The sequence below is a fragment of the Platalea leucorodia genome (genome assembly GCF_965183815.1).
Source record: "Platalea leucorodia genome assembly, chromosome: 9".
In the NCBI taxonomy this organism is placed as follows: Eukaryota; Metazoa; Chordata; class Aves; order Pelecaniformes; family Threskiornithidae; genus Platalea; species Platalea leucorodia.
The window spans coordinates 38,104,049-38,175,253 of record NC_138831.1 but is presented as its reverse complement, the minus strand read 5'-3'; the positions used below and the strand labels follow the sequence as shown (position 1 = coordinate 38,175,253).

The window sequence follows — 71,205 nt, the reverse complement described above, 5'->3', positions numbered from 1 at the left end:
CATTTAGTAGCTGTGTTTGCGCCCATAGGATCAATTTACTTGAAGCGTTTAGCAGTCAGCATGCTTTGCTCCTCTTTGATTCCTCTCCAGTGCCCATTGGCATAACTGGAGAATCTCTCCAAGAATGTCCTTGTTGTGTTACCATTATTTTTAGCGCTAAATTGCACTTTCTTCTCTGCCAGTTCAGTAATCCTTCCCAGAATGCATCCTCATTCTTGCTTCTTTTTTATTTCCATGCAAACGTGACCAGCAGCTTTCTAGCTAAAAGGCATAACTTGTGTGGCTTCAGATGACATCAAAAAGAAGTTCTTGTGTTGCTGATCATCTTGCCCATAAGTGTTTGACACAGTTAGTTATTCAGATGTGTGAGATTAGAAGTCCTGGGAGTGGAGCCTTTGCAGATAGAACTTGGATGAACTGACTTCTCTCCAGGGAACTGCCTGGGGGGAGCAAAGCACGCCTGCAGAGATCTCCTCACCCCTCAGTGGTGCACCTGAGGTTGCTCACTGATGAGCATCAGGCAGGAGTGATGCTCCTGTGCCAGCTTCTGACTGCACAGTGTCATGCAGACAGTTGAAGCTGATTATGTTTCACCACCTGAGTGCACTTCCATGGTCCAACCCTCAGCTGATGTGAACGGGCTTCAGTTCCACGCATGTGTCTTTCCATTCTCCATGCCAGGCTTGGGAGAACCACCCTCGGAAAACTGGCTGTTAGCTGACAGTCCTCCCTGCAAATTGCTGGTGAAGATCTACCCCTCTCTGAAGCAATATGAGCCCTATGGAAATTTAGATGAGGAACAGCTGGCCATCAGGAGCTGGGCAGTCTGCTCCTCATGGACACTACAAGGAGGTATGCTCCTGTCAAGGCTGTGCCTGCAGAGAACAGAAGTTGTGGGGGTCTAAAGGAGCTCAGAAAGACCTGGGTACAGTTGGGGGAGCTGGTGTGGAGGTGTAGTTGCAGGCTGTACCCTGAGGGCTCTTTGGCAGCCCTGATAACAGGAATAAGGCAGCAGAGCTTCAGGGATTAGGAGTGCCATCTTCCAAGTGAGAGGAGCATGGTGCTGTAAACCCCAATGTCCTGGCTCTCGAGGTGAAACTGCACTTTAGAAATATTTTTTTCTAAAGCTCAACCTGCAAACAGCTTTGCACCAGTGTAGCTGAAGAAATGATTTTAAACCAATACAGCACCAATCCTTTCTGGACACTCATTTACCGAGAACTGGTGTACTTCTGTTTGGCTTGGATTGGGAGGGGCTTGGGCATGGCTCATGGACAGATGCCTTCTTCCAGCTCCTGCCTTCGTAGCAGAATCATCTGCCTTTACAGAGGTTTCCTCAGATCTGCTGCTGGAGGTGCCCAACCTCCTCCAGTCAAAATGAATTGGTTTTGGAGCTACTGTTTATATGTTTATACATATAACTTCTGTGTGCAGCTGGACTTGTAAAGTTTACAGCAACTCTTTTCCTATAAATGTTGCTTGTGAGCTTTTCTAACAAAGACTAATCCTTGTCAGGTGTTTCACAGCCCCCTAATAATATCGCAGCTTGAAGGGCCACACTTTGGAGGCCTCTCCTGTGGCAACAGGTTTTGAAGTTTGTGCTTTAACGTCTCGTTTCCGGCCATTGCAGTGAGGTTTCCCGCTTAGGGCCACAGCAGCAATCACGGCTTGTATTTGATCCGCGCTTCAAAGCGAGCCTTGTGCTGCAAGCCCTGCTGGTGCAACAGAGCCTGCGCAGGAGCCCGGCGCCGGCACCGACCTCCATCCGAGAGCGGCGGTTCTGCCTGCTGCAAACATCTGCAGTGGGGGCGTCCGCAGGGGTAACGCGTGCTGGTGAGGTTTTCCGACAAAATGTTTTTTAAGAGAGTCATCCTGTTTGCATGGAGGGTTGGCAGCACATCTTTTCCTTTATTGTCTTTGGGACTCGGCATGTGCTTGGGGCTCCACTCTTGCCAGGAGAATGGTCACTCTTGGGGAAGAGACCTCATGACTCTGTGTTTGGGTTTCCCTTTCTGTAAAATAGGGTTAGCGATGCCTCCCTCACTGTCGTACTGAATCCATCCTGTAGATAATGACGTACTTCGAGGCGACAGTTAGTAAGTACAGCCTGTCATTGTGAGATGAAGTCACATGAAGCTCTTTAGAAATGGAAAGAAAAGGGAAATTGCTTAATCTCCGATTTCTCCATTGTGAAAGATCTTTTTAGATAATATATCAAATCAGGAGCATTGCACTGAGATTACAGAGCAGTCTTTGGTCCCAGATATTACTAAGTTCCTTCTTTTGCTGTTACAGCCCCATCTGAAGTGGTATGAAATGCAGCAAGTCACTTACAACGTGTCTGAGCAGGCAAAAGAAATAAAAAGACTAGTCTTCTGGTAAGTCAGCAGATGTAAAGTCTGGCAGTTAAATATGTCAGACATACCTCGACCAGCTCTGTGCTGCTTAGTTCAGGCACTCCAGTTCATCAGGACAACACGGCGTTCAATGCAGGTTACAGGAACTGGCTAAATAAATATATATACACTTAATCCATATTAAGACCTCATGTTGCTGCAGGTAAATTTCTACTGTAACCCCAGCAGCTGTGCTTTAGTGAGAGGTATTGGCAGTGCAAGTGAGCCCTAGTGCATCATGTCCTGTAAAACATTGCTATTTTGAGATTACTGCTCGTGCAGTTACCTTGGCATCCAGTGATATTGGTGCCCGGGAATATTCTCTGGCAACTCTGATTCATTCACTGTTTTCTTCTGGTAGCTGTTTCATTTTTTTTTTTTTCTAATTTTAACTGTGTTTAAGCAGAAAACTTAAATGAGTAGACATATTATTTAGACACTGTGAGAGGTAAAAGTACGAAATCAGGCAGTTTATTTTTCCTGCCCTAGCTAGCCAGCCATTAGCCTACTCAGTCAGCCCTCCCAGCCACGGCTGGATCCAGCCCAGCGCTCCCACCCAGGCTGCCATTACAGGACACACCAGCTAATTGCCTTCTCCTCTACAGAGGCTGCCTTCCTTTGAACTGCAGTACAATGTGACACCAAGCATCACGTTGCCTTCTACCTCCCTCTCCTGTGGCATGTAGCAACTTGATACAGCTACAACCAAGATAAACCCACGTGGCTGTTAAAGTCAATGCGACTTTCCTGTGTTTTATGAGAGTGTTGAATAGAGAAATGCTGATGTGATGTGGTCTTGCACAAGCGTTCGCTGTTGTTTGAATTAACTAGACTGGTCTTCTTCCCTGCTTTCAGACAAGCTAAGCTGTATTAATCACTTTATAAAGAAACAACACAGTGCAATGGGATAAGCTGTCTGTAGATTTAGAAACATAGGAGAAAAAGCAGCATAAATCTTAGTCCAAAGCTAAGACAGCTTCATCTGGGCTGACCAAATTCTATTGTAGGCAGCTTGTTTTGGTTTTCTGCCTTACTCCTATGCCTTCTTAGCTCACAGGCTTTCTCAGTTTCTCCTCCGGTTCCCTGTGCAGACAGCCGCTCACTGGCAAGGCTCCCTCTGGACTTTCAAGTCTTAACATCTCCAAGCCATCCTTGAGGAACTCTTCCCTCTGGTTGCTTTCACTGCCCTCCTAGTCCCTTGCTTGGCTGCAGCATGTCAGGGTGTAAATTAATACCCCGTTGTCCAGCACTTTCCTTGGGCTCTGGTGATGTATTTGCAATGTGAAAGCAGCTAGAGCATTCAGAGTTCCTCCCAGCAGCGAGCCTTACCCCACCGTGGCACCATGGTGTAACTCAGCGGTGTCCTGTCCATGTCCCAGCCTGCTCTGGCATGTACAGGTGAGATTAAAGCATTTTCATTGCAAGCCCTAGTTTGGTGGGTTTTTTTGGTTTTGTTTTGAAGGATTATAATACAGGGTTATTATGTGATTGTACTGCGAGTTGTTCTTCTCCCCATCAGAAGAACAAATGCGGAGGTCACTCCCTCCGCAGGGTAAATAACTTGCAGGTGGGCCTACAGTCTTTTGAGATTCATTTGCATCTCACAGCTCATATGACATGCACCAATAGTTGGTATTCGTTCAAGTGAAAGAGGGAGTGTTTCTTCCTAGCTCGGGTCCCTTTTGTGTGTCTGCATGCAAATTCATGATTATACTCTCTAATCAAAGAAATTCTGGGGATTCCCTGGTGCACTTTAGGTGACTAACAGCAAATTTTTCATTTTGGTATTGCTTTGTTTTTAGGCTGGGGTTGTGGGGTTTTTTTCTGTTTGTTTGTTTCTTTGTTTTTAAAAGCAGAAATAAATTTGCCCCATTTTCTGTGAAATGACAGTAGCAATGGAAGTTCCTTATGTAAGAAACTTGTTCCAGCTTCTTCCTAATAAGGATGAATTTGGACGCAGAGAATAATGTTTCACCGCTTGGGTAGGGAGTGACTGGACAATATTTTTGTAGTAAATACGAGTAACAAGCATCCTTAACCTTGTGAATGAAATTGAAAAAGCAAGAAGAAATCTGTGTGTCTGTAGTGTTACCAGCCTTCCCCCAGAGAGTTCTGAGTCATCGAGTCTGGGCAGCATTTTTCTCTCCAGCCTCTACAAGATGACCCGACTCCATGGCTTCAGCTCTCATCTCTTCTAAGGCTGGTTGTATGGAAGTTCTCAGTCAACTGTGTGCTGTCTGCCCAGCTGGATGTGTCCAATTTTAAGATATGCTGAGCTAGGGTTTGGTGTTGCTGGTGCTTTCAGGTACTAGCAGATTAATGCCAGGGTCCTCATTCTGTATTCTGGTATGTACATATGCTTCTATTCAGGATTTACACCATGTTAAATTAATTTCATTGTGAATTATTCCCAAGTGCTTCAATATCTCACATGAAGGTTGATTTGAAAGCAAAAATTAATTCATACCTTCAGAGGGACAGGAATTAAGGCAAGTAACGTGTTGATTTAAAGTATTTACTGAGGAACTAAGATACGAAGGTGCTAATCCTGTTTGACGTCAATTTGTTGTGTCACTTTATCTAAACTGAGTTTCTGATATCTCTGTTCCCTTCTGTTAAAGCTGGGACACTGCTACTGCTGGGGCTCCAGAGAAACCCTGCTGGGCTGGATGGCATTGCCCATTAAGAAGGGTTAAAAATCCTGCATGAAGCAGCAGTTGATCCCCCTACCTAACACACATCACCACACGCAAATCAAGGCATGTTGGTGGAAAGGATTTGCTGGCTGCTGTTTATGCGCATATTGTGTATGCTTGAAGGAGACAGAGCAGCAGAAAAAGGAGAGAGGGAGAGGAAAAGTACTCACAGCTGTAGCAGGAGTTCAAAGAGTTATTCTGGAATGGCCGTCCCAGTAAAACTATTTCTGATTAACTTGTCTTATAAACATATTCCAGATTTGGTGGGTTTTTATTGTGGATTAGTTTAATGTATTTCCAAAGGCATTTTCGCTCTAGAACAGAAGTCTCTATAGCATTCATCCAAAATAACTATTTCACTTACAAATTGTAATATTCTTTGATTTGAATTAACTTTCACAAAGAAAGAGAGAGAACCTGTGGGATTAATTGGTAGCTCTCAGGAAGAAAATTAGTGCAAAGAACCTGGCTGCTGCTACCGAGTTCCTTTAGCATGCAGGGTAACAGGACTTTGCGTGTTCCCTGTAAATAAGTCCACTCACTGATTTTAAGTTTTAAAGTAAAATTAAATTTTCACAGAGTTACTTTGTTGCTTTGATGGGTGACCTGAAAATAAAATTAAAAAAAAAAAAAAAAAAGTGAAATTTTTATTACTTTCACTCTTGCCTCATTTTAATGGGAGGTATGCTTAAATCTATTTCACTTGGGAATAAACGTGGATGGAAAGGTTACTGAAAAGAGGAAGACAGAGACATTTAGAGGCAGTCCAAAGAAGAGAACGGTGTATTTTCATATTTCTTCCCGCATAGCATGGTTGGGGCCTGGAGTGCTGCTGCTTCATCATCTGCTTATTAATGTACATTTTAAACTTTGTCTTTACTCTCAATAAGTGGATCCCATTGGATTTATGAGCCGGATTCCACGGATTAAAATTGTCTATGTATTAATTTTATGAAAGTGAATGACCATAAAATAAGACAGTTGCATAAATAAGTTCATTGGAATAAGTCCTTTGTAGTAACGTTTGTCTCTGCTCGAATGCAGTAGACTTAAGAACCGGTAAGGTAATTTTCAACAACGGTCGACAAGTGGTGGAGTCTTCAGTCCCCAGCTTGAGCTACCACATATTTTATAAATAATTACCCATGGACACGGTCTGTTAGAACAAGCAGCGTTCCTGCTGCGCTTTGCTTATGCTGAAAGTTGTAATAACTCCAGAGTGGTTATGGTACGGCTGTTGACAGCTGCAGAGGATCCTTTTTCTCTCGGTGTCCCTACAGTGACGATCTTTAGTCAGTGTTGCAACTAATCTACTGGCAACACTAATCTGTGTGACCGAAGCAAACAAAGGGAAACAGAAATACAAAGCAGGCAGGATGTCCCACTTCTTACAGAAACGCACTGGGAGACTTGAAAATATCCTGAATCTTTTCTCTCCACTGAAATAAAAAACCCTGGATTGTCAAATAGCTGAGAAGTTGGTGTTTTCTAAAGATAGATGTCTGTGCCCTGGTGAGAAAGCCCAAATCCTGTCTGATTTGTTTACTGGTTAGACATGGTGGTGACTTTTCTTTAATTGTGTTTGTATGGGATTTTGTTTTTTTAATAGCCCTGCAGAGAGCCGATGTGCTTTGACTAGACCTGTGTGTCATCAACCAAACTGCTAACTCAAGTTTGATTCTTGATTGTGGATGGTCAGGGCTGAAGTCAGAATAAATGGGAAAGATTTTGTCTTCCCCTGGTGCTGGGTCCCACATGCTGTGGCGAATAACTCTCCTAAAGGGAATCTTCTTGAGGCAAATACTACACTGGATAGCTATAGCTGGCATTATGTTCCCTCAGTGAAGCCTTGGCCACGGGACAAAGGGAGCTGCAGAGCATGAGACCCTTGATCTCTGCATGCAAAGAATACAAAATGCCTTATGCACTTGGCCAGGGATCCTGTTCGCTGTCCCCCGGCAGTGCCCTTTGATGTAAGATATTTGAGCGTGAGGGTGGAACCTCTCCCATAAGGTTTCTTTGCCCATTATAAAACTATCCAAATGTCAGGATCGGACACTATCCTTTTTGCTCAGAGAGCAGGTGAGAGACATCCAGTGATTTTTGTGTTCTTTTAAATGTAAAGCTATCCATGGAGAGCCTTTAGGGTAGCTTATCACTCCAGCCTGGACCTTCTGATTCCACCCGTCCTCAGAGCGGGGGCATCTGCTGTAAAGCCTGGTTAAAAATTAAGTGTTAGAGATAAATGGACATGCAAGTTTGAACCTTCAGACTGAAACTGTGAAACAAGTCCTGTGGCCTGGGGAAATCAAGGTGAATGATCGCAGGGGGCTCTCCAGTCTCACACTCCAGTCCTCTGTGGAAGCAACATTGGCTTTGGCTTCAGGATGTGGCTAGAAGTATGAGGCAGTCTTAAGATTATTGAAATGCTTCACAGCTGTCAATCAATCAGATTGGTTAAACCGAGTCTTTGTGAATGGATATTTTTTTTCTGGTGAAAAGCATAAACGTGTTGTTCTTACTGAATACTAAAGTCAGCCTATAAGTATGCAGCAGTTACTAGCAAGGAAAACAAATAGAAATGTGATCCAGAGAGAAAGGCAGTTCTGGGTTGAAGTTTAAGAACAAATAGAAAGCTCTGATCTGGAAGTTCATAATTTTTAAATAATCTGAGCTATGACTTCCTATCGCTTCCCTCATCTGGAAGTGTGCTACATGAGATATATTTGTAACTACCTCTACTGCGGAGCTTATGTATTTTGGGGAAATGTGCCTCTTGCAGTGTGCTTCGTGAGCCTTACCTGGTGAAGAGTAAGGGAGCTGGAAGACAAGAGATGTGGCAGCCCGTGGCAAGTGCTGCAGTCGGACAAGGCTCTCCAGCTCTTGCTGCAGCTTCTTCTGGAGGTATGTAGACCAACATAGGGAGGACTGTGACTTCTGTGCGGTTGGTAGTGTAGCTTTTCCATCTGATGCAAGAGGAGGCTATTTCAAGAGGGGCATATAAAAATGTTGGTGGCTGGGGTCTGGGACAGTGGCTGGCAGTGAAGGGGCTACTCGTCCTCGGTGGGTGTGTGGGAGGACAGTGATGTGGCGTCAAATTTAAAGCTGCTTTTGATCCCTTATAATGAATTTTCGTAATGTTAGATATTTAGTGGTTTTCTTTTTTTAAACTTTTTTTTTCAGCTTTGAAATATCATAGTGTTTTAATGTTCTGCTATGTAACTGGGCATATACAACAGCGATTACTTTGGAAATTTCTTCAGATCTTTAGGTATGCCACAGTTTTTTCCTTGACAATATAATAATATATGAGAGCCCATCTTGGATGCAGACTGTGGTAATTAGCTTGTTTTGGTATAAAGTTGTTCTAACAGTGCTTTGAAGCTATGCCAGCTGACAGAGCCCTTCAACTCAGCTAGGGCCATGCAAGATGCTGAGAACTGCAGGTTGCTTTTATTGATGTTAGTCTCTCAAACTACGTATGGCAAGCGTCGCAGACAGCAGAGATCCAGCTGGATTCTGTGGGTTCAAAGACTGTGTCAAGAAGCCATGTGTAAACACTGCATTTTTGTAAAAATACTGCAGATCAGTCTTCTTCCAGAGGCAATTTGAGTGAATAAGCTAGGCAACAATGGTCTAAATAAAAGAAGTGATAAAACTCATCTGTGCGGTGAATGTGGGGTTGATTAATTCTTACCTAAATCAGACATTGATAGGCTCTGTTTTTGTTTTCTTTTGACTATAACTGCTCCTGTGATGATCAAAAAAGCTGGATTATCTCTGAAAGTATACATCTTTCAGAAGCATTGAATGGTTACTTGAAGTTTATTTTGAAAGAAATCTAGAAGGATGCTACTCAGAAGATACATAGAAAAGATCATACTTTGAAAAGGCAGCGAAGAGGGGGTTGGGAGCCAAATCTAATGAAACAGTCCAAGAACAGGATTCCCGAATGATCAGATGCATTTGTCTGTATGCATGCTTCTAAGAGTCTTTCAGAAATTACTTCAAGATTTAAGTCCTTTTTCTTGTAGTAATGCAAGTCTTTGCTAACACTTCAGCTATATTTCCTTTATTTATTATTTGTAACATATGGCTTTCTTTACTATGCATGCTTTCTCCTTGTAAGTAACACCTCATAAACATTCAAGATTATATCTTTAAATGAAAATATAATATCCCATGTTTGTCCTAAAGAACAAACAGCTATAGCACAACATATTATTTACCTCTCTGGGTTTGAGACAACAAAGCTGCAAAACAGCTTTGATGTTAAACAGTGACTACAGCTGAATACTAGTAGTTTTTAAGGCTCCTGCTTTCTTGTCTTTTATTATATGACTGCATATCTTTATTTACATTATGTTTCTTCAGAAAGTTTGACTTTAATAGTCAGCATTCACCTCCTCAAAATGAGGAGCTCCTTCCTACCAGCTCCTCCTCACATCAGTGACTCTAGAAGCTGTGGTACTTTTTAGCATCCCCATCAGCCACTAGCTGAACTGGTATGGAGATCTTCGCCCAAATGCCAGTAAGATCACAATGAGAGATTGCTGTGGCTGTTCTTCCTTATGTTTGACCACATCACAACCCCCAGTGAGGCTACAGCTTGCATGAGATCAGCTCATGGAGGAAAATCAGCTGCCGTGGCAGACAAAGAGCATTCTTGGGGACAGAAGAAAGCATTCTGAAGACAAGGTGTGGTGTCCTTGGTTGAAAGTATAAAGCTGTAATTGTCCAATTCCTTCTGCAATTTAGGAGTACTGTTGGATTTCGCAGTGCTGCTCAGCTTTCTCACAATAGCACCCGCTTGTCACTCTTCCCAGTACCTCAGATTGGCTTAAAGTCTTGGCTCATTTCACTCATTTTGTCAAAACGTTCCCACAAACGGGCAGAGAGCTATGAAGTCATATTGTTCAATGTCTGCTGGGCATTTTTCAGGCAGGTCTCATAATGAGATTCCACCTCGCTCTAAGTAGGAGGCTTCCCTCTTCCACATACAAGTTTTATCTGAGGGGAAGCTGGACATTTTGCACAGTTTTTTGGGATTCCTGGGTGCCTGGAAATCTAGGATATGCGAGTGCTTACCTGGATTTCAGTGTTCTCTGGCTGCTTTGGACCTCTTGGACCTTTCTGGCAGAGACAGGCTATTGGTATTAAATCTGATGCATTTGGTATGTCAGGCATTTTGCACTTTTGCAATCTGTACAAGTGCATTCTCAGTAGGTTGCATACCTCCCAAACACACTGGTGCTTTGAGGCAAGTTACGCCTCAAAGAGACAAGGAAAGTGAGCTGCAGGTGCCTTGCTAGCTGTGACAAAAAGTGTTGGATACAGGCAAGGTGAAAATGGAGATTTGACTAGCTCCACAGATAGCACTCTTCTGTCCTGTACCTTCATCTGTGGTCCAGTCCTGGTCTTCTGCATCATCTCCAAGGGAATGACGAAACCTGCCACTGAATTCCTCCTGATTTCATCCTCTTCTCCTGTTCTTTCCTTGGTGTCCTGTATTGGCCAGTGTCAGAAACAGGGTTAGGCTAGATTGACCGTTGGTCTGATCCAGTCTGACCCACTGTGGTGGTTCTCTTCTTCTTAAAGAGTGCTGTTAAGACCATAGCCTTTGCTCTTGTGCTGGAAGCCCTCGCTCATTAGTATTGTAACACTTGAAAGCTAGAAGGATCTGAGGTTTGTTTTTTTCTTTCTTTAATGTGAACCTAACCCTGCAGAAACTAATGGGTGCAAATGGCCCCCCAGAGTAAACAGGACTTGGGAGGACTGCTGGGAGGAGAGAGCAGCAGGAGCGAGCGTTCGCCTGGCGTAAAGCACTGGGCAGCAGACACTGCGTATTTTGGGGATTCAGGTCTCAAAGTCAGCTGCTATAGGAGGTACTCTGCAATTACATAGTCTGGTGCCTTTGGGCTTTAGGAAAAAATGTAATTCTCTTAATACCTTTATGTTACACTTTTCCTATTGCCTTCCATCAGGCAAAACATATCCGGCCGGTGCTGGGCAGGCACTGCCAATCCAGCTTTCCCATCTCCGCTGCTTCGGTGTGGGCTTTCCCTGACTTGCTTTGCTGTGTGGGTTTTGCACAGAGCTCCAGGGCTGTTTGCTGGCTCTTGACCTGCTTCACAGTGGAAAATTCTTCCACAAGCGTTACTTACAGGAAGCGAATGAACATCTCCTTTAAATGGTCTGGCCACATGGGGAGGAAACGGGTCATTTTGTGAAGTATACTGTTTACCGGATAGCCAATGGACCGTCTCCAAAATATATACTCAGCCCAAAGGAAGAAAAATATCTGAGGTGATTCAGTTTTTATGTCAGTGTTTAAATATTATGTAGTTCATAGCTAATGAAAATGTGCATTTTTATGTGAGCTAAAAATGTCCTATCCTGTACCAGGAAATTGGTAAAACCAAGTTTTAAATTTCTTTAAGTAAAAAATCCTGGGTGTGTATGGCTTGCCAAGTTTTATTTTACTGTAACGCTTTATACCTTCATTATAAATGGTTTGTGGTAGGGGTATGAAACAAAGGTAATGTCTCCCAGTGATACTGATACATTTTGTACTTGTTTAACTCAGTAATTCTAATGCAGCAGCCAGCTCAAGGCTGGAGCAGGATCTCGGTTTTATGCAGGGCTGGTTTCGTGATGTCTTCATTTATAATTACAGTTTCTGCCAGCGTCTCTGGTATTTTTGGTCCAACCTCAGGCTGAAGGGAAAGTGCCACATTCCCTAACCCAGGAGACACGAGTAAGTGTGTTGACATGGATTCGGCACAAGATTAACGCTGCCTTGGCTTCAGATTATCTAGATCAGATGCTATCCTGTAATGTGATACTCATTCATCCAAATTCAAAACATTGTAATCTGGCAAAAACAAAACGCAGATGAACACGGTGTTTAATGAGGAGCTAAGGCCAATTTTTGCTGTGGCATGGATACGGCACAGTTGCCAGGGAAGGCAACGACAAGTGAACATGTGTACCTGAGCACAGCACCGGGCTGCTGATGGTGCTTTTGGGGAAACTCTGCCTGCAAGCAGTACAGAAATGCCTGTAATATTCATTACGTGGGTGCTTATTGCCTCATACTGTTAAATAACTATCTTCTTTTGATAACTGTCAAACGTAAAAGAAATAGAAAAAAAGCAGCAGCAATCTTTAGGTATAGAGGCTGAGCCCCACGAAAGTCAGCAGGACATTTTTGGTCTCTAAAGGTTAGTAGTTGGTGAAACACCCAAGGGTCATCCAAAGCTTCATGGTCAACATTTGAAACTGCGTCAGAGCACAGAAAGGATCCTGCATGTGTCTGTGTCTCTGGATCAGCTCCGTGATCTCTATCGGATTTGGCATCATCAGTTACATGACTCCTCATGTTTCCAACAAGTAGGTGTTTGCACAGTGGATAAGAGCCTTCAGTTTCAATCCAAAACCGTTCATCAGTCTGCTCCAGAGGTCAAATCCTCAAACAGTTTGGTAATTCTAGCATCATCTTCTTCATGTGATTCCAGCGCAACCTGGTTATGACTTTTACTTCAAAGTATGTCCAGGGCTACAGCAAACTCCTCTGAACTGTCTTGTTAAGCAAACTCCTGTATCTCTAGACTTTGCTTAACAATTGCAAAATGGTTAGCCAGTTAATATTTATCTGATTGTTACTAAAACTCACAATTCAGTGTGTCTTACTTCAGAGAGCAGTATATATGTCAGTAGTAATTATGAGCTGTCCCTTGAGTTAGAGCCTCCCAAGCTACATTAAAAGCAACTGTGGCTTGAGCTAAATGACTAAAGGACATGTTTTCAAAGGCAGCCAATCATTTAAAGATGCAGTTACATTCAGTTTCTATCACCTATCCTTTTGGATGGGAATTTCATTCCTAATTTACTATGGAATCTTTGTGAGTCCCTGGGGATATCTACCCACCTTAAAAAAAATATTTATTTTTTAAAGTCCTGCTTGAAATCTCCCAGCTGAAGACTGTTTCAGTCTAGCATCTTCTGTGGATGACACACAGAATGGCACAAACCATATCCTGTCTGGAGACTGCATCACTTCATGAACAGCAAAAAACCCAGCAGTGATCAAGGAGAAAAACAGTTGTAGAGCTGTTCCACCAGCTGTAGGTTTTACTAGATTTTGAGAATTTTTTTGGTACTCTGAGTTAGGATGTCTCAAAGGGACAAGATTTGTGTGAAGTTGTCTGCGACACAGTGGGAGTAAGCCTGGGACATGATGCAAAGGACGGGAAGGTGGTTTTAAGCTGTCTGCCCTGGCTCTGGGTTGTAATGGTCTGTGTGCAAGAGCTGGAGCCGGTGTCTGCCTCCTTTCAGCTCCTCAGGAGCTGTGCTGCCCCTTGTACCCCACAAAGCATCACAGCCACCTCTGTTGTTTTCTGGACCACACGTGGGGCCTGCGAGATGTTGTGAGGTGCCAGTTGGGAATGTTAAGAAACTCCCTCCTTTTTGCATTGGGCAGGTCTCCATCGGCCAGAATCACTCTCTCAAAATGCAGTAGCGTGCTCTTGAGTGGGCTGCTAGTGGATGAAATGCGCTGGATTGCCCGTGTGGCTTGAGTAAAAAATTGGCTAGAATTCCTTGTCACAAGGGCTTGTTTTCACAAGGACTTGTTTCCTAGTGTAGAAGGAGCAACTTTGGTCCAGTTTGGAGTAAGCTGGCTGCCAGAAGCCTGGCTGGGAGAGGTGATTCAGCGCAGCCAGCCACTGCCCAGGATGCCGTACCCGACCATGCGGTTCCTGTGCCGAACAACTGGAAAAAATGACTTGCTTAATGGGATGCAGGCTCACGAGCTGAATCAGCCTCCGCAGGGTTTTTGTTGTTTCAACTGTTTCTTGTATTGAAAACTCCGTTCCACGGCCATCTGTGAAGGCTGGCTGTGTACCAGTGGTGTTGAACCAGTGCTGATGATCGGTGTTAACTGGGGAGGGCAAGCCCTGCCCCAGGCAGCAAGGGGAGGTGGAGAGGGGCAGGCTAAACCTTGACCCTTTGCTCTGGGGCAGCTCAGCTGAGGCGAGGGAAGGCACAGAGCCCGGCCAGCAGTGCATCTCCTCCGCCCTGGGCAGCAAAGCACAAACCGTGCATTTTTGTGGAGAGCAGAGAGACAGCGAGAGGGTGGCAGCTGTGTCAACCCACGCTGCGTGCTTAGTCTATTAAGGTTTTGTCTGTCAAATGCATGTGGGCTCTGCTGCCCCCAAACATTGTTTGCAGCCACAGCCACCACTGCCCTTTGTTTGGTGCAGGCAACTGTGCTGAGGCTGTGCTTGCCAGGAGACTTTCAGGATCCGGTGGCTTGCAAAGGGAAATGCTTTTCAAACCTCCTTTTCCCCTGCCATGTAGGAATGGACGCAGAGAGAAATGGGGATACCATCAGGGAGTGCCCCACGCACTTGCCTTCCAGAGTTCCCAGCTGCCTTTGCCTTGCCTAGATGCAGTGAAACTGTACATTTGCATTACATAGCAGAGGACTATGCAAGGGGAATGTCACACTGGCTCAGATAAACAGCAGTATAGCTGCTAAGACCAAACAAGTGATTCTCCGGCCATGTTCAGCAGAGGTGCAGCCACAGCTGAAATTCTGGGTCTGGGTTTTGCATGCTCTAGTTGAAGAAAGTGGTGGATCACACTAGAGAAGGGCAGCAAAAATAATAGTGGCAAGCCACAGCAAAAGTAAGAGCAGCACTACTCCCCCACCCCATATTCTGTATGGAGCAACTGAAATAAGGGTTATCCAGCCTAAATGAAAAAGAATTAAAGAGAGAGAGAACAGGCTTCAAGTGTGAAGTCAGAGCCATGCAAAAGGACCTGCTCCCCAGATCCATGGTGGATCGCACAAGAAGAAATGGGCCAAATGTGGAGCCAGAAGGGTTGGTGTGAGGCAGGAGGAGCCTGGGGCTGGACTCCTGCCTTTCTGCTGCAGGGAACGCAATCTTCACAGTATGTGCAAAGCGCTGAGTTCCTTTGCCTGAGAAATGGGGATAACGATGCTTCCCTCCTTGCATGCATGTCTTTATCACATGTGGGGGCCCTATGGGAAAGGCCACTATGCAAATGTCAGGCATGAAACCTGCAGGAGCAGGTCTGCAGCAGAGGAAATAATGGCTGGTTGCTTTTATCGCAGCAATCTGCTTGTTTCTGAACTACTCAAGTGCTGTAGAGGTGGAAGGGAGCTCAGCCAAGCATTGCACTTGAGCAGCAGCTTGTGTTTACGGTGTAAGGCTGTAGCTGGTGAGTGTGTGCACACATGAGGAATGTGTATGTGTTTCTGTGTGCATGTGCTCGAGCCGATGGCACTCCCTGCACACACAGCAGATGCTCCCTGCATGTACAGCCGCACAAGCCTGGTGGCTGCATCCTGGAGAGCAAATGGAGAGCAGCCGGTGTTTTGTCTTGTGACTATATTAGTATGGCTGCTGGCGTTTTCAGGTCTGTTTTAAAGTGTGGCAGAGGATTGGTGCTGTATACAAGAAGAATTTGATTTTGCTCTCAGTAGGCTCCTGCACTGAGGTCCTCGCGGCCATGAGAATTTATGCAGCCAACATTGTCTCTTGTGTGAATCTTGTGGATGGTAGAAATAAGCCCCAAAGCGGGGATGTGTCTTGCCTTTCATCTCCCAGAGCCTCCTCAACCACATGCACAGGCAGCTTTATCAGACTCCATTGTGAGTCTCAAGATACTTGGTAGCTTGGCAAAGAGAGAGCTGCTTGATGCACAATATTGCAGGGAAATCTAAGTATTTTTTTTAAAGGGAGATGAGGAAGGAGGTATGTTTCTAGCTCCTGTGCTTGCAGAAAGAGTCTTGAAAATGTGAAGTGGTGATAATCTCTTTTTCATGCTGAGCATTGGTTTTAAGTTCAGGTATGTGCAAAGTTTTGTACTGGTACTACTGCCTCTTGAAAAGCACCTAATTCAGAGTATTCCACTCCCAGGGATCGTGCAAGACTAATGAACAGCAAGGAAATTACTGCTAAAAGAGGAGCCATTCATTAGGCTTGTTTGCAAACCGAGGAAGGTGCTTTACCTGCCTCGTAGGCTGGCTGCGGGGCAAAGTGCGATGGGACGGTGCTGGGGAGAGGTCAGGAGGGACAGAACTGCCACTCTGGCTTCCCTTGTAATTGCCACTGGTTCAGACAATCAGCAGCATGCTTGCAGCAACGTTTGTGTGGGGCTCAGCACACTCCCCACGAGGTGAGATGCTGCTCGCCTACATGTTTGCTCTCTGTCTTTACCTGGGTGCTTGGGGTTGGCTCCAGCTCCTGGCAAAGCCCCTAAAGTTCTTTCAAGGTGGCTGGATTGAGTGCTTCTACAGTTCTCTTCATGACAGGATCTGAGCACCTTGGGTCTGAGAGAGCACTGAGGTTTAAGCATTATGCCAGTGCCTCCAGTTTGTACTTTTGCGGCATTTTATAAATAGCAGGAAATATGGTCGTTTTCAGCATGCTTTTCTAAAACCCCAATTACTCACCCTGCAGTGCAGCATCTTCTACAGTTAAGGCTGTCTATAATTTCTAGCCTTGACCGTGACCTGGCTGGAGTCAGGCCTCTCTGAGCACTGCAGGGCATATTGGAAGGATGCTTCAGCACAGATCTGCTTCTGCCCGGATCTGATGTGTGGAGATTGCTCATTGAAATGCAAACCTCATCCCAGTAAAGCTTCTGGCTGCCAGCATCCCCTTTGACAAACTGATAATCCATGATAACAGAGAATTTTACCTCCATTCTTAAGCGTCGTCAGGCATGATTATTAGTGTCTTCCTATTGCACAATAAACAACATGGAGCCCTCACCTTTTCTGAAAGCGGGAGGCATGCAAGTTACATCTGCACTGTGGCTGAGCTGTGCATTTGCTGCTTCTGCAATCAATCAGCCAACAAACCCCTCCAGATTTCCGAGGCCAGACTGTTGCTGTCCTTACTCAACAGCAGAGCAGACTCTCGGGGTGAAAAGCCGGGCCTGTTGAAATTGGTGGCGAAGTCCTGCTCATTTTACTTGAGTCAGGATTTCTCACTTGATCTCTTCATTTCTGAGTGAGCAGAGGAAAAAGTCCTTTCTTTTGTGAGTGCCTTTTTTGGATGCAGACTGTGTAGATGTTCTGCTTTTGGTCGTGCAGAAGGCATGCAAGGTGTTAGAGGTCCTGCAGTCCTGCCCTGCCCTGAGCGAGCTGTGGTTGGGAAGGCAGGAGTGGGAGGCCTGGGTCTGTCTGTGCCCCCTCCGCATAGCACACGGCTTGCCAACCTGGATGCAGTACCTGGTTTTCACCCTGTCAGGATCGAAACACACCTCAACAGCATACCCTGAAGAATTCTGGTTAGGGTATAGGCCAGGAACCTCTCTTTTTGGATTCTTTGGTAACTTGTGTGACCCCCTCATCTGATTAGGCAGTTTGCTTAGTGCTACTAGAAGCAAATTTGTAATTCTCTTTGCCAAGCATGAACTTCCCTACAGGCAACCTTGACTTGTTCGCAGGTATGCGTGTAGAGTGCTACTCTTGTGTGTAATGAAGTACAAAGGTTTGTGCCACCTTCCTGGCAGCTGCAGCAGGCAGTGACACAGCTGAGAGGTCCACAACAGAGTCTATGAGAAATCCAGCAGCTGCAGCCCCGCCATATACACATCTATGGCCAATTATGAAAAGGAAAAAGCCCTGGAACTAGCAGTTCAAACAGGATTTCTGTCCAAGCATAGACTGAATAGCCACTATGCTAGATCTAATTGGGAATAGAACCATACATAAATCTAAACTCTGTTGCTCGTAATGACGCAGTAATGGCATGTGCATTGCAAGGTGCCATGGCAAGTACCTTGCTGCTTTCCAGAGAATACTCTGACTTGCCGACTGGCCGCCTCTGGCTTCTGTGAACAGAGCAAAGTCATAGGAGCCAACTGCCCCAGAGGGCAAAGACCCCGTGCCTTGCCTCTCAGGCACTGCAGCAGAACTGGCTTTTCTTTCACAGTTCCAGAAACGTGCCCTGATTTGCTGTCTAAAGAGCAATTACACAATCCTTTATCTCATCTGCTATTTTTTGCCGAAGACCTCAACTGCACCTAGGGGCTTTTTTTGGTTGGTTCCCCCCCTGCCATCTCCTAGAGACTTTGTTACACCTGGCCCCTTGTTCTCAGGACACCACCTTGATCACAGAGCACCTTACAGATAATTCTGGTTGTGCTGTTTCAAGGCATTTCCTCTTTCTCTCTTTTTGTGGTAAATGTTGGTAGAGCTCTGCTGAAACACTGGCTGAACCCCTAGCCCGGTATGAGTTTTTGTGTTTGGAGAAATCCTTCTAAGATGTCTTTTCTTGTGCTCCAGAAGTGCCCGTAAAAAAATCCCAAGTAAGGTGGAGGTAGAAGAAATTCAGCTGTGAGTAACCGTGCTTGCAGTGATGCGGGGCTCACTGGTTTTGACCCGAATGCCGCCCCAGTGCCTACACGCCTGTGCTGCACCTCTGCAGAGCTGACGTCTGCTTGAGTCACCATTAAAACCTGCTTCTGGCACAGCCTTTGTCAAACTTGATCAAATAAGGAAAAAATAGAGGTAGACAATAGAGGCTGGCTTCTCTGCAGCTGAGACGTTGTCGGGCTCTAGACTGCAAATGCAGACATTTTCTGACAGACGTCTGCAGAGGGAGAATTTGGCAGCCCTGTTTACCAGTGCCACAGAATGTGAAACTGCTGGTTCACATTTTCTATTTTTCATTTTTATACCATTAAAATAAGCAACATGCCTGTGGAGATGACTCAGTTTGACAAGGTGGCAGGAGGGTTCCCAGCTCTCCCCTCCACACTGCAAGGCCTGGTCCGGTCACCCCGATCCGGCTGCCGCTGGAGGCTGGGCCTGTGCTGGCAGGGATCCCAGGAGCTCAGCCCGTGACACCTGGGGCTTCTTGTGCCGCCTCCTGGGAACTGGCCCCGGCGCCGTGCTGGCCGTGGGTGGCGGGCTCCTGATGCAGGTGAGATGTTGGCTGTGAATCAGAAGGCAAGAAAGAGTGAATTACAAGCAAAATGGTCACTAGCTCCTCTGTAGTACAGCCTGTTCAGCAACTGGAACGGCAAAGTCTGGTCTCCTGTCTCCAGCCTCCCTGTGCAGGACAGAAAGCACGCTCCATTCCCGCTCCCCGCGGGCAGGCAGGGATCTCCCCGGGCAGGGCAGGGCAGGGAGGGGTGCTCCTGGGAGCTGCTCCAGGCTTGTTGGAACCCCACGGAGCGGCACAGCGTGAGGGCCCCGTGCTTTCAGGCTGAGGACGTGAGGAGGATGGGTCTTGGTTGGCATCCCTCCTTGCCAAGGGAATTGAGGTAGCGGTTGCAAGGTATGATGGGCCTGGTTGTCCCTGGTGGAAAACTCTCTCAGAAAGCAATGGGGTCCCAGACAGAGTGTTTCCTCCCCGTCCAGCCAGGAGGGTGCCAGGCCTGAGCTCGCCAGGACCAGCAGCCTCCGGAGGCCCTGCCTGTCCAGGCTCACCAAGGCTGCCTACGCAGCATTCCGGTGCTAAGCTGGGCTGCCCATCCTCAGCTGCTCTCCCCTGGGAGCAGGAGCTGCTCCCGTTGCTCCCTTGCCCACTGTCCCAGAGGGGTGGGGTGGTGCAGGAGAGCCCCTCCAGTGGCTTCAGACCTGCTGCTGCGAGGGAGCACAGGGACGGGGCTGCTTTGCCACCTCTGCCCTTGCCCTGGTGCAGCCTGCTCTGGCAGGGTGTGCAGAGATGTGGCCCCGGGTAGGGGCTCCGGGCCAGGCCTGGCGCTCCCTTTCTCCCTGCGCATGGCCATAGGCATTGCCCCATACGTTTGCGCACTTGCAGTTGTTTAGAGAGCTTTCCCCAAGCCCTCTACCCTTCTCAGAGCACCCAGCCTTGTCCCCAGGCACCTCCTGGTGCCTAGCTCTGTGCCACCAGGTTCATATTTTACCCAGCGCTGTTCACTTGCATGCCAGCTCTGCCTGTCATCTAGCTTAGGGAGCTTTTTGAGGTATAAAAATGTTTTGTCTTGAAGTTTCATCAGGCACTTTTCCCTACCTGAGGTTCCATAGTCTTTCCCCTCACTGAAAGCCACTGCTGCTTCAAGAATTGAAGGGTCTGTGCATTTGCCCTCCAGACATGGTTGCATGGGGGAAACAGAAGCAACCATAAACATTCATAGGGTGGGAGCGATAGAAATAAAGGATCAGCCTCCTGAGGCTCTCCTCTGGGCCCACAATAACAGCATGCAGACAGCCTTGCAGAAAGCAGTCCTCACCTTGGGTTGTGGTTTGGGTCTGAGCCCAGTGCCATGCTTAGGTGCCATGGCAGACTTTGGTGACGGGAAGGTAATACCTGGGATCCTAGGGTACATGGGGGAAAAAAAGACCTGAAAAGAAGCTCAGCTGAAGGCCTCATTTTGATGCCTCTTTTTTTTTGTTGTTGTTGGTTGTTTTTTTTTTTTAGCAAAACTGATACTGGAAGCTATGGGACACACCAGTTCTCAGTCACTTGTGGCTTGATGCGGTTCACACAAGCTCATCTGGTCTTTGGCTACAAGTGACGACTTTTTGTGCTTCCAGCAGTGATTGCACACCCCGCTGCGCATGTGCACACGAGTGCAATGTGCACCCAATAGGTAAGAAACCCAAGTAATCATTGGATCATAGGAAAATCTTTGAGAGATTTTTGTGGAAAACATGGAGAAGTGCACTTGCCCTGTCCTTTCATCTTTCACAATGGCCTGTGTTAAGCTGCTGTCTGTCTGAAGGAGCTGGCTGGACAGGACTCTAGAGAGACGGTTTCTGTTGCTTCTCACTCAGCCGGAGGCATTGGTGTTGAGCACTGCTGGGCACACCTTCCCCCGCCAACCTGAACGCCCTGCCTGCACACATGTTGGCACCCGGCCGCAGCAGAGCTCTGCCACCGGCCCTGTGGTGCCACCAGCCCCACTGCCCCCACAAGGCAGCCCCCAGCAGAAGCAGAAGCCCCCTGCCTGGCTTACAGAGCTGGGGATGTAAATCCAGCAGCTGCTCCAGTGCTAAGGGAATCAAACCCTTAACACTGGGGCTGGATCCAATGCCAAGCATCTGCTGGAGTGGTGCTAGGCACGGCATTAGCTGGAAGCGGGAGCTCCCTTTGCCGTGAAATGTGGGTATTCATGTGTGTCTATGTGTGCACTTGCATGCCCAAGACATCAAATTGGTTCATTTATATTTGGATTACCACCTATTTTCATGCATTAAACATTGCCAGCTGTGTTAATGATGGCTGCAGCACATCAACTGCTTCTGCTCTCTCCCAGACTTGTTATTTTTCTCACTGCTTGTTCTATCTATTTCATGAGAGTGCTACAGAGCAGTTTCTTTCACACGGTCTCAGGTAGGAAATTGTAGTGTAGACTATATATTTCTAGCATTACTTAATTTGGACTGGCAGGATCCCGGATTTGTTAGAGCAGAGAGAGACCTCATAGCTGGGATCAGCTAGCTACAGAGGCTGAGGCAGACTGAGAAAAGAGTATATTATCATCTTTGGGAGATTTAAAAAACTTATGCCTCCCCTCCAGTACTCCAGACTATTGAGCTTTATCAGTTTTACTGCAAACTACAAATGCTTTTTGTGTAATGACAGCTCTTTAATTAGAACTTGGAAGCAATAGCATCTGCTGATTATAGCATGGTCCAGCATGTTCATATTCCTCAGTTTTATTTCCAGCTCTGCAATTAAATTGTTGCATGCCTCAAGGCAAGTGACTTCACCTCTCAGTGTCTTTACTTCCACAGATGGGATTAAAACCTCTGCTGGAGATCCCTGGACGGAACCTGCTCAAATGGCACAGTCTTGGGTTACTTTTCCATCCTGTGCATGTTTGGGAACCCATGTTCCCATGAACCATCAGTCCAGTGGATGAGGGTTTGGGGTTTGCCTTGTCCAGGCGTACCCTGTGAGATACTTCATGTTTGAACAATGGAAATTTTATAGGCTTCAATTAACTGGCTGGGCAAGAAACAACAGCTTCGCAGTAATGAGTCCTCACTTGCATGGAATGCCATTTAGTGTCTCATCTCTCCTCGCCAAAGAGAGATATTAAAATCTGTCGATCCAGAGCGCATTTCTAGAGTGATGAAAAAGGGGAAAAATCCTCTTAGTTTGAAGCGATCCTCAGTTCTGTTAGTAAAAGGTTTTTTTTCCCAAGAGGGATATTATATACTAGCAATTATGGAAAAAATGAAGCCACACAGTTCCGAGAGAGACAGCACGGTTAATTCTGCTGTCTGCAATCCTTCCCCCCACCTCAGTGGGGATACTGGTGTAGATGAAGGAAGATGACAATGGCTTCTGTGATGCCTCTCTTTAAACTCTTCATTTTGGGATTGCCAGTTTGAACAACAGGAATAGAACATTTATCCTTATAGCAAAAGGTAGCAGAGTGCTGTGCAGTCCCATACCAAATCACTGCAGTCCCTTTCATTAGGGATTGCAAATGCAGGCAATGGAAGATTATTTTAAAGTAGCCCCAGTCACTAGATCAAACTGGGGCAAAGTCAGAAGGGAAGTACCTAAGGAAACAGGGGTCAGATCAGTACTGAGAAGTGGCAGAAAGGACGGTAAATCAGTGTTACATATGTTTACGGGCAACCAGTGGTGTCAATTGCAACAAGCAAGCTGCAATTTTTTTCTAGTCTTACTTAAAAATATTCGCAAAATCTGTGAGTACAGTGTCGCAGAACGCCTGATATTTTGTAATGCCGCAAATGCTGACCTTAAAAAACACCAGAAATCTCACTGGGAGTTTTATCCATTTGCAGTGGAAACATGAGGTCTTTAATAGTAAGAATGTTTCAATAACTTTCCGGGATTTTTTCCACTTTGGCACAGCTGTTCCCTGACAGATTGCAAAAGAGAGGAATTCAGTAGTAACAGCTTGATCCTGCAGGATGCTAAAGCCTTTCTGCCCAGGGCAGCGTGCCCTCAGCCCTTACCCAGAGCAGCTCAGTGTCTCACAGGATTACTCAGCTTTTTGCAATGTGGAGCCTTTCTTACCTACTTGGCCTTGCCACCAATTTTTCTATTTCTATTTCTGTGGAAATGAGCCAAAACTGGTGCTATTTTTTTAAGGGACTCATTAGCCTTTCTGTCTAGGAAAGGGCTCAGTATTGTCGCAGGAAAGCTGTGGAGCGATGATACCACTTGAAAATTTATGCCTGAATTTTTCCCTCTTAGAAAAGCAGCATCTCGATGCTAGATTTAGTAACAACGGCAGCATAACTGAATTGTTTATTACGTTGTATTAAGGTTATGTAGAGGAAATGTCAAGGGAAATAGCTTCCCCTCCCCGTTTCTAAAACTAAGTATAAACTCCAAATGGATGTTTATTCTGATGATAGAATTTAATAGTTTGGGAAGGGGGGGGTTAGGTGATTAGACAGAAAAAAATACGGTATCTTTGCTACAGCTAGCATGATCAACGTTAATTAAACCCCTCGTTCAGACATAAAATACCCACTATTGCATAAACAGTCCCTGGGCTTTACCCATACAGCACTAACAGGGTCAATGGTAAAGTTCTTGCCAGCTTCAGCAGGCCAAAGGGGTTTCATGCTGTTCTGGCCCTTCCTGGTATTTGCTGCCTCACAGATCAGTGTATTGCAGAATCCTCTGTTGATCAAAAGAAGGCAGAAAACATGTTTTCCCTCTTTTCACCCTGGCCTTTCCTTGTCAGAACAAGGGAGAAAAGCAGGAGGCTGGAGCAAAACAAACAAACATGAGTAGGGCAGGATGATATTTAGTTTCTTTGGGGGTAACTTAGCTGGAGTGAACTGCTCGCTGGTTTTATTACAGCTCTGGTAGTCTGTGTAAGAGCAGGACATCCCCACTTCCCACCAAGCACCGCCAGGCTGCTGCCGCTCTGCACTGGCAAGGGCTCTGCTCTGTGCAAGGTGATGCTTTCCCCAGAAACAGACCCAAACCACTGCATTGTGTTATAGCTGGGAATGGCAATTTTGCTCTTCAGCTGGTCCAGCCCCCAGAAATCCCACCTCCTTACAGCACAGCGTGTCGAATGTCGCTTGGGCCCTGCTGCCAAATTCGCTGCTGCCAGAGCACAGCCAAGGGGAGAGCAGAAAGCCAACCTCCCTGTCTAGTTTTGGGAGTCCTGTGTCTTACGCTATAAGGGCCCCCTAGAAGAGCCTATGCCGCAGGCAGAAAGGATGGCCAGACCATCACGGGTGAACCAGCTGTGGTGGTAGGGAAGCGTTGACTCCCTCGGCAAGGACAGGTGAACTGGCGTTGTTTGTGTTCCCAGTGCGCAACCAGACAGGACACCTCCAGTCACCTGCTGCAGGGGGTTGAACCTGATCAGGGTGGTCCTTGTCAGCTGCTGGAATGGTCATTTTTGTTAATTGCTCCAACTTGATTGCATGCAATCATCTGCCCTTCAAGGAGAAAATGCAAGGAAGGATGTTTTAACACTGAGGTCAACCTCTTCTAATTGCTCCTCTAGACCTACTTTGCAAACTTCCCATTTGACCAGTGTTGAAACTCAGACGAGCATTTATCCGAATGGAGGTTGCTTTTGCTGTCCTTCACTAACCTCTTGGTCATAAACTATAGAAAATAATGTAGGGTTTTGGCTCATACATGTGTAAAAAATAGATATATAGCACAACGTTGGATTACAGTGCACTGTAGTATATGTGTAACTGAGTGGGTCATATCCTACAGTCCTATCGTTCCTGCAATGATTTTTAGAATATAAAGCCATGTGTAATGTCAAATATAACCCTTGCTTTGTTTATTTTGTTTGTTTGTTTGTTTGTTTGTTTGTTTTTCTTAATAAAAAGCTTTTCAGAAATGAACTGCAAAGCCTGGCTTTGAAGCTGTTGGTCTGACAGGACAGGACATTGCACTGATGGAGCTGGCCCTGGCTCAGCTGCTCCCGGGGACCTGCCGTCCTCGCTGCGGGGCTTCCTGCTCCCCAGCACCCGTTTCCTGCCTCCGAGAAGCAGAGCTTGTGCTTTCCCTCCTCCCCGCAGCAGCGTGACCTTGCGTGTTTATTTTGAAAAGCTTTCTGCAAAACTCTTTAGGGTTGTTCTGTATTGTAAGGGGAAAAATTAAAATCAAGTGAACAGTCGCCTCTTTAAAAAAACCTAAAGCAAGTGATTTTGCTTTGTGTAGCGGGGTGCACTGGCTTCTGCATCTGCAAAGGATAATGGTTACAGATTTTTCCAGCGTGAAGTGACTTAAGGCTTAAATTTGTCCTGCAAGTCCCTAAGGCCAGGCCTACATTAGAAGCTTATGATAATAAGGAAATGCTGCTTAAAGAAAAGATTTCTTTTATGCCATTTCTGTATCATTAAAATCCCATTGTAGGTGTATAATTAAATCAACATGATTTTTTTTCTTGTTTAGGTTATTTTACTTACTGAACTGGGAAATGCTCTGCCAGCACAAGTACCCTTACTAGGAAAGTTTGTCATTTTTACTGCATTGAGAAAATCTGGTGTTAGAGACAGGGCTGTTATGTCAAGGCTTTTTTTAGTCTAGACTGTGTCTTCAGACCAGAGATTTAAGAGTATTTTGGATAGCAGGTAGTTGCCAAACTGCCTTTAGCAGCCTGACTCCTGGGGACCAAAGCCCGTTGACTGTCAGTGTCACTTCTGACAAGGTGACTGCCTGTTTGTACCACCCAGCAGCATTGGTCTTGCCGATGAAAAGAGAGTTCTGTTAGAGACGGGATATACAGTCTTTCCTACAGAAATATCAGCATCAAAAGCATAAGGGAAAAAAAGATATATTTCACTTACATGTACTGCTTAAGTGAACAGCATAACTGGGGTATCAAAGCAACTTTTCAGTGGAGAACCTGAGTACTCTTTTGATTCTGATTCAGCAAACTGTTTAAGCATATGCTTATCTCTGCTATAGATCTGCCTGGTTAAAAAATAAGAGAGAACTGAAGTGTAGTAGCCAAATCTCCAATGCTGATTTAAGCTTTTTCTTCCCTCTGTGGTTTTCTTCTGTCTGTGGTTTATAGGGGGGAAAAAAAAAAAAAAAAAGCAGAGAGCAGCTTCTGGCTGTTCTGGCAGCCCTGAACGGCAGCTGAAAGGCACAGAACGGCCTTTTATCCAAGGAGGAGAGCAGGAGATCCAACACACCGGAGGGAAGAGTTGTTCCCACATTCTACGAGGCTTGCAATGATGTTTGTCAGGAGAGGTTTGTCAAGCCGCAGTCCTGCTCAGGGAGCCAGGGGAGCTATTCCTGACATTGGGCGTCCCATCCAAGTGCTATTGTGTCCTACGTTTTTAGCATTGCTGAGTTTATAACAGATAAAGAGAACAGGCTGCTAAAAAGAGTAAGTGAAGTAGGCTCCCAGTTTGGATTACAACAGAGAGGGAAGGCACAAGGTCATGGGTGGAGCATGGGCAGACTGCGAGGTGCTCAACCCACAGAGTGGCCACAAAGCGGGGGGAGCAGAAAGCTCGTCAAGTGCCCATGCAAGTGTTGGAAAGGTTTACAGCCCTTATTCCCAGTGGGCAGCAAACAGATGTGGTAATTAAGGCAAAGAACCTCATTGTCACATACAGGGATTTACATTCAGAAATGCTGACAGGTCAGGAACAGGTTTGATGGTTCAAGGAACAGATACACAGAGCTGCTGGGTTGCACCAAGTATGGTCTGCTGCTCAGACGAGCAGGGCTGGGCTCCTGACTTGCCCATTCGCTCTCTGTCCTTCCCTCAGCTGCAGTTTTCCTCACCAACCTGAAACCCCATGCCCTGCCTACAAGAGAAATTTGAATTTCGAGCAAACCTGCGCTAAGGTAGTTATTTTGGGTGGAGATTCTGTAAAAGCCTGTGGTTTCAGCAGTTTTGCTTTGAGTTTTGGGTGGAAACCTGAACTCAAAGCGAGATTCGCATGCTGTGAAAGAACCAGGCAGAAGCCTTCACACAAACTTCTGAAAGTTAAAGTTTCAGATTTATTCAGCCCAAGAACACCCTCTTTTTGGTTCCCAGGGTGCTGGAGCGTAAAGGTGTCTCTTGGCGAGAGCGGAAGCAGCCTGCATGCTTCTGCTTCTCATCCTTTTCCCTCTCCAGCCTTACCTCCAGGAGGTTTTATCTGAGGGGCTTCTGGCCAGCATCTGGCTGGATCGTTTCACCAGCGAGGGCACCCTAACCTTGTCCGCTGTGCGTGGCAGTGAGACCCTGCAGCGCACGCTGCCTGGTAATGCATTGACCCTCAGCTCTCGCGGGGTGGCCCCGGCTGAGGAGATGGGGGTGATGGGACCTGCTGCTCAGCCTCTGGAGGGGTGGTGGAGGAGAGGCAGGAGAGAGGGGAGGTGATCCCACCAGTGGGGTTCAAGCCTGAGGGCCTGCTGAAGACCAAGGGAATTGCATGGCTGGGTGCTTTAACAGCAAAAAGGGTGGGAGCCTGGGATTTCAGTCCCAAACTTCCCTCTGATTGTGGAAGCAGTGAACAGTAAAAGTGGACATCTGAGAAACATGGGAACGGTCAACCGTTTTTAGTGGGGATGACTACATGGAGTGGTAGCATGGCCTGCGGCACTCCTGCTGCTTATCTGTACGGTCCTGCAGACGTTTTGGCCCTTTTGGTTGTGTGTGTTGAGTGTAGTGGTTGAAACTCAGAGACTCTTGACCTGTTTCTCTTTGGCTGTGGGCCTGTTGCTCGTTCCCAGGTAGTTACTGGTCCTGCTGCGTGGGTAGTATCTGGTCTCCTATCAAGCTCAGATTTTGAGAGGGGTGTATATCATTGAGCTCAATCTTTATTTCAATGCTAATCCACTGGCAGGTCACAGATGTAGTTTTCTTTCCCCTCCATTGTCCTGTAGTCCTGGTTGGATGTCTTGGCTGCATGCTGGAAGGTTTCTCCGTGTCCTGGGAAGGATGAGGTTGTGGCTGTGCCCTTTGTTCTATGACAAGTTCGGTATCTTTTGGAAGCGCCTGGGCTAAAATTTGTAAGGCAAGAAGGGACCCAAATGCAGGTGGTGGGTTCCCAGGCCTCCCTCCCTTCCCTGCCTTCCCAGCCCCAAGGGAGAAGCAGTACCAGTCTTAGGACTCAGTGCGACATCTGAATTAATGTAATAGCTCTGTCCTGTAACGGGTTAAATGAAGAGCCAGCTATTAATACTACAAAATGTTGGGGGAGCCTGTCTGATTTGAGATCCAAATGTGTGGCATGTTTCTAATTGTCATTGTCCACCCCTAAAGCCACCCCCTCTCTAAATACACAAATGGACCATCTAGAAGAAAGGAGCTCTGTGACTTCTCAAGCTGAGGACAGACACTGCTCCATTTGTCCTCCTCCAGCATGCTCTCCATGCTGGAGCTGGAAGTCATTAACTGGCATGCTTCCACCTACTTTGGACTCTGATCTAAGCTTATTATGGCAAAGTTTCCTCTTTGGATCTGTGCAGTGCTGGTTTCGCTGCTGCTCTGATGAAAGAATAGCTGTTTGGCGGCTTAAACGCTACCTCTTTGCTTCCAGTGTGCCCTTGTGACCTGCTCAGAAGACATGGACTTAATAAGGCAGGATCGTAGGTACTTATGGTCCCACCTGCACGGTGGGAAGGAAGCATGTGCCTGTTTAAATGGGAAGCTGTCTGGGATACAGGAAATCTGCTCCGGAACAGGCAGCGCTGGAAGGCCCTGGCAGTACATACAAGCCATATGTAACCCGGAGCATTATTAAGTATGTTTCTTGTCCCATGGGACAAAATGAGGAAATGAGCCCCATTCATCTTTGCGATCAGTGAGACTTTGTCTGAGCAAGTGGGGTAGGACTCAAGATGTTGACTAACCTTCTAGCAAAAGCAAGGATTGAAATAAAAAAGTGTAATGCTGCACCAGCTCTGCCTGTAGTAAACTCAGTAGACAGGGACAAAAGGTTTTAAAAGTAGGATATCAAAAGCAAATCTGTGACTAGGTGGTCCTTGAGAGAGTTAATTGAGGGATATCTAAAGTGTTTATCCTTTCCCAGGGGTAAGGGGAGTCATGAATAAACTGATATGTGCTTTGATTGACAGTTAATGGCTGCATTCAGTTCTGTCCCTTATCTCACCATGAGAAATGGTTATTGAACAAAGCCCTATCCAGCCTGGGTGTATAAACGTATAAAACAGTTTCCATTTGAACTTGATATGCTGATCTAAAGTATTCTGTAAGTATACAGATACATACCACTAGTGATAGCATCTCGTTCAAAAAGGAAAAAATACTGCATCATTGAGGCTATTGTAAAAATCACTGAGGGTAGCTACAGTTTCCCTGAGAATAGCTACTATTTCATTTTACTGCAAACACATTTGTATAAAGGATTTTATGGCACTTTAAGCTGCCTGATCCTCATGCACAATACAACCTCTGTTGAATTTTGTCCCTTCCCACTTTCCCCTTCCTCTTTGCCCTGTTCCCCCTCCCTGTAACAGTTGTTTGTTCTAGAGTTTGAGCTCTTGAGAGAGGTTTTGCTCACCAGCATTAAGCACTGTTCATTTATAGGGTCAAGACTGAGCCAGCTACAGTGAGGATGTGGCAGGAATATTTCCATGTTTGGGGTGGTGTATCTGTTGTGGATGTTAGGCTTCTAGCCTCTGAATATACACATCCAAACCTCTTGGGTCAAGTCAGTAGGCAGCAGGGTGAATTGCTCCTTATGGATTTACCTCTGATGGCTGGGCACATACAGCAGGCACTAACACCATCTCTTATGTGCAAACCACCTGTCCTCAGAGAACTTGTAGGACTGTATAAGGCTGGTCATGTCTATGCTGCCCTGTTACAGCTTCCTCCCAGCTGTGGCCTTAAGGCTAAATGTTTGTCCATCCAAGTCGCTGAAACGACTTTAGCTGGGCCAAAGAAGGGCTGTAAGGGAGGCTGAGCAGGTAAAACAGGTAGAGCAGAGCGCTGTGTTTCTCAAGCAACATCTCAACCTGCTTTAGCATCTCTGTTGAAAGTATGAGAGCTGCTGGTGCTGAAGGCAAAATAACGAGAGTTCAGCCACAAGCTCTGGAGGGAGATGCCAGCCATGAAAGTATCCCATAGATAGCTCCACTGACAACTCCTTCATGCTGAGCTGGCAAAAGGCTGAGGGCTCGCCGGGTAGCCAGCACCCAGCAGGCAGAGCAGTCCACGCAGGTGCAGTGCTGAGGCCCAGGTGCCAAACCTGCAGCATTATCAGCCTGAGTGGGTGCTGCAGGCTGAGGTACTTGCCTGGCAGTAGCAGCTCTCGTAAGTAGAGGTACTAATTGGACATCAAAACAGCCGAGGGCCATATGGCTTTTCCTTTGGATTTCTTCTGCTGAGCCTTGCAGATTGGTACTGGACACCTCTTAATAAGCATGCAAATAGGCAGCCCAAAACCTGAGTCTCACGTCCAGAAGCACGGCGCAGCTTGTGCATGGCAGGGCTTGGCCAGGACACTGCATGTACTTTGTTCCCTGTGTTCCCTTGCGTCCCTCGGGAGCTGCCCAGGGCCCCTGGGAGCACAAGCTCCAAAAAGAAGCCAGGGCACAAGGGGGAGAGAGGGATCTGCCTGTGCCAGACTTGGCCAGCCCTGGTGAAAGCATGGGGCCCTCTAGGGAGCTGTGGACTCTGAGCTGTGTGAGCTTGTTCCTGTAAATTGACCTAATCTCTCCTTGGCTGTCCTGGTTGTGCTGTGACTAGTGTGTGCAGGTTGCAGGCAGAGGGCTGACTTCTGAGTAAGAGTGGGTTTTTTGTTTGCTTGTTTTGGCTTTTTTCTTTCTCCTAGTGCAGCACTGTCAAGTCTGGGCCAGCTAGCAGGGCTCTAACAGCCTTTCTGCAGGAGGCTCTGCAGACTACTTGCACTGAAGGAAAAGTGGGTTGAGTTTTTGTTTGTTTTTTATGGAAAAGAAAAATCTTTTCCTTTTTTTTCTGTATCAGTGCTCTTTGTGAGAACATTAAACTGGCTTATTTTTCCTTACCCAGCCCTTTCCACAAACACTCTTCTATACTGGTCTCTTTTAACAACTTCTCTTGCTTGAATGAAGCATCCTAATTACAAAATAGCTCTGGGCTGCTGGCTCAGGCTTGGCAAAGCCATGCAGCCCTCCTGAGATAGATACCTGTGCAGGGCAACGCCACCGGGCATAAAGCTCCTCTGGAGATGAGGCAGGAAGGGAGATCTGGTGCTCTGCTTGGTTTGTACCCCAAGGGTAGGGGCCTGAACAAGGCTTCCTTTTCTGGGCTTGCTAGCAAGAGTGGATAGTGTGGTGTGGGCTTGTCAGCACAGTCAGGCTGCATATTATGACAGGTGGAGGAGAGAGAATTGTGGGTGTGGAGAAGTGTGGGTGTAGAGAAACTACTCAGTGGAGGGGTGAAGTTGGAAGGAGTGGATAGGGAAGATCCAGAGGCATAGGTGTCAATTATGATACTGGTGAGGTGGCTTCTGCCCTCTGGCATCATGCACGACCTTCTTCTGGGCAAACCCTCTCTGGTGGGGTTGTTGGAGTGAGGAGGGGTCTCCCAGAGCATCTCACCCTCTGAAACCCTCAGGAACTTATCACAAGGTCCTGGAGCTCTGTGGAACAACAGCCCTGGTGTCTCCAGCGTCACGGTTCCTGCCCAGCAGCAATGGGTACAAATTTGTGCCCTGTCTCACTGCAGGCACAACTGAATGTGTAATGGCATTCAAGTATGTGCACCCATGTCACTCAGCCTCAGAGACTTCTGAGGTGACAGTGGTGCTACTGGACTTGCTGGTGCTGCCCAACTGTGCTACCGACTGCTGGCCATGCCTGTGTCCAGGGAGCTCTGTCAGGGACACGTGTTGTGTCACGGGGTGGGTGGCCCCTGTGGTCCCATAGCCATCTGGTTCTGCAGCAGGCATCTGCCCTCGCTCCCCCGGCAGCATATTTCTCCTCTTCCTTCCCAGCCCTTGGAGCCACAGCTCTTCTGAGTGTGCTGGAGCAGCAAGATCCCTAGGTGATGGCAGGCAGAGCCCCTTACATCAGGCAGCACCGCTGCCAGGCTGGGGGGGAGGGGGGGGGGGGGAGGTGTCAGGGAAACGGAGCATCCTTGGGTGAGGAACAGGCGGTCCTGGCATTATCTGCCCCCTCTCACTGTATGCAATGCCCAGGAGAGACAAGGAAGAAGTGAAAGTTGCTTTTTCCCATCTGCTTCTTTAAATGTAGGTGCCAAGTAACTCAATCCCGAACCTCAGGGAGGTGTGCTGAAAGTTCGGGAGTCCACAGTGAGGTCACTCATGGGTCACAAAGCAGCAAAACACCATCTCTGCCACCACGCAGCAGGGAAGGAGGTTAATGTTTCACAGCATCGTTAGCTGAGCGGAGTAGCTCTGTCAGTGTTTCACTTGGTAGAAATTATTTATTGACAAGGAGTGTTTCCAGACTGTCCCAAGGAAAACTCTTTGGGAAACTGTTGGGATTTCTTCCAAGTTAAGAGAAGCTATTTGGATCATGAGTTGAAAGCTGACCCAGGGATGCACACTCCCGTCAATCAGTTACATTTAGGAAAGGAAAGATTAAAAAACTCTGAGGCAGAGCCAAGCACTTAAAAGGCAGAAGTCTTTGCATCGATTCCAGTGGTAAAATGCCAAGCCGTGTGATTTCCTGGACCAAGTGCAGAGAAATGAAAAATATGAATAGGCCAAATACTGAGATCCTCATTACAGAAAAGGGCCACTTGAGAGTACCTAAGATCTGGCCCCTCATCAGGGAGATACAATAATTGAGGAAGTCTCATTGCAGTCCTCAGCCATAGCCTTGTGCTCAGCATCCTCAGCAGCCTTCTTTTTCCTCATCTGCCAGCTTTCTTTTTGTTTCCATTCCAATTAAAAAAAAAAGGAGACGAAACTACCTGCTCTATTTTTAATCCTATTTGTAGATAAACTGCATGTTAGATGATTCATAGATCTTTATCACTTCTTAAAGTTTAGACTATAAAAAGCCTACCACTCTTTTTTGACTGATAAACAACTATGTAAGCCTTGCTGCTGTTACTCGAAATCTAAGTTAGACACAGCACTTCTGAGAACATTTGTTAGTTCCTCAAGTGGGCCATGTGGCCTTTGCAGAGCCAGAGGGGAGTCTGTCCACTTGTGTGGCCTTCAGGAAGCATGACTGCCCAGTTTCATCTAGAAAGACCAAGCTATGGAGCGCATCTGGCTAAGGAAAAGTTGGGCATGGATGCAGGCTGTGTTTGACCATGCCAGGGACTGGGCCCAGCAGTCTGCATCTGGTGGTCATACCTTTAAACCCTAGTGCTACTCATTAAATTAGAATTTGCATGTGATGAGGGTTTGGGGTTTTTGGTGCCAGCATGGCTCTTCACACTGACTCCTCTGTTCCTAGGGCAAGTGCAGTGGCCAGTCTTGCAGCAAACTCTTCTATGTCCGTCAGTTGCTCCGTGACCGTGGTGGGGGTCTGATGCTTGGTTATAAGAGGAATGAATGAATGAATGGTGTGATACCTCCTGAGTTAGGAGTTAGGTTACTTCTCTTGAAATGAGACTCACCAACGGAGCTAACTACTACTGACCAATCTTTGACTTTTGTACTCAGTCATTCTCTAATTGGCACGTCTTCTCCAAGGTGAATGGAGGCTACCCCCAAATCCACGGGAGAGGAATTTCAGCACAAAATTGCACCCAACGGCACTCAAGAAATTAGTGGTAGCCTTCTTGGGCAGGATTTCCTTGTTAATATTGTATTTTAGAAACAAAAAGTATCAGGTGAATTTGCCTTTTTTTTTTTTTTTTTAATCTTTTTAACTAAGAGCATAGGCTGGAATGGAGTGGCACTTGGGCAGACACTGGACAAAGCCTGAAAAAGCCTTGACCTCAAAGGTACTTTTCAACAGAGGCTGGAGCCTCTTCTGAACCAAGACCATGGATTTGGACTAAACTAGCAACTTCTTCTGTCACTGGAAGAAGAGCAAATCTGAGCCTGGGCTTCTGGGCCTCCTCAGACTTCGTACCTTGATCTGGTTGCCACCAAGCCCAGATGGAAATTGATAGTTGCCCATAAAGACAGTATAAAAGCTGTTGCAATGTGCCATTTTATAGAAGCTATTAAATCCACCAGCTGACCCAACCTGTACCTGAAAATCTTTATCTTCTATCACACATTCACCTTCAATTAAGAATTCAGTGGTTGCAAAAACTTTTTAACCTTTGCAGGTTTTCTTCTGATTTAAAATGATACATTAGCCTTCTCTCCTTGTTAATGTGTATTACTATGCTTCATGCAGTTGCTTTTTAAAATGCAGGCTAAAAGGAAGGAGGGAATAGTAGTGAGACCTCTTTGGCTTGCTAACCTTTTCAGGCTACTGAACATCAGTGGGAAAACTGGAGGCTGCTCTGTAGACTATTTTAGCAATTGTACATGAATGCTTTGAAATCTGGACAACTGCTTGCACAAGGAGGATTTTGGTTCTGAAATAGTATGTGTGTATATAGTGCGGAGGAGGATGTACAAGGAGGAAGGGAGCGAGTTTGACTTATCTTAAATCATGTTTGGTACTACTAGTATAGAGAGCAGAAAATATTTTGCTTTCCAGTGGACTGGACCCAACCTCTTCATGTAGAAAGAGAGGTTTGCTACTTTAGGGACTCTTCTGCTTCTTCCTGCATTTTTCCTCAACTCTTCTGTGGCCAGTGACACAACTCAGCATCCAAGCTGGTTGAAGACTGAGCCCTCCGATTGCTGAGATACTAGTGAGGGTGCAGCTTTGGGAGTGCAAATGGTCTCCAGCCTCACGGTAGACAGATGATACTTGTTGGGGCTGGAGCTGTCACTAGAGGTTGACACAGAAGCTCAAGAAATTGGAGGACAGCTTCTGCCTCTGCGTGTGACTGGGAACATGTGAGTCCCAGCTGGGTGTGCTAGCAGGGTAGGTGGCTAATTCCAGCCTTGTTTATCTGTCCTACCCATCAGGCAGCAGCAGTGGTGGAGCTAGAGGGAGGGCTCTGCTGGGGCTTAAAGGCAGTGTGGCAAGTCTGTTCTTCCAGCACTCCCAAAATCCAAGGAGGAAGAGCCCAGCCTTTCCTGTGTTAGTGTAATTACTAATACAGAGACGAGTGTCTCTTCCTGCAGACCCTTGTTGTCTGCTCTTGTGAGCAGTCTACATCAATACTCCCCATTCCTCCAACATGTCCAGGGGTCTGATTTTGCTTTATGTACAAACCTTTGTAGCAAGTTATGAAGACCAGTTTTAAATGGACACTCTACTGGGACACTGACAATGGATTTAGAGAAGGTCTGACGAGTGGTGTTTTCTGCAATGTATTAATAACACAAATCCTGTTGTACAGGATGCAACAAATAAAACCTCCATATCAGTCAGCTAAAAATAATATCAACATTAACACAGGCTGTTTGCAAACTTGATCTTGAAGGATTAGGCTAATGAAATGAAGGGGGAGGGGATGTCTTTGTTTGAATAGGAAAAAACAGAAAATTTCTGATGAAGAATTTACCTTGGTGAGCTGAAAACTGTTGTTACTGCATGAGTTTGGCATCTCTTAATGGTTGCACTTTGTGTACCTTGTATTTTCATGCTGAGCACTAAGCTGAATGCTTCTCTGTGGATTTTTTCTGTTACAAACTATTTGTTATTTAGCCTCATGGCCATTTCTGGAGTCTGTGTCTGTATTTATGGTTAAATGGTTGCTTATTACCTTTATAGAGTTATATAGCCAACTAGGCGATGCTCAGCCAGGGGTGTCATAGTAACACTCTTTCTGCTAACAAGGAGGAGTTGTACAGAATTAAAAAGAAAAACCCAACCCCCAAAAAACTAGCATGTGAGAGGTGTGTTTATATTGAATTGTTGGATAAAGTTGTGCAACCCTATATGCAACCAAGCGTGGTCAGGCTGTCTCTCCTGCCAGGGATGCCACCCACATCTGTCTGGGTTATGCCTGCATCAGCTGTTTCCTCCCGCCCTCCACCTTGTGCTGAGCCTGCTGTTGCTGGGTGTTGCTGCTCTACCTCCTGAAGCATCCCTCAGGCTCCCTGGGGCTGAGGCTTTGCTCCTTGCAACACCTCCTCCTGCAGGCAGCCGCTCCGGCTCCTCCTCAGGTGCTACGAGTCTCCTGAGCCTGACCGTGCCAGAGACCCCAATGGGCCAAGATCATGGAACAAGCCTGGGGGTAAGTAAGCCCTGATAAAAGAAATGGTTTTTATCAACATGTCTGTAGATAAATGGCAAAGTAGAGCAGTGATTCAGTAATTCCCTGTGAGGAACTGCCAGGCAAGGCCCCCATGGGTGGCTCTTTGCAGGAAGTGTAGAAGCTTGCTGGAAATACACTGAAATCCAAGAAACACCACCTACAGACCTAGAGCACTGGTTGCCGGATCAATTTGTTCATTAAGTAATGGCTGCTTCTGAGAGTAGAAACAGAATTTAACTTGCAATAGGAAAACCAGGATAATTTCTAGACTTCTTCAGGGACCAGTTTGCCCACTTTTATTCATGAGGTAATGAAAACAAACCTTCCCACTCTATAGCTCCTAATGCTCTTTCTGTATTGGTAGCCTATTTTTCTGCTTAAGGACAGGGAGGGACTATTGAGTCACACACAATTTCGTGCCCTCCTCCTCTCATTTAAATATTAATATGATGAATTCTTACTAGAGTAACAGCTGTGCACGACTCATATCACAGCAACATAACCTTCCTCTCCTCATCGGAGCACAGCTATTCCTGACTCGCATTTTCTGATCGACCTTCTCACTTCTTCTGGATGACTTTTTAAAAATTATTTTGTTAGTTCTGGTGTGGTATCATTAGGATAATTGTTTGTTCTGTTCTTTCTGCTTAAATATTAATGATACTGAGGAAGTCAAAAGATAGCTTCAGTAATGGTAAGTTAAATGTCTGTGTGTATCCTCCTGTGAGATCTGTTTGTTTAGAGAGAAAGAAGTATAAAGGATTAAGATCAATCTTTCTAACTAACACTTAAAAACATCTCTCCGTCTTTGAGAATTATCAAAATAATAATATATTGTCTTTTATATAAATAAAATCATCGTATATTCGTCAGCTAGTGTCTCTAGATAATTCAGAGGAACACCTAACATTGTACCTAGAAGTATTAATGCATTGCATTCTCTGTAGATAAAGTATTGTAAGAGAGACTGCTAATAAAATCATGAGACAACTCTGTATAGACTGTTGAAAATAAATGTTTGGCATCAAACAAAGAAGGGGAAGGAATATGAAGGAAAGATAAAACACCATGAGTTAGCTCAATATGATTGGAAATACCAAGGTAAAGGATTCCCAGGCACATTTGGAAATGTTAGTAGATGTTAAGTTTTGTGGGTAAAGGTCCTCCTCTGCTGAGCACCTTTTGCATGGTTCTTGTGTTTGTGCATGTGTGTGTGTGGTTTACAAACCCACAGGTTTTTTCTCCTTGAAAATGTCGCTCCTTGGAGTACTTTCATGCCGCAGAAGGGGCGGCTGGGTTTGTTGGTTTCTGGACCACTGTTGTGGAGAACCTAATGCCAGCAGGAGTGTGTAGAAATCAGGTTTACTGGACTTGCTCAATTGCTCATATGTAGCATTGGGTGAAACTTTTAACTCTCTGCTCTTGTTACTTAGGGAGAAAAAAAAATCTGAAATGCTCTTACAAAGATTTTAAAATGAAAAGTCCATATTTTGATTTGAATTTTTTCATTTTAAAATTTTGGTTTAGTAAATCAGTTTTTTTAAAGTCAAACAAAATGCTTTCCGTTTGAATAAAATATTGTTTTATTGCTTTGTTGGGGTTTATTAAATAGCTCATAAATACAAAGGGGAACCTAAAAAATTAATCCCAATTTATAAACGATGCCCTTCTTTTCCCACTCCTGAAGAAATCAGTAGAAACTTTTTTCCCAATCATTAGCCTTACCAGCGAGGAGAGAAAGGGAGGCGGGAGGCTTCTACTGCCTGAGAACTCTTCCCATTCAAAATCAGTGTCTAACCCCACGCCTGGTTAGGGGTTGGGAAAAAAGAGTGAAAAGAGAGTACTGCGAAACGTGTTTCTAAGTCATTGACTGCTCTGATGTAATGCTAAAAGTAGTGCTGCTACTTCCTGAATAATTTTTCCACTCTGCTTTTTTCTGAACAAGTACTTAGTGGAAACAAAGAGCCCGATCCTGACTGTTTGCAATTCCCACTGTAGTCAACAAGAGTAAACTCATGCATTGAGACATGCTCAGTACCACCTATATACATACATATATATATATATATATATTATGTTGGGGATTTTTCCCTCTGTGTTCTGTTCCTCCTAAAGTTTGTGGGAGTTGGAAATTATTTTTTTTTCTCAATTTGCCATTCACATCCGGGATTTTTTAATTCTTGTGCAGGTTACTGTATTGCAAATTATTTGACAAAAATGCTGCTTTTATAAAAAGCCTTGATAAACTTGTAGCATATCCCCCAGATAAAAATCTCATTTCAAACAGTCCCTTCAGATTATTATCTGCAGTGATTGTGAATGAACCTTGTAGCAATCTCATAACAGCTGTCCTCGTGGACGGAAGAGAAACCTGCTGTCAGAACTACAAATAATTTACGTAACCCAATTTAAAGCTCTAACAAAATGTTCCCTTGTTAAGAGGATTGTTATACTTAACATGCGAGATGAAAATACTTTCTGAAGGTCAGGAATGCACAGAAGATAGATTAGATCTCTCGAAAAGACAAAAAATAGTTTTTTACCACAAATTTTTCCTCTGTCAGACATTCAACTTGGCATTCTCAGAAGCTTATATAAGCACGGCTTTATTCCTGCAAATGCTGTGTTTGCTCTGCAGAGGGAGAGGAGCCTCAGAGCTCCAGCTCTGCACACGGAAAAATATAACTGAAGGTAGACTGGGGACTCGGGCTATTTTTTGCCACCACCAGCAGCATAAATGAAAGTTTGTTTTAAAGAACACAAGGGTAGATTCAGGGATGTATTTCCTAGATTGTGCCTGCTGCAGCTGCCAGCGTTATGCTGAGGGATGCCAGGCAGTTTGTGTACCTGCTGCAGGTGAGACAGCCACCCCGCAGCGGTGGGTGCCCAGCAGCCAGCGTGGGGCCAGCCCGGCCGAGGTCCCACTGGGGGTGGCAGCAGGGGAGTGGGTGGGCTTGCTGATGCGCTGCGGCGTTAACCCATGCGAGCAGGAATGGTGGGACTGAGCTGTCCCTTTTTGAGGTCTTCTGCTCATGACCATAGCTTGGTAAAGGTCCTGGGAACCAACCTGTCTGCTGCTGAATGACAGAGGGGTGGGACAGACTCTGCTGAAGCTGGAGACGGGGGCTCCGAGAAGTACATCTACCAGGCAAGGTATCAGGGCACTGAGTCGTGCACTCCTGGTGTTCAGTGACCTGGTTTCTTATGCTCAGTTGGGAGTTAATGCTGTCTTCGTAAAACTGTCAAACAGAGCCACAAAACCTGAATTTGACATGTTGGAAAACAGCTTTGTGAGATCCAGCTTTTCATAATAGGATCTGGGAGGTGGAGCAGGTCTTCAAATGCTTTTCACATAGGATACAGTGGAAATAAAAAGAAATTACAGCCTCTGTAACCATCAGAAAGTCAGGCTAATGTTGCTGTTGTCCCCATCACATGTGGTTTCTGTCCACCCCTCCAACCAGCCAAAACCTGAGATTACAGAGAAGCTGATGATGGAGATTATTTAAACGCTTATCTCCTCACCTCCTTCATTGTTGCATTTCCCTAAGTCCTGGGGTTCCTCCCTGTAACCCCGGGTCTCCTGGCTGCCCCGCAGCCCCGCTCAGGGCAGCTGCAGTGAGGGGGCACGGGGTCTGTGCCCAGGACGCAGGGGAAGCAGCAGGGTTTGGGTGGTAGGAGAGGCTGCGTGACTGTGCATCGGAGCAAAAAAATAAGAAGAAACTTTGTCCCGGAGAGTTGGATATTTTCTTACAGGAAATGTCCTCTTGCTTTCCACTGCTGAGAGCTTTTTCCCAAAATACCTTTGCGAAGGGGAAGAGAAGCTTGAATAGGGTCCTCCGCATCCCAGCAGCGAGTGCCCAGTGCCCCTGTGGGGCTTCCCTGTGCCCCCCCAGCAACCTCTCACCGACCCACGGGGACGACACTGACGGGGCCATATCTTTCTCAGAAACTCTCTGGTCCACTTTTTTTTCCTCCCTAATGCATTCCTGTGTAGGAAGACCCTTTTACCACCACCTTCCCCAACAGCTACCAGCTTTCCAGTCCCAGGGATGTCAGAAGAAGGCTGCCTGGAGAGGTGACACAGCCCGCGTTAGCTTTCTGGGTACCTTCTGCTGGGGGAGAAGAAGGTGTGAATGTGCCTGTTCCTCTGCCCAGGCAGAGGAGTGGTGATGGAGAGAGGCTGTATGTGCGGGGAGCAGGGACATAGCAAAGCAGAACGTGGCACTTGCAGCCCCTTGGTGGCTCAGGCAAGGCTGGGAAGCTCTCGTGTTGGGATTGCCTTCGTCTCAGTGCTTGCCTCTGTTTCGATAGACCATGACTTTGCTGACAGCTAATTCTTTGGATGGAAACATTTTTGTGCCAGGTATAGTTCCAAATTTGAACTTTGCTGGAACGTTTAGCTCAAGTATTTTGTCATTTTACAAGAACCGGGCTGGAGGAGAGCACTGATTTTGCCCTACTTAAAAACAGGCAAACAAAAAAAAGTTTTTAAAAGGCTCTTGCCTGTTCCAGAAGAGGAGGGCGCTCTTGAAATCCAGAATCAAAGATGCGTGTTTTATCTTTGTGGAATATGTCTTGATGTCTATGAACTGGAGACCTCAGGTTTTGCAGACTGGATAGATGTGGTAAATTCCCATGCTGTCTGTTGGTCCTGGGTGTGCTCCCACCCAGTCAACTTCTGAACAGAAATTTTCCTGTGACTGCATCCACGGGCTGTTGCAGGCTGTGTTGGGTTTCGGCAGCTTAATTGAATGTTTCTCCCATGCAGTGCTTTTAGTGGCTCCTGTTGGCTCCAGTTAAGCTGGAGGTAGCTACCTGACTCATGTGTGGAAGAAACAAGGACCAAATAGGTAGGAAATTTTTAAGGAGTAGGTTGGGAGAAAAAGCTTATAAAAATGAGACTTGAATTGGAAAGGAGGAAAAAAAATAGAAACTGAGAAATGGGAGGAGACTTGGAGAAACTCAGTGAGCAGCTGAGAGGGAACGGAAACGCTGGTGTGGAGGGTGTGCAAACACAGCTACTCGGGGTGTACAAGCACAGCTACTCGGGGACTTCTGGTGCTGCGGAAAATCAGAACTGCCTGGCCAAAGCCTAGAATAACTTGCAAAAACTGAGAATTCAGAGCTTTGGTGATCTGCAGTTGGTGCAAGAAGTACCAATCACTTTGAAAAGTGAGTTGAAAAGTTGAACAGTGGAATAAAGTACCAATCCCTTCCAAAATTCAGTTCTAGCAATCTTAAATTGTGCATCTGCTATTAAGGGCTACTGTGACCTTGATCTTTGTGACTCAGTTCAGGAAAGTGGAAATGATAATATCCTGACATTCTTGCAGATTGTAGAAATTAATTTAATGGGTATTTGCAGAGCCCTTAAACCCTGGTGGGTCCTCAGACCAGGGCAATATGTGATGAATAACACATAGCACAGTACGCTGATTTTATTTTTTCTTGGTATCCAAGTACTGGTAATCAGGTGAGCACTATCTGTCTTGTGCAATGAATGAAGCAGAGCACTGAGCACTTGTGAGGAGAAGAAGGATTACACAGCAGTAAAGCTGTGTCAGAGCAGATAGAGCTTGTTCTGATTGCTGTGATTGTCATGTCACATGGAGTTCCCTTCAAAGGTCAGAAAAGTTTACTAGCTGACATTAAGGCCCATATTCCCATGTTCTCCTGCTATCTGAAACGTTAGAGCAATCAGGAAAATAAATCTTCTTGTTCCTCTGTGTGAAAAGGTTCAAAAGTTCCCATTACCACCCTGCTGTTTCACTTGATTTCAGCGGTTACTGCAGGTTCTTGGTTGAAGTTTTCCTACTTGACAACAGCCTGTTCAGGCCTTGCCACTGATTTACCATTGCCTAGCAATGATTACATTTGTATTGTTTACTAACAAATATCATTGGACCTAGGATGATAAACATGGGGTACAGAGTACTTTGATCACAAATTGTACATGTAGTCCTTGAATCATTTTTTACTACAAGGAAGTGAATTGCCTTAATCATTTAAATGGGGATATTATCACAAACCATAATAACCTCACTTTAGTCTGTACTTCTAGGAAGTATTTAGATAGTCCACGCAGCTGTGGAAGTACCAGCTTAGGTCGTCTGTCGTGGAAAAATAAACAGCTGACACCTCGAAACCTTTGCTGGGTTGAAGGGAAAACCACCAACTTGGTTTTGATGAATATTGCACTGTCTTGTGAAGTCTTTGTGAAGTGTCTCCAACAGACAGGCTTGAGTGTTAAGTCCTCCCTGGAGTTGCCCTTGGAGCAGGATGGTTTGGGCAGCAGTAATGAGACTCCTAGTCCAGCCCTGGCAGGATGGTTCGACTCTGAAAGCAAGGGCTGAAAATCATGTCCATCCTTGATTTCTGGGACATGCCTTTTCCAAGACAGTCTGTAGCTAGAGAGGCTGTCTGTCCTGGAAAAGTTAATAGCAAGGAAAAGCTGAGAGGTTTGTGAGCTGCAGTCTTACCCCTCTGGGCCACCACTTCAAGACACAGACTAGCAGGAAGAGTTTGCCCACTGTTGTCTGGTGGCCGAAGCCTGATTCTTCATTGCTTTGGGTGGCCAAGTGAGATCTCCCACTGCACAGCCTGACCTTGTCACAAATAGTCTCCTGCTACTGGACACGAGTGAATGGATTTGTGCACCTGACTTCTGTGATAATGGATGCAAGGGAACAGAAAGTCTTTCAGCTGGTTTGTGGTGCCGTGAGCCACTGGGGACATCAGATGACAGATAGGAAGCACATGGCAGCTCTTGCTGTCATCCAGGGCAATGCTGGAGTAGGTCATGGAGCACACATGAACACTATGATTAGGTCGGAGTCTGTTGAATTGCAGCAGTCATGAGAATTAAGTATTGCAATTAGAGTTGGTCCAAAGGTTGAAACTCCTCTTCTTTGAATCATCTCGATTGCTTTTGTTTTGGGAGTGTCCAGATTAAACAATAAGAAGAAATTCAAGATAATGGTTAGCAACTTTTTTTGTTTACTAAAACAGGCTTATCAGCAAATGATTTTATTTTATCAGCAAATGATTTTATTTTAACTGAGGCTTAAATGGTTCTGCAGTGTTTCATAAAACACAGAGAATGAGGGAGGAATACCTTTTCCCTTGTCACGAAATATAGCTTTAGATGTATGTGGTATCTCTTCAGTTTTGGTTTAACGGCTTTTGACCGAATGCAATTGAAAACTGTTCAGAGATATACTGGAGATAAGAGAATGCTGATGCACTAAAAAGCAGAAGGTTTCTCTACCTCTTTAATCTTTCTTAGTTCCAGCTCACTTGCAAAGTAAATCTCGCTATTCAGATCATGAAAGAACCTCTAAGCTTAACTATACAGTGAAATGTTTACCTATACGAGATAACTTTCTGGTTTTAGGACTGCTTCTCAGTGATTTCTCAGCACCAGGGTATGCTATGGAGGTATTTCTGAAAAGCAGTCTGTGTGAGCCCTGTACAAGAAGAGCGGGTCTCTGTGGCGGACGCTATCCAGTGGTGCAGTGAATAGGCACGTGAGACGCATTTCCTCATAGGTCAAGAAGCAAAAAAGATACACAGGATTTCCTTCCAAGTGCAGAAAAGGATGAAGTCTGGGTTTGCAATTTTAGGGTTTTTTTTTATGCTTGTGGTTATTAAGGACAGTTGGATCTCATGCACTGGACCCCTCATTGAGCTCTGCAAAGGCTGACAGCCTTGTCCACCTTCTCTTGTACCCCTCTCTCCTGCACACACACAGTGTGTGAACACCCACTAACAAGTGGATTTACTTTTATGTCCTGGAACGCATACATGGACAGATGTATTCCGTTTCTGCTTACACAGCCTTTAACTGAGAAAGTTTGGGATGGCTCAGTTTCAGCACTGTCACACCTCTAATAGAGGTAATAAATCTTATGTTTCCAAAACAACAAAGAAATCAGTCAGATTTAATGTCTTTAATGCAAAAAAAAAAAAAAAAATCAAATTCTTCTTTAGACGTACGGAAATTTAGATCATGGGTAAAATCAGTTACTCAGTACAAAAGCTTAAAAAATGTGTCACGTATTATTTACTCCTTTCATAGGTAGGAGCGCTTCTAGGCTGTTCTGTCTGTCATGGGAACACATAACTTACAAATGATGGGTAGAAACCATGAACTCCTGAAAGCAGGATGCCTCTGAGGTATGGTCGCGAGAAGGATCAAATATGCAATTCTCTGTTAAAGCAAAATCCCAGCAGAAGCCTGAGGCTAGCCTCCCCGATGCTGAGTCTGTGGGAGAAAGCGCTGTGGGTGGTTATGACGATGCCCCTGTGCAGAGGAGTGGTGTGCTTACACACCCTTGCACTTCTAGTGCCCAATGCAGAAAGGAGACCGGCCCGTGGCTGCTTTGAGGCCAACTCTTCCAGCTCCCCGCAATGCTTAACTGCAACGTGGGAACGCAGAGGACTCATATGCATCGCTCTCTGGACTGATTAATTCAAAAAGCACGTCTGCTGGGGAGGTACGCTATCTATTTCTCACTAATAGTTGTAGTCTTCCATGTATAGCACGCTGTTCAGTCATCAGCGGTGTGGAAGTGTGGTGAGGAGTGGGCTGAGAGGTTCTTGCTGCTGTTAGAAGCAACTTAGTAGTGGGGGAGAAGACTGGCGTCACTGCGTTGAAGTTAAATCTGTTGAGAGTTTTGCCATGGACTTAAGAGAGCTGAGCATTTGCCTCTATTCCAAATAAAGCATTTCTTTGGGGCTAAATTACTGGGTTTTATCTTCATGGAAGCTGATAGAAACAAAATGAGACAGTGAGTTGATTCTGCATTCTGTGTTGCTATTGCAAAGAGGAACAGATAGTTCTTGGGATCAGATGAATAGATACAGATTAACCTCTAAGCAGCTATTATTGGAGCCCATTTAAGTAGTTTCAGTTGGAAGAGCCTTTGCTGAAGCTGATGGGAAATGCCAGGGTAAGAAGATGATCCCAGTGTCTGGCACCAGTTGGGTCTGGAGAACCTCCAATGCCTGTGTTGGCATTTATAGCTGTTAGGAGGGGAAAGCTCCTCCTCGAGAGTAAAAGACAAAGCAGCAAATTAGACAATTCTGGTCAGTTTTTCCTCTTCAAAGGAAAATTTAATTTTCCTGGTTTTCATTGTAGTATAGTTGCAAGCAAATAGACTTTTTGCTTGAGCTGTAATAAGATAGAGAACTTCTGTTTCATAAGCCTGATACCCTCTGCAGTAAATGATGCTTCTGTGCATTATTTGTTTTTTCCCGGTGTAGTAGTCAGTGGTGCGAGTCCCTCTCTCTGAGCACTTCAGACAGTTGCCCTCTGTGGAGAGGTCTGAGATCTTGCATCATTTCCTGTCATCTGTCCAAAGCTATTTATAAAATGTCTGCTGATTCTGGCACATAGGCAAAACCCAGTTTTCATGAGAAAACAAATAGTTTGGAAATGTACTGCCTCCCAGCAAGTGTCTCGAAACTGTTGAGAAAACCTGGAATGTCCTAGACAATCTTAATGAAAGCTAAGATACAATGCGGTTGGGGAATACGGGGAATTGAATAGTCCCATATATTTGTAGTGGAAATCTTTAGAAATAGATGGTGCACTGAGAAAAAGTTACAGAGTATTAAGGGGGAGGAGGTGGTTCCAAAATTTATTTGTTAGCAAAATAAAAACTTTGGGTTTTGATGTCTTAAGAGATAACAAAAGTGACTCAAGGTAGCTTTTGCAATGCTGAATATTTGCCATATAATTTGATGGTAGATGTTCTATAAAAAGTTTCTACTTTTCAATATTTCTTAGGTTTTCCAACTCTTTAGCTTCAGACTGACTGGGGTGGGGGTCTGGGAGGGACAGTAGGAGGCATTGAGCGAAGCAGCATGCTTCGCAGTCAATCTCCTGTTTATGATAAGTGCTATTTTGGGAATCCTGAAAAAAGCCTGTTGGCCCCAGACAAAATGCACCCTGAGCAACAGCACTCACATCGGCTTCCCCCTGGCCTGCCCTGACCCTGCCGGCACCGTGCTTTTTGCCTCTTTAGCCAGCCTATATGCTGCTTGCTTGTGAAACAGCTGCACTGTGAGCTCTGGGCGTGTCGGAGACCACTGTGTGCAGGGCAAAGCGAAGGGAGGATGGCCTTTGCCTGAGCAGTCACAAAGACAGGATTTCTGAATGTGTCTCACAACCCAGCTTGGTTCACCCTGCTTTCACAAACCACCATAAGAAGTACCACAGTGCCACAGGTGGCCTAGGTGGGACTGGGGGCCATGTCCCACTCATGAAGGCCTCTACAGGGCACAAATTTAAGTAGCAGTAGAGGTCTGAGACTCTTCCGCTATGACCGATTAATATTGCTTTCCCAACCCCCAAGTTTCTCGTGGCAGCAACGGATCATCTTCTTGATGCTGACAAAGATTCACTTCTGGCCATGCCGTTCATATGTAGTTTATGGCAAAATAATATTTGAAAGTGTTTGAAACACCTCAACTCACTGCACCTCCCTTCTCCCCTTGTAAGCTTGTAAATAACATTTGTTGCTATTTGATATGTAAAAGTTGTGTAGCCTCAGGCTGCTAAAGCAGTGTATTAGCTGATGCCAATGTATTTGTATTGAGCTTTGGCCCCTGTAAATGTATTTCAAGAGGATTCTGGTGTTGGTGAAAATGTTAGCGAATGTTAGTCCGATTTTTTTTTTTGCTCTGTAAATGACAAGCACTGCAGCACCAGCTGTATTTACAATTGCACAGCAGAGGCTTTATGCAATAGCAATCAGTGCTGCATGTAGGAAGGTTTACTGTTCTATAGGAATGAACAAGAACAGTTCTACATAGCAATATATATAGTTCTGCAATTAACTGCAATAGTTCTACAAAAACATGTAATTGTTCTACATAAATCCATCATCAGGCCTTTATAACTTCTGCTCAAGAGCTGACGTATTTTCCAGTAGGGATCCAAAACCAAATGCATTTTTTGCTGAAAGCACCCTGCCCTGCTTTCAGGGCATCTCTCCACATTGGAGTACTCAAGGTATTACAGACATTTAAATCATATCTGTACAGTAATGCGCTGTCTACAAGTCTAGCAGCACTGCAGCCGATGCAGTAACTAGCACAGAGATGCCTTAGACAATCGCTCTGGTGCCACTTCAGTGGGCAGATGTGTTCTCCTAACTGCTTCACTTGAGGTTTTGGAGGTGGGGATGGGAGCGGTGCCTTCCTGCAGGTCTGAACGGGGGAGAATTGCCGCACACAGAATTGTGTTGTACTCTCTCTGAAGTACTGGGAAAAAGACATTTGATGCTTCTTGTTTCCACTTCATCCTGTGCTTTGCCTTGCCACAACAGCCCTGTAGAATGTTTTTCAGCTGTAGATAGAAATGTTGGTACTAGTCATCCTTTAAAAGGTGATTAAACCTAACACATACTGTCTTAATTGCCTACCTCAGTAAATTTTTCTACATGTTTGCTATTCTGCACATGAAATACTGACAGCTACCTCTATGCAAGGTTAACCAACAAGGAATTAATGAAAGGCTGAGAAATCTGGGAGAGCTCCAGCCCTACAAGTGAATTTCACACACAGAGGGCTGACGCTTTCAGTGATGACCCAGCTACAAGGCAAGTTTTCTAAGCTTTCCTCTTCTCCCAGTATTGCCATGGCTTTGCCGACTCCTGCTTTAGGCAGCTGCTCTGTCCCTGTGCTAAGTGTTGGTTAAGACATAGAAAAAGTAGGCACTGGAATTGCCTGACTTAATAAAAATGTGCAATATTAAGCAGGGAGCCTGCCTGCAGCTAGCTGTACCGAAGTGTCCTAGACTGCTGATGATCTACCAAGGGGGAAGAATGACTTGTTCTTTTTTAAGTGTTTAATGACTTTTTTTTTCCTGCAGATTCACAGAATTTCCAAAGTATGTCACAGAACCCATTTACTTCTAACCTCAAAGTTGAACATTTTCTGTGACTTTCTTTTTCTACCTTCATTTGCCCTTTGTACTTTGCTGTCTTTGGTTTGAATTGCTCTCTGTTAATGATCTGTTCTTTTCCAGTCTTTCTATTTTTTCACACAGGGATGAAGGTCTTAGGGTTTGCCTTTTTCCTTTCTTCCAAGTCCCCTAATATTCTCATAGCTTCTTTCCTGTTCAGAATGTAGACAGTACAAAGCTTGCTCTAGCAAACTCAGTTCCACCAAGCAAGTGCAAATGAGACGATAGTATGCTGTCTGTGCCCAGGTAGCTTCAGCTACTGCCCAGTAGACTTTAAAAAAGGATTTTGATGCAAGAGTTTGTTAAAAGTTTTTAAGATGGTAACTTCTGTGTGGTTATCTGCTAATAATGCTGGCATGAAGTATACCCTAAGATTTATTGGGAAAACTTTAAAGTCTGCAAGCACAGAGACCATTCGTTAGGAAAATGTGTTTGTGTTAAAAAGAACAAATAAAAAACCCTTATGTCCAGTATGGAAAGGTGTAGTCTGACCTTTTCCAGGAAACGGAGGTGCCCAAGAAGTGAAGCTACCTGAGCTGTTGGGTTGTCAGTGAAACTCAAATTTATCTGGACTATTTGTGCTGAATGTCAGCACTATGAAACTGTAAGCTGGGAGAGCAAGTGACTTGTAAAGGCTTTGCTTAACGCCTGCAGAGAACTAGGCTAATTGGAGAAGGCAGCAGTTAAAGCAGACCCAGACAAACTATTAAAAATTCTTGGGAGCTGTGCCAGGAAAACTAAATCGCACTTGAGGGCCCAGATCACCCTGCAGAACATAGGTAAGCAGGAACAGGCCACGGAAGCATCAGAAGCTGAGTGTTTCTTGAAACCTCTCCCCATCCCCTTTTAATAAGTGGGATTTTCCTCTCGAAACTCATCCGTATCCTCATGCAAAATGAGTCCTAGACTTTGGTAAGAAGTCAGTCCTTAAAAATGTATCCTAGGATACATTTCCCTTCCTCTGGGAAGCTGCAGCAGGAGCGGTCTGGCGGGTGCCCCGGGTGCTTTCTGCTGTCAGCCTTTCCCTGTGTGCCTTAGCAAATTCGGCTGCCCAGGGCAGTGATCCTGCGGGACAGGCCAAGAACCAGCTATCACCTTAGATACCTTCATCTTCACTGGGGTGGAGGCTGCTTGATGTGAGGTGCATGCTTAAGTTCAGCCTCTTCAGAAAATACCTGGAATCATTCTCTCTCTAATGCTCTCTTGCTGCATAACGCCAGAAAACAAAGACTTCCCGCAGAAAAGCCCAGCGAAGCAGTGAAACTGAGACAGAAGCTGGAGCTGCCGAGTCACCTTGGGCAACCTTTTCAAACTGTCTCCAAATCTTTTTTCCCTTGCCAATCATAATGGGTGTGGACACTTAAAAATACTTCATTCCCTTTTATGCCACAAGTAATGATTCATACACAGGACTGAAATATTACATTGGAATTTACTGTTTGATCTTTTTGAACTTGGGTATAACAAATGAATCATTGCTTCAGTTCTAATTATTTCTTAATTGCTGGGCTTTATGACCCTCGAAGTCCACTTCTTTTCTTACTCTGCGTTTTACTGACAGTTAATATCTGCAAATGTTTTAGAATGGGTTGGTATCATATAGCATATCATCTACATGCTATGTAAGCTCATTCTTGTGGGGAATGGGGAAACAATTTGACACAGTAATTTATAGCCTAATCAATGAGATATTAAAAATCTGAGAACAGATTAGCAATTTGCTGGATTCAATAGCTGTAAGTTGCCATGTGACACACAATTAAATTCTGAGCAAATCTCTCTCACGTGCATTGTAATTCTACAAATCGTGAGGCTGAAGACAAATAACATTCCTGCACCATGCTCCTCCTTGTTGCATGATTTTCCTCTAGATTAAAGGATCTCATTCACTAGATCCTACCACAGGCTATGCTCTTAGAATGGCGGAAAATAATTTGGAGGGGAAAAAAAAAAAAAAGAAAAAGAAAGTAGCTCTTGATTTATTAATTAGGAACCCAGAAAAATGGTGGTACATCTGAACTATGTGAAATTTATGAGTGAGCGTGTTCTACCCAGGTGAGGAAGCTTGCCACTTACTGCAAGCCTCCGCCGTGTTTGCTGAACTACTTTTCAACCAGTCTGGGCCGCTGCAGAGCAAACTCCATGGATGTGCAGCTGCTCCACCTGACTGAAATGGCAGGGTGGGCATTGGCAAAGAGTCCCAACGGACACAGTATGACGATGGGCTCTCCAGGTGCTGTTGCAAGGCTGTAATATAAAATTTTTCTTACTGCAGTACCCTAGGATCAGCTTGCTCTTTTGTCTCTCATAACGAAAACAGTTTGTATGGGTGGAAGGATTCTTTAATTAACTAAATAGCTCTGGATTTAGACATACAACCACTGCTGCTCCTGCCTTTTTTTGAGTTCCAAATCTCTTCCTTTAATGCAAGTAAATACTCCTCTGTGGCTTGGCTCTGGTTGCCGTCCTAACATCACCTCTTCCAAATATGCACTCCTGCAGGTTTTTTTATAGACTGTATTTAAATACAGGCCTTCTGGAGCAGCCAGTGCTGTAATCTTCCAATTCTGTTTTGCTGGGTGAGCAGAAGAACTGCAACTTTTCTGCCTTTTCTCCACTGTTGGCAGCATGGTTAGCTGCCTATAAATTAGCAAATATTGTAATGTAAAGTATCAGTTTAGTTACTGACTTCTGTATGCGTGCTATTAGTACAGTGCTGTATTATCAAATGCCCAAGTCACCTCTCCTGCTAGTGGGGGCAATGTCAGAGTTAGCAATGCATCTGACTAAATTAAAAAGAGTTTATGCTTGGCTTCATAATTGAAGGGGTTTTAAAAGTTGTTTAAATAACTTTGGAGAAGCTGGGTAGAGCGCTTCTTGGATGTTGATATATGACTTGTTTATTAAAACAATAACGTCATGTGATTTAAAAGTGCAAGGGTCAATTGGATGCTTCTGTCCAGATAGCAGCAGAGTAAGCTGTAGAGCCCTAAACAACGCGAGTAACTTCTATCCTAGTTCTAACTATAAATAACCTCTGTTTAACCAGTAAAAATAAGTATCAATTGTTTTATCTTCTTTTGAGTCATCCTGCACTGAAAAGGTATACGAGGGACCTAGGGGAACCGCACCCTGTCTTTAGAGTTGTACCGACGCTGTGTTAGTGGAAGTGTAAGGCTCTTCTGATACCTACAGGCCTGGTGTTCTCATGCCTCTCTCTCTCCACTAAGGCTGCTGTATAAAAGTCTCACAGGGAAAAAAATTAACGTTTTAATTATTTTGCTTTATTTTGTTATATTAGTTGTGATTTTTGGGGAAAAGTAGACTTTTACTGTCTCTGCCTATGTCTGTTAAGGGAGATGCAATAGCAAGAGAGAAATCCTTTCGGTGCCTACAGAGGTGACAGCAATGGCAAGTAGTCTGTCAATGCTTGTGGGGAGAACATTCAGGTGCCCCATGGCACTAAGACTGCAGAACATCTGAGCCAAAACGTCCCCTCCGGAGAAGGAAAGCCTGCCCCTGTCGTTCCCGCCTGCTGCCTTCCAACCGTGTTTTTGTTTCTCTACCATGAGGGATGATGAAAGCCAGGATGGCTGAACTGGGCCCACACAACCACTTCCCCGCCTGCCGTGGTTCGGACCGCCACACGTTGACATTTGCAGGCGCGGTGCTTGCCCAGCGGTGACTGATGCTGGGCCTCCTTGTCCTGCTCCTCTTCTCCCCTTCCTCCCCCAGCTGTCGCAGGGCCTGTAACCTAGGCACGGAGAGATGGCCCGGCTCTCCTCCCCGCATCCCCTCAGCTGCAGAAAAACCCATGTTCCTAATCTCTTCTCCGCCTGTGGGGTTTCTTTTGGTGTGCTGTGTTGTGGCCAAGGGAAATGCTGAAGAGACCAAAAGCCCCAGGCCTTGCCGAGCAAGGCGCTGCCAAGGCTCGGGTCAAAGGCGGGTTTCAAAAGCAGCAGTCTGACTTTAGCGAAGCTGTCAGGAGGCAGTGGAGATCAAATAGGAGGAGGAAGCAGCAGTTGTAATTGAAGCTTTGAGTATTAATGCAGTACTAGAGGGCCACCATTGGTGTCTGTAGGCCTCCAGTTCACGTTAACTTCGGTGGTGGTGCGTGGCCCCTGCCCACAGCTCCGCTAGGCCCATTGCTTTGAAGTGTTTGACTCAACCGGACTTTGAGGCTGCTAAAAGTTCCTCGGGCTAACTGGACGCACAGGCTACTGGGAGCCGCAGTGTCCCACGAGGACAAGCCGGGCTGCGAGGTGACGGCTCAGCGGGAGGGCGTCCCGCCGCGGCCCCCCGGCCTACCCCGCTGAGGGAAGGGGGTCGGGCGCTCCTCCGGACTCGAGGGCGGGGGCCGGCCGGCGGGAGGGCCCCGCAGCGCGGGCGGGCCTCGGGGGCGGCCCTGCCTCCCGCGGGGAGCCCCCGGCGGCACGGCGGCCCCGGCCGGGCGGCGCTGCCCTTCCCGCCCGCCCTCCTCCCCTCAGGGCCGCCCCGGGCCCCGCCCCGCCCGGCCACGGCCGCGCCCCGCCCCCGCGGAGGCGGAGCCGCCGGCGGCCCCGCCCCTCCCTGCCCTCCGCGCCGGGTTACATGGCGGCTGCGGCAGCGGCGACTGCGGCGAGGCGGGTGGGCGCCGGGCGGGAGCCGGTGGCGGGGCCGCGGGGCCCGGCCGTGTGAGCAGCGCAGACCCCGATGAGCCTGGGAAGGCCCGTGAGTGCGGCGGGGCGGCCGGGAGGCGGCGGGGGGCGAGGGGGGCCTCGGGCCGCCGCACGCGCGGGCCGGGCCCCGCCGCACAAAGGCGCTTTGTTCCCTCCCGCCGGACGGCGGCGGCGCCCCCCGGCCCGGCCCGGCCCGCGCTGCGCCGCCCCTCTCCGCCGGGGCCCGGCCCGGCCCCTCCGCACTGCGGCGGCCCGGGGGCAGCGGCGGCCCCGGGGCTGAGGGGGGCGAGCGGGCGCTGACAGGGCGGGCGGGGGCGGCCGCGCGGCGCCGCGAGGGGGGCGCTCCCAGCGGCCAACGGCTGCGGCCCGGGCGGGGCCCCGCCGGGCCCAGGGGTCGCCTCTGCCGCCGGAGCGGGGCCGGGGGCGGCGGGCGGCGTCCGCGCCCTGAAGGGCGTTTGAAGGTAGGGCTCCTCCGCGCTGCGGCGGCCCCCTGGGGGCGCCGGGGCCGGGGGCCGCGGTGCGGCCGGGGGCCGGGCTGGCCGCCTCCCCTCCCCCCGCCCCGGGGCCGGGGGCACGGCGGGAGCGGGTCCCCTCTGCCCGAGCGGTCGCCGGTGTCTGGAGGGGGTGTGCGGGAACGGAGCGGCGCTGGCGGGCGGAGCCGGCTCGCCCCGGCGGGGCGGCGGGAGGAAGGATGTCCTTTGCCGGCGCGGCTGCCGGCCGGCGCGGGGGGAGCGCGGCCTCTCCCAAGTCTGCGGAAGTTTTGCTGCTGAATTCGGTGCCGGCGGGGCCTCGCCGGCGGCTGCCCGCGGGGGATTGGGCGCCGCTCTCCAGCCGCCGTGCCCGGGGACACGGGGAGAGGTACCGCTCGCTCCTGCTGCCGGGGCGCCCGCAGGCTCCCCCGCAGCCTCGAGCACCTTTTGTGGGAAAAGTGACTTAATGCTTTTCCTGAGTAGCTTGAAACACCCGATGAAAATAGCTTGACGAGAGGCTGCTCGAGTTCTGGGATTTGGAAGAACAGGTACCCTTGGCTAGGCAGGCAGGATGCATGCACTTGGCTGCTGCATGATAAGTATCTGGCTAATTCAGTGCCATTTTTGGATCAGCCTGGCAATAGCTAAGTTAATTGTGTCGTGGGAAAAGAAACGGTGGTGGGTGTGTTGTCATACGGCTGGTGCAAACGTTAATAAAAGCGCTGGTGCCAACAAGCTTTTTTTTTATGTGTATATATGAATATGTATATATGTGTGTGTGTATCTAAAAATAACGTTGTGATAGCACGATGTGTTTATAAACCAATTACATATTCCAGAAAGTGGTGGCTTAAAGTAGAGGTAGACTTTCGTTTGGTAATCAGGTTCAGAAAATGTGTGCTGTAAAGCTAAAATGGGAACTTCCATTTCAACCTCTTGCTCAGGCTCAGTCCTTGCTTGTGCGGTCGTTATCTTTAATTCACTCTTGACTGGTTAACTGTTCAGTGGAACAGCAGATGGTAGATCTGCCGAGGTGCAGAAGGCTGTGGTTAGCTGATGGTAGGCTTCTTCAGCGGTGAGTTTTCATTGAATTATCCGAAGGGAGGACCGAACCGGTTTTATTTGTGATACAGAAAAACAGTGGATTTTTGTGTGCTTTTACAGATCCTTCAGAAGATTTATAAACTAATAGTAACATTTGCTGACTGCAAGCACAGAGTTCCCTAAACAGTGTGGGGAGCAAGTAGGAGGCTTTAGAAAAGCAGCAGTTTCGTGAGTTGGACGATGACTCACTCTGCCTACTGACTGCAACGTGGCTGATCTAAAAAAATACTTCTGTGCCCCGTATTTTTATAGTCAAGGGGATAGTACTTAGCAGGTTGTATAATATGTCATTAGTCATTCTTGGTCTTTCTCTTGTGAGTAATGATTTGATCATTATGTGGTCTGCATAATCAAATTAACCGGTACCTTTCTGTCTTATTTGTATTTCTGAAAAAGTAAACGTCTCATACTTGCCTGTGTCTCAGCGTACATCCTGTTTCCTGAAAACTGTGATAAATCCACGTGCAGAAGTTGAGCACGAATTGAAGGGGCTGCTTGCATAATGCATGAAGCTGGTTGCGTGTGGTGATGTCTGCCAGCGCTAGGAATAATTTCAAAGGCGACAGCCCTTCTGCGGGTCACTTCTGTTGCCCTCTCCTGAGAACTGATCTGTATTAAAAGCATAGTTGTAAACCATGTAGGAAACTAGTGTCTTTCTGTTTCCCTCTTTAAACTTTGTGGGAGGAAGGAATAAAAGTACCGCTTAAAAAAAGTGGTAGTCTTGGAAAGGTGGCGGTTAGCCTAAATGAAAACATCAGTGCCTGTGTGAATAGCCTATTCGGCACAAATTTGGGTGATAAACGCCCCCTTTTTATACTGTAGTCCATCATGTGTTGTAAGTGGTTAGAGCATGTCACACACAACTGAAGAGGAATTTGTCGGTTTTGTCTATTTAGTGTGTATTTTCAAGACAGAGGGTTGGACTGGTTGTTATGACTTTCATTGAAACTGGAAATATATAGACTTAATGGGTGTTGGTGTCACTCTTCGTAAGTATTAGTGTTTTAAAAAATCCATCTCATTATTTTCCAAAGTTAAAAATGACTATAAAATGAAAAGAAGAAGACTTGTTACTTTGAGCTCATTGTGGCTTGAGAAAAGCCTTGATTTCTTCTAGTTGGTTACCCTTTAAGTAATTATTATCTTAGTCAGAGTGAAAGAAAGTTTGGGGTTAACTTTTTGTTTTCCATCCCTCCTATCTGCTTCTGGTCCATGGGACTATTTGTCTTAAATATCTGTTTGCTGTTAACTCATGGATGGGGAAACTGGTACAGCTGCTTTCCTGGCCCCTGGCACAAGCCACGCGCGGGGGGCTGCGGTCCTGGCAGAGGGGCCAGCTCACGGGCGATGGCAGCGCAGGGGCTGTAGCGTGTGAGCAAAGGGCTGCGCTATGTGAGAGATCAAACTGGTCTAGTGAAAGAAGTATGTCTTTAAGGTGAAAGTAGTTAATGTGTAGGGTTAGTTTAAAAGCGTATTTTTTTATTTAGACAAGGATACATGACCTGCTACAGCATTTCAACTGTTACATTTCCAAAGTAGAATTTTCAGTGGCAGTAAATGAAAGATCACTCTCAATTACTGAATCTTAATTTCATTTGAAATTAGCATTTTTGCTAGTTGTCCTCACCATACTCATGTGAGGTACTGTATCTGTTTGGCAGATAGGCTGCCTGCCTCCTGGTCAGCTTCCTAGGACTAGATCCTGTTTGGAATGATAGCTGGGCCCTGCTTTTTGTGGCTTTGGGATTAAGTCATTTGCTCGTAGTTACATAGGAAGTTTGTAGCAGCATCAGGTTAAATTGAAGGCTGCAATGGGTTGCTTATCTTGTCAACATTTGTGTTCTTAGCTAAATCACTCTGATTCTGAAAATCCTTACATACCTTCTGAAGATGTTGCAATTAATGGACACCTAGTGGAAGGATATAGTATAAGCTGATGATTAAAAATGCATCATTTCAGGGGTACAGAATGAAAATTTTAGGACTACTACTTCAGTAAGCAAGTGGGCCATAACTCTGTTTCTCCTTGAAGCAGTAATGCCGTAACTGTTCTCACGTTGTACTGCTGCTGCCTTTGTTTCGTCATGGCGGTAAGGGGTAGGATCTGAGTTACGGTGAAGAGATCGGCAGATCTTACTCCTTGCTACTGATGGGCATCTTTTCGAATCTGATCCTGCGCTGTTTAATGGAACTAGCTAGAAGAGAGGTTCCAGATGTGTCACCCAGCTGGTGCAAACCAATTCTGCATATTGAAGACATCAGCAATGTGAAACAATAGGCCTAATTATGGGGAAGAATACAACTGGTTTTAGATGGTCCCAAGGATATAAAATACAGCTTATTGTATGGTATTTGAACAGAGGCCTTGGACCTTGAGTTAGCATGGAATTTAAAGTGTGAGTATAAGCTACAAAAATGAATTTCCATAACTATTTTGGGGGGTGGGGGATGAAAGGAAAATGGTCTGGGTTGACGTAAACTTTTTTACAGGCAGCAACTCGGATTGAGTGAGCCTGAAAATGGTGCATGTGAATGAGAAAATGTTTTTTAGGTTTAAAAAAAAAAAAAAAGTTAAGAGGCTAGACTTCTGTTTTTTATAACTGTGAGCAAAGAGTTAGATAGTCACTGATGCTATCCTAATTAACTCTAGGATAAATTTTATATTTGTTCTTTAAGTGAATTCACGGGTATTATAAGGAGGGTCCTCACGCTGATGTCTTAATACAGATATAAAGTCAAGATAGTTTTGGGAAAAGTAACAGTATAACCTCACTACAAACATAATGAGGTAACAATAACCCTTGTAAAACACTGTCTAAAATTAGGACTCTTGGCAGTATGTGAAGAAAGGAATCTCAAGGCAATAGTTACGTGCTGCGTAAAGACAGCTCTGAAGATCACCCTTCTGGCAGGGTACTATACCACATCAGTGGAGAGCAGCTCAGTGCTTTTCAGTTTAGAAGCACTACATTTGGTGATCTTTATTTAAAAAGAAAAACCCAGCAGAGGATAGCATGTGTTTCCTCCTTCTTTGCTGTGTTTGTCACGTGGCTGTACAAATACCTGGAGGCAGGTGGTGTGTGGCAGGAGCGAGGGAGCCAGGGCACTGGGGCCGTGTGTCTTGGTGGCAGTCAGGCTTGAGCCTGAGGAATGGTAATATTTCAATGTGTTGAAACAGTCTTGTTTCTGTTTGCCAGTGTGCCTTTCTTTACGTTTTTTTTTTTTTTCCTGCATGCAATTCTGATTACTTTAGTGAATTGAGGCCATTATTTAGAATATGTTAATAATTTGTCAGCTGCTCTTGCTGCCCTGTTAGGAGTGGGGAGGCTTGTTTTGCTTGGTCCCGGTTGTCCCACTGAAGTGCTAGCATGATTTTAAGGGAGAACACTCATACAATTAATTCTGAAGTGTTGGGGTGGTTTGTTTAGAGAGCTGGGTAAAGAGATGAAATGTGTTAATCTAAGATCGAAGAGAAGACATTTAGTGGTTTGATGTGACCTATAGTTGTTGGGGAAGAACATACAAGTGACTTGTAATGGAATTGCCCAAACCTTACCACACCGTGTAAGGTACACTTTTGACTCTTCTCTTTGTGGTATCTTTGAGCTTTTGAAAGAAATGAGGATGTTGTGCAAAAATGCAACATATGGTCTTTATGACTGCATTCTGCTGCTGCAGACAGAGAAACTTACTGAGAAAATTACCACTTTTGTTTTCATAAATGGTAGTTGCATTCATTAGACTATTAAAAAATAAATGATGTCTGAAAGTGCCCATATGTTAGGGGAAACCTATAGAATGTATCAGTTACTGTGTAAAATGTACTCACTGTTAGTTTTTCTCTGTAATCTAGGTTGGATAAAGTGTAGAAGTGATGGATAAAAAGTAATAATATTTGTCTAATATGTAGCAATTACCCCTGTGATTCCTGTAACAATGAATCTATAGAGGCAAAATTATGATTTGAGATGTTAGTAAACTTTATCCAAAATCACAAGGATTTAAGCTTTATAAGTGGCATTGGATGCATGCTGTATATTCTGGAAAGTTGGTGAATACTGGGAGTGCACAAACCTTACCCTTTTTGCATGAATGGTACCCAGTTATCTCTTATTGTGGTGAAATAGTTAAAACCCTGATTTTGTCTTTCAGTAGAAGTTTAGTGGAAAGAATTATTCCAGAATTTAGTGACTGAGGTGCAGGATAGTATTGCTTGTCTCTTAACAGCTGTATTGGAGAATTACCAAATGTTCTGTAATATTCCCTTCTTGATTAAGATTCAGTAGGATTTTTCATTGTGTGCCTTATATTTTCAATAGATTATATCTAAAACTTTCACAATATATGTTTAGAAATGGTGGTTGCTGATTATTGTCAGTTTTCCTCCACAAGTATGAAATGTGTATGTAATTTCTAGTTAGTTTAGGTTTTGTGGTAGTTTCTTATTTTGTAACTGGACACTGAACAACTTGTATATTTAGGACAACTTAAGGAGTTGGGGGAGGAGGAAGACTTCTGTACGTGCTGGAATACTGATGTGTTTTTTTCTCTCCTTTTCAGGTTGCCGCGGAGTAAAATGGATGGTAGCTTTGATTGTGATTGTGGTGAGCTGGAGCCACCTGATCATTAACAGAAGGCATCTTTTGTAAATCAAGAGCTGCCAGTTTCCTGTTTAACTAGACTGTAAACAAAGGAGAGAAAAAGGAGGAAGAAGGAAAAAAAAAAAAAATAGTGCTTACCAGCACCATAGAATGACGCTGCTCAGGACCAGTCCAACACTGAATGTATCTGCACTGTGAGGAGGAGGATGTTAATAGAAGCCTATTATGTGCATATTTATTCACATTTTTGTTAAATGTTAACCAGTTTAGCACAGTAGAGCTGAGTGCATAGTATGTCATTTCATTCCGTTTGAGTTTCTTGTGAGTATTTTCTTTAATGTCTGCAGAAATGCTGCACCTTTCTTGAACTATGAATGCTGCAATCTTTCTATCTTATGCTCGGTTTGAGTTCTAGAGCTTACGGGCTCTAAATTCAAGGGGACACAACAGGCCTGGCTGGCTCATAATGAAATGAGAGTGTCAAGAAACCATCTTGCAGTCAAAGCCAAGTGTTTCTTCTCCCTTTCTGTAAGACCTTTCCTTCAGATACCAGTGGAAGTGTCTCCGCGTGTTTACAGAAGCTTAGTAGTTTGAGGAAAAAGAAACGTAAAGAATTTAAAAATGGCAGAAAAATTTGAAAGTCTCATGAACATTCATGGTTTTGATCTGGGCTCTCGGTATATGGACTTAAAACCACTGGGCTGTGGTGGAAATGGCTTAGTTTTTTCTGCTGTCGATAATGACTGTGACAAAAGAGTGGCTGTCAAGAAAATTGTCCTTACAGATCCCCAGAGTGTTAAACATGCTCTACGTGAGATCAAAATTATTAGAAGACTTGACCACGATAACATTGTCAAAGTATTTGAAATTCTTGGTCCTAGTGGAAGCCAGCTAACAGATGATGTGGGCTCCCTTACAGAATTGAACTGTGTTTACATTGTCCAGGAATACATGGAGACAGATCTGGCTAATCTGCTAGAGCAAGGCCCTTTACTGGAAGATCATGCCAGACTTTTCATGTACCAGCTGCTACGTGGGCTCAAGTATATTCATTCTGCAAATGTTCTGCATAGAGATCTCAAACCAGCTAATCTTTTCATTAATACTGAAGACTTGGTGCTGAAGATTGGCGACTTTGGTCTTGCACGAATCATGGATCCTCATTATTCCCACAAGGTATGTGAAGTGTGGGAATATCTAAGTGATACACTGACAACTGTGCCTTCTTAAAATAGCATCTTTCTCCCTTTCGCTGAGGTAGATAGATAGTCTGTGGAAGGCCTTGTTAGCAGGTGGGGTACCATGTTAGGGATCATAGAGTAGAACTGGAATACTTGCAGAGTAAAACGGATCTCTGGATGACATGTTTTGTCTCAGACAGGACTACTGCATACATAAAATAAAACTTTTTTTTTTTACTAAATGTGTTCAGAAAAGCAGATTTTTAACAGTGAATACAGAACCTGAGATTTAAGAGGAATATTTAGAGGCATAACTATAGAATCCTTAGATAAGTGTATAAGTGGTGCATTCATAGTGTGCAAGTGTGGCTACTTCCTGGGATTGATTTAGAGATACTGTCTTCCTGGTTTAGATGATGTTTCACAAGAGAGCTCATTATTATTTCTGCGTTTATTTGGTGTCTGGGAATAAGAAAGTTTTGCTGCAGTACCTCATTTGACTGATAAATATGTGTCATACTTCTAATTTGACTAATAAATAGTGTCATACTTCTTTATGAGTGAACAGCAACAATATAGATATTGCTGTTCCATTTTAAAAGGTAGAAAGGCTTAGTAGGGGGCACATGGTACTATCCCTAGGACCTTGAGACCAAAGAATCTTGTAGTAGTGCATTAAAAAATAAGAAACAAGTAATTAAAAAACCATACCTCTTAAAAATCTAAGTAAGCTTTTTTCTTCTTTTTTTTTTTCCCCCAATTAATTTCATTAGGGCCATCTTTCTGAAGGATTGGTTACTAAATGGTACAGATCGCCCCGTCTTTTGCTTTCTCCTAACAACTACACTAAAGCCATTGACATGTGGGCTGCAGGTTGCATCTTTGCTGAAATGCTGACTGGGAAAACCCTCTTTGCAGGTGAGTGGAATAAAAATGCGTGCGTATATTCCTAAAAGAAGTGGTACTGCTTAATTATCTTCCTAAAGAAAGGTTGATTCTCATGGCTAATATCAATAGTCATTGACTATCAGGATATGCTATGTTATCATGCAATTATAAAAGCAAACTGTAAATTGATGTATTGGTAAAGCAGAAGACATTTCGATTTTTGTTATTCATACCGGTGTGTATTTAGATAAATATCACAATTTAAGTTAGCACTCACATATATGGTAAATCTGTCTGTAATTAGGTTAAGCTAAATGTATTGGATGCCTAAGAAGTGTTCTAAATGCATGTATTTTAAATTTTGAATTTATGTATCCAGGGAGTATTTGAGGATTATGAATGCCCTGAGTATCATATTCATAAAGGTTTTTTTTTTTAACGTAGTCAACCTAATCACTTCTCACTACTTTGTATTTTAAATTATGAAAGAGTAGCCTTTTTTTCCCCATTCCCATTTTTTTGTCATCTACAGACTGTTTTGACCTGACCTTTGTTTCAATGCTATAGGGAGGACTCTTAAGATTTAAAGGAAATGTGTAACCTCCAAATGTTTCTGGTAAGATAGGAAGCAATGCTCTGGTCTCATTGGGTGCATCTACATTAGTGCTTTGGTTAGGATCAGGAGCAAATTTTTGAAGCAAATCTCTTGATGGTCATCCTGTACCATGTTGCTGGTTTAGCTCAGTGCACGCTTTTGGATAAAATGAAACTGCCATTTGCACTGTAGGAGATCACCCAGTGTGCTCCACCTGTTGATAGGCATTCAGTCCATGGGAGCAGATGAGCTAGTCTAGGGTAAACCACTGAAATGCTTACTTTATGTGCACTGTGGGGCCTCAGCAGCAGCTCTCTCATTCAAGCTCACTCTTGAATTTGCTCCTATTGGTCTAAATTACTGGGGTAATACGGATAAAACCTCTAAGAACTGAGCTTGTGTTTTAAAGTTCACATTCCTTTAGATACATACGGACTAAAAGCACACCTCTGCAGTAATTCTTAGCTTTGTACGTCAAGGTAATGAAATTGAGAGCTTTTTCCCATTAAGTACTATTAATGGAGTACTGTCACCTTGAAATCATTATTTTATAGAAATCAGCCATTAATATGTGAAGAGGCTTTTCTTAACTTGCAGTGAGTTGCTAACTCTTTGAATTACTAACTACTGGAATAATGTCCCCAGTGTATTAAACACTTGGCTGATAAGAGATTTATTAGGTTTCCATTGCATCAAGCACTTCTACTGGAAAATAGTGAATAGTGGAAGAAGTCTGTGGATTTCAGCATAGATTGATTGCAACTGCTAGCATTTTGGCTTTTTTTTTTGAGTAGCATTGGTATTTGCTGAAAGCTTTTATTGGTCTAATGTCTGTGTAGTGAGTTAGGATTTTGGTTACTAAGACTGAGTTTAAAAAAAAAAAAAAATCTAAGTTATAGGCCCTAATTGCATTGTGTAGATACCTAGAAAAATATTTCTAGATGCGGATGTGTCCCTCTGATAATTTGGCATTGCCATGGTTTTCTGATCTAAAGACTGGACTGCTTAATGTCATGCATTTGGAAAGGGGAAATGGTTGGAGATATGGCAGTTAGCCTGTCCTGAGACTCTGAATAAAATTCTTTTGCAAAGTTGTTTGGAGGGCTTGATTTGGTTAATTTGCAACATCCTGTCTACTTCTGAACCATCCCTTAGGAATACTGCTGTCTGGAAAGCTGACTGGAATGGGAAGGAAGAATGCAGATTAAAATTGCAGAGTACCTGGGATGAGGGAGGGAAGGGAGGTTGAGGCAGAGGAAGTCAATAGCTGTTCCAAACAACTTCTGTAATTCTTCTAAATAAATATTTTAAAATGCTCATTTCGTTTTTAGTGGAAAGAAAGTTGATTAATTTTAGGATGGATAGGACATGAAATAATGATACAGTAGAATCTGTTTTCCAGCAAATTACAGACAGTGTAACATCTGATTGATTATATTAACAGCTTTTTCAGTCCAACAAATAAGTTAACACGAGGCAGGACCGATTCAGTTGGGGAATGTAGGTCTCTGTCAAATTTTCTGTAGTGACTTTGCCTCAGCTTTTCTTTAAGTCATCTAGCAGATGTGTGGTAGGATGTCTAGTGCAAACTGCTGAAGCAAACTGATAACGCATAGATTTTTTGAAATGGTACAATCTCTTTCTGGCCCCACTTATTTTTGTATTTAATGTCACACGCATCAGTATTGCTGATGATTGCCCGGAGCTGCGTGGTGAAACACTGGCATGCAAATAATCCTATATAGTTTCATCTGCTAGTTGAATCTCTAGGGCGCTACATGCTTCTTGGAGCTGAACAATAAATTGAGGTAGACAAGCTGTATTTCTGGGTACTCCAACTTTAACACTGGTACTGAATATAGGTGCCATTTATTATTCAAAATAGACCTGCTATATAGGCCCTTATAGTTCTTTACCCAAGGAAACTTCAGATAGTGCTAAAAGTATACTATAACTTCAATCATAATACAGTACTTACCCCCCCAACAAGATTACACTGCTTAACTGGCAGGTGATTTTTGTCTTGCACCTGACAGTAATACAGGGTTTCAGGGCAGAATATTAATACAAATGGTTGTGTCCTGTAAGATCTCTTGCTGAGCTAAACCACCACTGTTTTTATTAATAAGGGACATATAATTCAAAGTGACGTCAAATATTGAATTCATTAGGTGGATCAGTTGAAAGGGGAAGATTGCAATATATAGTATGTAACAAAAAGATAGTGTTGCTGTAGAGTACCTCATCCATGGTGAAAACATCCTTGCGAAAGCTTAAAGTTAGGTCACTTTATCTGTGTGTAGCAGCTCTATAATTCTTCATACACTACAGCATTTTTGAGAGCTCTTCAGAGTTATTATCATTCAAATTTAGAACTTCAGCCTTTCCTCTACTGTAGGAAATAAGAGTCTTCTACTGAAAATAGCTGCTCAGAGCACAAAATTTTGACATGCCTTTCACATACAGGGATCAGAATTGTTTGAAGTTGAAATGGCAGCTTGTGTTTTCTCTTGGTGCTTAGGTGCACATGAACTTGAACAGATGCAGTTGATTCTAGAATCAATTCCTGTTGTACATGAGGAGGACCGTCAGGAGCTTCTCAATGTAATTCCAGTTTACATTAGAAATGATATGACTGAGCCACACAAACCTTTAACTCAGTTGCTTCCAGGCATCAGTCCTGAAGGTAAGTAATTCAGAAAAAAACACTTCCTGTATTTCAAAGTCATAAAATAGTGAGCAACTTTACAGTGCGTGAGTGTGATTGTTAGAAATAAGTTTCAGTTAGAAGAATCTGTGCATTCTCTGAAGAAGGATTGTCTTCTGCTGTATTAAAAAAAAAAAATTTGCTTACATGATAGCTACTTGGTCATCTTTGGAGTAGAATTGTAAATCTCTGCTCGACCTGTTTGCACTGGAAGACTGATGGAATTGCTCTATTTTGAGACACTGGCCTTCTAAATAAAAGGGAACATTGCAGCGGCGTCAGGATAAAACAACTGTCTTTCAAATCTTTTTTAAAAGAAAGTCCCCAAACCAAACTGACAGCGATGTTTCCTGATAGCCGTTGGTGGATACTGATCCAGCCTGAAGCATTTTTTCCTGCTTTAAGTTAAATTATTGTTGATCTTAGATTTAACCTCTACTCCTCTAGCTTTCCTGTAGCTACAGAATGCATATTTGGCAGTATAGTGTCAGTAGCTAATACTTCACAGGTGGCTACTTTTAAGGAAATGCACACCTCTAGAGCAAAGTGCTGTACCTTAATCTTAAATTCTAGATGTCTGAAATGTCATTTGTCTCCTATTTAATGATAACTTTTTCTCTGCAGCGCTGGACTTTCTGGAGCAAATTTTGACATTTAGTCCCATGGATCGATTGACAGCAGAAGAAGCTTTGTCCCATCCTTACATGAGCATTTATTCCTTTCCAACGGATGAGCCTATTTCAAGTCATCCTTTTCACATTGAAGATGAGGTTGATGATATTCTGCTGATGGATGAAAGTCACAGCCATATTTATAATTGGGAAAGGTAAATTTATCACTTACTGTGGCATGTAACATAACTGAATGGTTGTGTGCTTGACGTAATGTTGCTTCATGGGCATCATTTCCTTTTCTGTTTGTTGTTTCTTCTTAAGTTGACCCGAGAATAAACTTTTCCCTTGTAGGCAGTGCATTGTCATTGGGTTTATAATTCACTAGACTGACTTGGATATGCTGATGCACTCAAGACTCTAGAATCTAAAGTTAATCTCTCCATTACTTTTTTTTCCCCAAAATGTTTCTCTAAAAAATAAACTTTAAATGAAGAGAGTTTAAGTATGATTGTCTTGTCCAATGCTTAGCTCATAATAGTAGAGAGATTTACAGTAGTCATTTAAAGTCAGTTAAACACACTTTAAGGAAGAGTTCTGTAAATGGAGTGAGCTATTGTACATAATTTGGATTTAAATCTTTCGGATGTGCATATGAGGATTACTTATGCCAGATTAAATTAAAAACCTTGAAGAGGTACCCGATTGGACTGAGGAAAAACTTTCTGTGTTGAATTGTCATTATTGTGTAAGGGAATTTCTAAACTTAACTAGTTGTCTCTGTCTTGGGAGCTAGAAAACTGGTTTTTTGCTGCTAACACTTAGGAAATTGTTTTACAGATACCATGAAAGTCAGTTTTCAGACCATGACTGGCCTATTCATAATAACTATGAAGCTGATGAAGTTCAGCGTGATCCAAGGGCTCTTTCTGATGTTACTGATGAGGAAGAAGTGCAAGTAGATCCTCGCAAATATTTGGATGGAGATCGTGAAAAGTATCTGGAGGATCCTGCCTTTGACACCCACTTCTCTACTGAGCCTTGCTGGCAGTATTCGGATCACCATGAAAACAAGTATTGTGATCTGGAATGTAGTCACACTTGTAATTACAAAATGAGGTCATCTTCATACCTAGATAATTTAGTTTGGCGAGACAGTGAAGTTAACCATTACTATGAGCCCAAGCTTATTATAGATCTTTCGAACTGGAAGGAACAGAGCAAAGAAAAGTCTGATAAGAAAGGCAAGTCTAAATGTGAAAAGAATGGGTTGGTGAAAGCTCAGATAGCACTTGAGGAAGCATCACAGCAGCTTGTTGAAAAAGAAAGGGAGAAGAATCAAGGATTTGACTTTGATTCATTTATAGCAGAAACCATTCAGCTTAGTTTACAACATGAGTCTACTGATGTTGATAAATTAAATGACTTGAATAGCTCAGTGTCTCAAATAGAGTTGAAAGGATTAATATCAAAGTCAGTAAGCAGAGAGAAGCAGGAGAAAGGAATGGCTAATTTGGCACAGCTAGAAGCTCTGTACCAGACTTCTTGGGACAGTCAGTTTGTAAGTAGTGGGGAGGAGTGCTTCCTCATAGACCAGTTTTGTTGCGAAGTAAGGAAAGATGAACAAGTTGAAAAAGAAAATACTTACACCAGTTATTTGGACAAATTTTTTAGTAAGAAAGAAGATGCTGAAATGCTAGAACCTGAGCCAGTAGAAGAGGGGAAGCTTGGGGAGAAGGAAAGAGAAGAGAGCTTTCTCAGTAACAGTGGAGAACTCCTCTTCAACAAGCAGCTTGAGGCTATAGGTATTCCTCAGTTTCATAGCCCTGTTGGTTCGCCACTGAAATCAATACAGGCCACGTTAACACCTTCTGCTATGAAATCGTCTCCCCAGATTCCCCACAAAACATACAGCAGCATTCTGAAACATCTAAATTAAAACACTCAGCAGACATTTCTTTTATATTCATGAGGTGTGTTTGTCTTTTTTTATTACTAGTGTAAGTAATTTTTTTACTTGAATCAGATGGTGTAATTTTGGTATGGATTTCATTAGTTTTCTGTTTACCATTGTTTTTACAATCCAGAATTACTTTCTATACATGAGTTACTTTGTTTTTAAACTGGCATGTCGTTTGCACACAAAATTAAAGAATAGAGCAAAATAATGCAAAATGCAGGAGGTAACAAAAAATGCACTAAACCGAGAAAAAAAACATTCTCTCAGTAAAACAGTGTCCATGTTTTGCAGAAAAAGAACCTTGCCTTGAAATTTACACAGTGAGACTGTACATAATTGCATGAAAATATCTATTTTTCCCAAAACATTTTTTTCATTCATGCGTATCTTAGAGTTTTTCATACTGTACACATTTCTTAGACACATGATACCAGCAGCAACTGAAATGAATGCAGAATTTGGTACGCATGTGTTATCTACCTCAAGGTAACAGCAGTATGTGGCAAAACATTAACCACCCATAGTGCTTCTCATTATGCACTTCTATTTAGCCAGCATTATTGTAGTAGCTATTCTTATTGAAAATCATTCAATATTTATAAATGTTCTGGTATGCATTCTTTATAGTGAAGTGTTAATATGCAGCACTTTTATTTATTTTAGCAAATAAGTATATTTCTGTAATTATAGAAAGTCAACTTAATTTTTGAGTTACTTTTCAGATAAGAGTTTTTGTTTAGCACTATGGTTTTATTGCCTACATAGCTGGATATATATTAACATCGGCTTATTCTGAGGCTATCCAATACATTTTTTATTTTATTTTTTAGTTTTCATTTCAAGTAAAGCACTCACTGTGTATAGGAATTTGTAATTGGAGGTGCTTGATCTCTACAAAAGAAATTAGGAATTGCTTTATTATCAAATGCTCCTAGAAGTCTTAATTGTGTTCATTTTTTAAAAATTTTGTAATGTTAGTTGTGTGCATGGAAATAATTAAGGTACAACATTACTGTAGGTTAAAGTTCTATATGGTGAGACATTTTGTTTTTACTGTATGTTTTTACTGAATGATTCCTGTCCCACTCCCAACCCCCCTCAAAAGCAAGCATGAATAAAATTAGGTTAAATATAGCATGTAGCATCTCGGTCTTCTGAAAATTTGTTTTACCTTCTGATTTTTTTAAATACTGGATGTATCATTGGCTCCCCTGTTTAAAACGGAAAACTAATAAAAACATGGCCAGCAAAAATGACTGTTGTTTTTTGATGCTTTGTACAATGAAAGATAAAGAGGTGCTGCTGCGATGCAGCTGGCTGTATTGTGAGGGCAGGCCTGCTTGCCTGCGCGCCTTAGTACAAGGCGCTCGAGGAAGCAGGAGAAATTGTCTTGCTGGGGATGCAGTGCCCTGGCAGGAGGCTGCAGAAGTACGCTTCTGCCCCAGTGCCTACGGCCTGTATTTAAGAAAATCGTGTGTAATGGTACGGCTATGAAAGCATGAGTGTACGGTAGTGTCATTTTCCATCAAAAATGGTTGTTACAATTTACTTCCAGAGTATAAGTGCGCATTACTGTTTTACCAACTTTTTAGACGGAATAGTGTTAAAGTGGGAAAGCTGCTGCAAGTGCGTGTGAGCGCCTTCATGTCGCTGGCAGCCTGGAGTGAAGCTCATCGGGCAGGTCCCTCCGCCAAGAGCCTGGCTGGAGCACTTTCACAAGATTTCATGAGCAGGACCAGGTAACTCCCATGGGATGTTTCAAAATGTGCGGATCGCGTCTCTGTTGCAGCAAGCCCTAAGAACAGTATTTCTCTTCCAGTTCCTCCCGTCAGAACTGTTCCTGAGGGAGCTAATTAGCCATACAATAAAGCTACATCTTTTGGCAAGGTCCTACGACTTTTTCCATGGCGGTGTCTTAGTTCCTCCAAATTTTTCCATCCCTCCTCTGCTGGCAGGTGGCACAGCTGCAACTCGCTTAAAACAAGGAGCTGTCCCTCCAACGTGGCAGAAGATGGTCACTTGGGGAGACGGGACACTGTATGTCCTCGGGCACGGTATGTGAGTGTTCATGTAGCCACATCAGCTTCTATATATGGGGCTGCAGGGAGGAGGAAATGACTGGTTGCCCTCTCCTAGGCGAGGGACTGTTTTGAAGTGGTGTGGTAGGGTTTTTTTTCCAAGACTGGGTGAAAGCAATGGGTGGGAAGTGCTTAGAAACTGGAAACAAAATTCAGCTTCAAAACATCTTGTGCAAATGAAGCCTTTTTTTTTTTTTTTTTTCTTTAAGAACATCAGTCAAACACAACAATACTTAAGAAGTCTGTAATGGTAGAAAGGGAACATTTACACTCAAAAACGATGGGGAGAGTCAAGTGCTGAGCCTAAATCCAGCGTGGTACTTCACTGCCTTTGACTTCTGTTTGTGCTGAGGGAGCGATGCTGTACAGGCGCTGCGGGCTGCTGTGGTGAAAACCCCGCTCATAACGGGCTCCATCCACGGATCGTTGGAGGGTACAGCTAGGCAGTCTGGCTTATTAAGTAGAAGTAATTCCTTATGTGAAGACAATTAAAGAAAGCAAAAATGCTTCCTAAGGACAATGCAAAGTGGAATCTACTGCCAGAAAGTGAAGGTACTCCTGAGTGTGGAGTTGGGTTCTCCCTTAGCAAACCACAGGCGTCCTGCGTTGGGAGAGCAGTCTGCAGCAAGTGCAGGGCTTCACGGGGTGTTCCCAGCGGGTGGAGGGTGGTTTCTGTCCCGCGCTCATCAGCCATGTCCATCCCTGCAAGAAAAAAAATGGGACAGTTACATAGCTGTTTGGCTGTGGCCTAGCAACTGAATTGTCTTTAAAAACAAATTATGGAAGAGGCTTTAAATTATGAGCCAGATAGAGGGACCACTGTTTCATGCCAAGGTGCTTGCCAAGTAAAATGGAACACACTTATTTAACAAAAAAGCAAATAAGAAGTGAGGATGTTAAACATCTTTTAAGATTACCTTTTCTTCTCTATGTGGTCTTTGCTTAAAAGGCAGCATTTTAAAGTATGTCTAACAAGAACTTCAGCTGGAAGAGGTGATGTTCACCCTTACTGAACAGACCAGGACAGAGCATGTTACATGTGCTGTCATCACGTAAGATCTAATAATTGCAGACCGGCACAATGCTGAACAGTTTGTTCTGATCAGGCATTCTCGGTCATGGGCAGTTAACTTTCTCACAATTGTATTTAATTTTAAATAAATAAGAGTTGCTCTATATAATCCCAGCTATTTATATAAGACTTTGCCCACGCTGCTGTTAGTGGTATGGTTACAGCATGAGTAGCTTGTCTTAGCTAAGTCTTTGCATTGAGCACAACTGGTCTAACTGGGGCTGTAGGCTGGACATCAGGTTCTGCAAACCAGCTGGGAACTGGGGCAGCTGGGCAGCCCCTGCTGCTGCATCTTCTCTGCCCCTGGTCAGCAAGGTAGCCTGTATCTGCAGCAATGAGCCCGCTGCCTACAGCTAAATTCGTATGCCTTGATTTACTTTTTGTTTTCCTGTCACCTTGCTATTGCTCTTTCTGTAGTGTAGAAGTTCTTAGAACTGTGCCTGGTACATACGTTTAAACCCTTGCTAAACTCTCACTTTGGTCTGGCTTATTGCCTGGAGGCATTAGTTTACAGACAGGTTTTTAGTGCCTGTTTTACAGGGGGAGGGTTCCTCCTGAAGAGTTTTTCTTCCATATGCAACTAATGTTGCTCTGGATCTATTTTTGCTATTTTTTTCTGTCCCCTTCTGAATTCTGCAATAGTCAGAGGTAGCAAGTTTTTCCACATGTGGACTTCCCATCCCCTATTCTACAGGTGTGCATGCTACAAAACGCAGAGAATTGTAGTTAGGGTCCTGAGGAATTCAGTGACATGCTGTGGTGCAGGTTATTTCTGGGGATTGACAGAGGGGAAAAGCATACTTGAACCAAATCTGCTCTCGCAGGTCGTCTTCCCTTTGTTTATACTCGTGTTGCTTTTCTGTTGCTGAGATTTCGAAGTGCTTGTCAAGCCTTCAGTTAGGTTTTACACATAATTAAACAAACTGTCGTCGTTCTTCCAAAGATGCAATCCTGAGCAACAGCAGCCCTGAATCAATTTGTTCCTTATTCCTTGAATTATTTCAGTGCTTACAAAATCCTGCAAATTCTTGTTTGTTGTTCTGCCACTGTTTGCGTCAGACTTGAGCTGAACAACCTGGGAAG

The 71,205-nt window shown here is 44.7% G+C and overlaps 1 protein-coding gene across 2 annotated transcripts; it reads left to right on the top strand.

Annotated features, from left to right (window-relative positions):
• The first annotated feature begins 36,801 nt into the window (after positions 1-36,801).
• MAPK6 (mitogen-activated protein kinase 6) lies at positions 36,802-68,214 on the top strand. 2 transcript variants are annotated; one of them, XM_082322545.1, is made up of 6 exons: positions 36,802-36,917; positions 58,990-60,206; positions 60,985-61,129; positions 64,216-64,380; positions 65,026-65,227; positions 65,853-68,214. In XM_082322545.1, the coding sequence occupies exons 2-6, from the start codon at positions 59,652-59,654 to the stop codon at positions 66,949-66,951; spliced, it is 2,166 nt and encodes a 721-aa protein (XP_082178671.1). In that variant the 5' UTR covers positions 36,802-36,917; positions 58,990-59,651; the 3' UTR covers positions 66,952-68,214. The 2 variants fall into 2 exon arrangements, with proteins under 2 accessions (XP_082178671.1, XP_082178670.1); XM_082322544.1 differs by lacking the exon at positions 36,802-36,917 and adding an exon at positions 52,776-52,907.
• Positions 68,215-71,205: the final 2,991 nt, after the last annotated feature.

Coding starts and splice junctions, on each gene's coding strand:
- MAPK6 (XM_082322545.1), top strand. CDS start 59,652: ATGGCAGAAAAATTTGAAAGTCTCATGAACATTCATGGTTTTGATCTG. Junction 60,207..60,984: donor ATCCTCATTATTCCCACAAG/GTATGTGAAGTG, acceptor TAATTTCATTAG/GGCCATCTTTCTGAAGGATT. Junction 64,381..65,025: donor TCCAGGCATCAGTCCTGAAG/GTAAGTAATTCA, acceptor TTTTCTCTGCAG/CGCTGGACTTTCTGGAGCAA.